This window comes from Spinacia oleracea, chromosome 6, assembly GCF_020520425.1.
Source record: "Spinacia oleracea cultivar Varoflay chromosome 6, BTI_SOV_V1, whole genome shotgun sequence".
Taxonomy (NCBI): Eukaryota; Viridiplantae; Streptophyta; class Magnoliopsida; order Caryophyllales; family Amaranthaceae; genus Spinacia; species Spinacia oleracea.
The window spans coordinates 32,843,999-32,916,087 of record NC_079492.1 but is presented as its reverse complement, the minus strand read 5'-3'; the positions used below and the strand labels follow the sequence as shown (position 1 = coordinate 32,916,087).

General features: G+C 37.7%; 1 long non-coding RNA gene across 1 annotated transcript; it reads left to right on the top strand.

The window, feature by feature from the left end:
- Positions 1 to 40,205: 40,205 nt before the first annotated feature.
- LOC110778426 (uncharacterized) lies at positions 40,206 to 47,936 on the top strand. The gene is made up of 6 exons (XR_002530809.2): positions 40,206 to 40,602; positions 40,920 to 41,077; positions 41,155 to 41,246; positions 43,649 to 44,385; positions 45,099 to 45,213; positions 47,711 to 47,936. It is a non-coding gene; the product is annotated as an uncharacterized lncRNA (long non-coding RNA).
- The last annotated feature ends 24,153 nt before the right edge of the window (positions 47,937 to 72,089 follow it).

Here is a 72,089-nt window from a genome sequence, read left to right as displayed (position 1 = left end):
GCGATCTTGAGATTAGACTTCGTTTGATAGGTGATTACCTGAGCGTTGCCTTTATAGCCTCCTTCTACGGTGCGACGGTTGGTCAACGTCAAAGTAAGCAGTTCTCAAACAAGTAATCTCAAATCACTCAGGTATTGAGGATTTAGTGTCTAATAATTTTAATGAAATTTACTTATGAGAGATTTTAATCTCTTACAGTAAAGTTTCATAGGTCTGTCCGATACTAGTCTTCCCAAAGTAAGTATCTATGCAAATGATTACGACATTTCCATGTCCACATAGTTCAAGAAACAGAACTACTAGTCATCTTGCTTTCTAGTCGTCTAACGTTTTATATGCGTCCATCTTTATAGAAAACTCCGACCAGGGACCATTTTCAACTTTTGACATTCAAGTTCACTTGATAGACATTTCTTAGTCACAGGACTGGTCCTGACAGTCTATCTTGAATATATCGTCAAATTGAAGGGACTCATCATTTAATACTAAACCAAGATTAAATGGAATATGAAAATACATTTCATGTATGATAAATGTTCAACCCTAATGTTTTACAACCATGGGCCTCAAACCCATCTTTAAAACAGTTCATGGAATTCAAAGCTATGCTTGATTTCCAGTGATATAATGTGAGTGTTGTTTCTCACTTGTTGCATAGGTTTAGTTATCATGCTTTGCCAATCTTAATATCCTATCATCGAATAGGATGATAAGATCTTTTGAGTTTATTTATTATGTGATCTAGTCTTTCTTACTTCAATAGTGGTTCTACGCATTTTGCAATGGAGAACCATTAAGTTAGAAGACATGTGATCCACCCAAGTTCAATGAAGAACTCTTTAACATAAACAACCCTGTTTTATTGCTTCTTAGGCAATAAGTACTTTTACTTCAACTGTTTAGGTTGCTAGTGAAGCTTTGTTTGGATTTCCTTATCCAAGCAGTTCACAGATATGTGGAAGACTTTCCAACTATATCTTAGAACATAGAAATTATTATTTTAATTTCCCACGCAACAACTCATGGTCTCCAATCCATGTTGCCATTTCAAAACACGATGCTTTTTAGCTCGTTCTTGTCAATGGTTAACTCCAAAGGAATCTTTCATGATCCTTTGCCAGTGTTTATGCGTGTAGCATCAATATTTAGCATATCTTTATTTCCTTGAATCAAGGACTATTCCTATGTAATTTTTCAAGTACCATAAGTATTCTTAATCTCAATCTAGTTGATCTTCACTTAGATCAATAGAGATTGGTATATGTTCGTCATGCCTAAAGCCATACGATACGTTTTTTGCGATCCTCATATTATATCATACATGATAAATTCTTTTGCAGAATAATTTCCAATTGAATTCTATTCATGTAACTTTAGCTCATCTAGTTTCAGTAGATACTAATTCCAGCTAAATTCTTTGACATATAATATAGGTTAAGAATCTCATTTAGACTCTTTGATGTTTAACTTAGTAAATGTTTATACATAGTTCAAAACATCATTTACTTAGATTTATTCACATGGGTCGAATATTTCCAATGGAGTCTTTCGTGTTTGATTTAGTAAATGTCATTGCTTAATCCAAAACAATATCATAAGATCTTTGTGAATGGATCTTAATACCCAGTATGCACTAAGTTTCGCCTTGGTCCGTCATTGATGAATAATTTTCAAATCTAAGTCATTAGCATTTGAATGTTATTTCACAATAGAGAGATATGTGTATGACACACATAGGACCAATTAAGTTTTATGTACTCCCACTAAACTTCTTATATATCCATAAGAATTATGTACATTTGATGAAACTAAAATAGTTATTAGCTTCACTAAAATACAATTCCAATTCCCAATTGCTTGCTTAAATCTGTACTTAGATTTTATAAGCTAGCTTTCCTTTTCAATCATTTATTTGGATCCACAAATCCTATGACATACCATGTACATAGTTTATATCAATATTTGATTGGGGAATACGTTTTGTCATCCAATTACCATATGTACCAATATGCAATCATTGCTTGAATTATAGACTTAAGCATTACGATTTTGCATGAGGTTTCAACACAATCCAGACCGTGAATTTGCTTGTAACCTTTAGCAACTAATCTATCTTTGTGTGTGAGCACAATTTCATGTTTGATGATTTTTATCCTTCAAACAAACTTGCAACCAATAGGTGTGAAACTATTCTTGCAAATCAACAAAATTTCAATTTTGTCATCAAAACATTGAGTATGTTTTATGGTCTCTAACCATTTAAAACATTTGAGTCTATATGGTCTCTAACCATTTTAGGGAATCTGGGTTTTGTCATAGCTTTCTTACAAGTTACAAACTCATTAATCTACATGATAATAGTTTGACTGCAAGTTGTAGGTTTCTTCACTATCTAATAGAAGAATCGCACAGCTTCAGTGACATGATCTCCATGTTTCTTCACTATATAATAGAAGAATCTCACAGTTTCAGTGACTTGAACCCTATGCCTACTTGGGTATAGAATATCAATAGACACTTTGAAAGTCCTTTTGAATATTCTGTTCTCCTTGAAGCACTTGTAAAGTCTTCTAAGAGATGTCTATTCTTAAAAGCTACTTCTAAAGTCCTTAAAGAATACGTGTTCGGATTTTCTGAAGAACTTCGAAAAGCCTCTGGAATGTCCGTTTATGTTTGTTTTTCGCCTCGAAGACTTTCGAGGTCTGTTTTCTCCCACTTGTCATTTTGGATACGAATCTCCAAAAGGACATTATTTTGAGCAAACAAACATTATGTTCTCAAAAAATTCGTGGTAGAAACAATACCCTTGTGTCTCATTTGAATAAATCACAATGAAACATATATCTATACTTGGGCCTTAGTTTGTCGAATAACAAACACTAAGCTCCCACTGAGTTTAGCAACTCTTTAGATATATAATTTATTGAAAAGATATTCTGAAATTACTTTTCAATAGTTTTGACGAATTTGGTTTAGTTAGGTGGTAGTTGAGCATTTTGTTTTAGAAATTATAGGAAACGTCTTTATGATTCATCATTGATTGAATCAAGTACTAATTGACTTCGATCATTCCAACGTAGATATGACATATCTTATGGAGCTAGATCGTGAATACACAATCATTGATGATCATTTTTGGTCCCAAGTAATCATTAACATGATGTATCCTAGATCTTTATGATTTCTTGCCATGTGGATTTTATACTTCTGAATCTTTGAACTAGCCAAACAGATTCAAACTTATATCACTTTGAGTAAATAAACCAATATTCACTCAAATCCAGGTGAAATAATAAAGTCATAAAATATTTCTTTAGCTTTGAACTCTGTTGTCTAGGCGTTCTAACAATAGTTCATATCTTTTGTTACTTTCAACAAGTAAGACTAGCTTGTCTTGAATGATCTAGAAATCAATCAACTTTCAAAAGTCCATCAAAATAGAGCTTATGAATGTTAACTTGTTGATATGGTCTAAGCAACAATGCCAAAGATTAGTGGAACTCAAATCAAGGGGTTGATTTGAACCCAGTAAAGCTTTTATTGTTAAAGAGTTGTTTGTTTTTAATCAAGCATATTGACTCAACCCGTAAATGACAATTTCATTCAAATAAACAAACAAACATTGTTTTTGTTTTTCTTAAATGTGAGTCTTTCTGTGTTTGAAGACAGAAATTTAGGTATGCTGATTATGGAACAAAATAGCCATTAAGTTCCAGCCTTTGAAAGGACTTAAAACAAACCAGATGACCCTACAACTAATGTAGAATTGCCATGCTTCATTTCCCACTTGTAGGTCATTAGTGTAGCCTAGCTTCCATTGTTTGAGTTATTACCGAAGTAAGAACCTCAAGCGGTATATGATACCAAGGAAGTTTGATTTTCTAGGTCACTTTTCTTTAAACATAAACTTATAGGTAGAAACGGAATCGTAAATTTGTTTCATTTGTTCCTTGTTTTCCGATTTCTTGTACCCTTTCTTATAGTCTTAAGAATTGACTTCTCTAGTGTTGACTTTTATACTTCGTTAGACATGTCCAATGTCACTCCAACAAGGTTCTTTACCATTTATGTTGAATATTTTGTTTCAACTAGATGATCTTACCAGAAGCTTCTAAAGTTCTCTAAGCATCGATCTATTCGAATGTCTAGGGTCTAGACTCATTCGAGAATTAAATGGAAAAAGATTTTAGGTTGTTAACCATTGGTAAAGCTGAGCGTTTAAACTCAATTCTTTATGATCTCAAAACTACAGTGTATTTTGAATTCAAAAGCACCAATCATTTTTCTATTCGACTTTGATACTCGAAAACAACCATAAAAGTCGCTATTAGAAACGTACATTTGAATTGCTCACTTTCTCTCATTTCCGTGAATCGTTCTTGGATTCACTACCAATCGAGGAAATTTACTGTTACCTTTCTAAAAGGATTTACTGCAGTGCAAGATATTTAATTATAAACAATAATTAAAACATACATTAAAGCATGCGAAGTCTAAACATTTATCATGAGTAATAACTTGAAAATTAAAGCAATCATGCAATTTAAACAAGTCATGTGTTCCGGCAGGTGTGAATAAAATGATTCCAAGATCCTAAAACCCATTGAAGAATTAAGAACATCATGTATTTAGACTCAATTCTAAAATCTTTTAGGTAAGCAAAAGCCTTTTGCTAATAGTCTAGAAACAATTCTTGGTTAATAGGTATGTCTAAGAGCTTATTAGGTAAACCTATCGATTTTGCCACGACATAAAAGGACTCCTTACTTATATCGTTGAGTTTCACCAAAACTAACAGGTACTCACAATTATTTGTGTACCTTACCCCTTTAGGATCAATAAGTAACACCTTGCTGAGCGTAAAACTATTACTAGATTGATGTAAAGGTTATTCAAGTAAGTATTATTTTGGCATGGCACCTTTTAACTCAATTTTTAAGTTTGGAACTTAAGGCTCTTACTATGTTGGTTAGATTTTAAGTGAACTAAAATCCTTAATCATGCAACATAATCAAGCCACAATCTCATGCATATTCAAGACATATTTAAAAGCAATAAATAACTTAAAACATGCATAAGATAAATGTGATCTAGTATGGCTCGACTTCATCTTGAAGCTTCAACTTCAAAGTCCGTCTTGAAAATGGTTGGAAACTTCGTCTTAAATTTCACCGTGGGAGGCGCCATTTTCTTCAAACAGGATAAGCTATAATTAAACTAATTACAACTATTTGAGGGTACGCAGATCATATTTGAATTGAAAAACAAATTTGGGTGCATTAGACCAATTACATTCAAATTAATGGTACGCAAACCATATTTTCTATCCTATTTGGGCCATACTAGTCACTTCATAACCTGCAAAACAGTACATATACAATATATACCATTCACCCATTCATTATCATGAATGGCCCACATAGCAGGTTAGTAAAACACGTTGTATGCAACACATAAATATTTGCAGCAATTAATCAAGGGCACCAATAATCTACCAATTATTCAGTCCTTATTAATTCTAATCAAGTTGTTTAACCTTAAAGGATTTGTAGACCTAATCAAGAGTTTATGACTAAAATTGCTCCCACTTAAACCAATAACTTTATATGCTTTACTAATTTTAAACATAAAAATGTATTTCTAGTCTAACTGGAAACATACAAATTTAATTAAAATTTAAAGCTCATATAAAATTATAATCGAATCCATTTATTTAATTTATTTTCCAGTTGAATGAATTTAAATTAATTCAAGGTTTAATTTTAGTAAAATAATTAGTATAATTAAAATTTATAATAATTATATTATTCAAAATTAAAATCCGAGAAAAAAATTTAAATTATTAATTTTAAAATTAATTAAAATTATTTCCGAACTGAAAATTTAGAATTAAAACTTAAACGCATCAATAGTTTGCAAGACGAGGCACTTGGGCTTGCGCCCAAGCCCCATCGAGCTACGAGGCCCATGCCCCGTGCCATTGACCGTTGCACATTTCCCGCACAACGACACCGCACACACGCCCCATGGCCACGCACACACGCAGCCTCGAGGGCCACGCTACGCGCAGCTAGGTGCTGTGTCGTGGCTGCCTACCTTGCGGCTGCCTTGGTGCGTCGTAGCGTAGCGCTGCTGCCCACACGCATCTCGCTTGTCGCTGTGTGCCCATAGCCCTCGCCCATCGCCTTGCACGCACGCCCAGGCGTTGCGTGCCGCATAGCTCGTTGCTCGCTGCATTCGTACCGCACGGGCGACGAGCTCCTTTGCTCGTCGTCGCGTGCCCGCACTACACAACACCCCTTTAGGGTAAAACGTAGCTTCCATTTCTTTGTGCGAGCAACATTTATGGGCGTTTTCAAAAAATTTAAAATTTTTAATTTAAAATTACTGACAAATTAATAAAACATATTAATTTCATAATTTTAGGGCTAAAAATCGAAAATTTATTAATCAATTAATTTCCGATTAACATGGATTCAAATTTAGGTCATAAAAATTTAAAATTTAACACAAATTAACAATTTTTATGGTGGATTTTAATCATGGATACCTAATTAAATTATTAATTAATTATGAAAAACAAATCAATTCTAAATTATTCGAATTTCAACAAATTAATCATAATTACAAATTAGGTTGTATAATTAACAAGTCTAGGCATTCAAATTTGTTAAACATATACTGTAGGTCAATCAAAAACTCAAGATTTATCAACAAGAATCGCAAATATTCAATTTAACATCTTAAATTTACAAACTTTTGCGTTCGAAAAACTAAAACCTCCGAAAGGTCATAGTTAGGCTTCGAATTTGGGAATTCTGGGTCAAAATTTTAGAATGCCTTTTACATGCGGAATTGACACAAAAATCACTCGATTTGGGTGAGTAACGAATAAACTGCCGAAAAACTGCGTACATATAATTAAATAAACGCAATTTGCAATTAATTAACAATTACGAAAATTAATCACCCCTTTTAATTCTTTGCAAATTTGTAAAATTTAACCATGTCATGCAATTTAGATTATGAAAATAATAAGAGGTTCTGATACCACTGTTAGGTTATGATACATATGACAAAACATAAATCATGCGGAAACCCTTAATGCCAGGAAACATATTATTTACACATAATCATTTAGCATAATTCAGATGCATACACTTTGTTGCTTGCCCTCCCTAGCTGCGCCCGAACCGAACAAGAACAAGTCTTTAGGACTCCAAGTGTCGTCCCGCCCGAACCGAATAATTCAGATGCATACACTTTGTTGCTTGCTCTCCCTAGCATAATTCAGATGCATCCGCCTTAAGCTTGACCAACTAGAATCGCGCTTAAGGTTCCTAGGATTTTCGGTTAAATAGGTTGCAAGTGTTTGGCTGATTTTTGCTTCAAAATCTTACCTTTGAATACTTCAATTGTGTGTATAAATCTGTGACCCTAGGCACCTATTTATAGTGTTTTGGAAAAGGAATTATAATCCTATTAGAATACAAATTTATTTAATTAGAATCCTGCTAGGACTCTATTTAAATAAACTTTATCTATTAGGATTAGATTTAATCATATGACGAATCCCGGTAGCTATAGGATTCGAGTAACACACACACGAGTGGCGCACAAGCACCGCACGCCCGCACGCAGGCCGTACGGCCCACGCCGAGCGCACAGCGCAAGGCCCAACTCGTCGCAACCCCTTTGCTCCGCATGCGCGCCCAAGCCTTGGCTGGGCCTTGGCTTCGCGCTGGGCCTGGTCGAGGCTTGGCATGTGTTTGTTGCGCTTTGGCTTGCTGGGCGATGGCCCGGCTTCGTGCTGGGCCTTCGTCTGGCAGGCCTCGTCCGATGCTAATTCGTACGATACGCTTCCATTAAATTCCCGATTCCGGAATTCATGTCCGATAGGAACAATATTTAATATTTTCGATTCCGGAATTAATTTCCGTTTCGAACAAATATTTAATATTTCCGTTTCCGGAATTATTTTCCGATTTCGATAATATTTCCGATTCTGACAATATTTCCGTTTCCGGCAATATTTTCGATTCCGGCAATATTTCCATTTCCAATAATATTTTCCGATACGTACCATGTTTCCGTTTCCGGCAACATCTACGACTTGGATAATAATTATATATTTCCGATACGATCCATATTTCCGTTTCCGGTAATATCATCGTTTCCGGAGTATTCATTTCTTGCTTTTGACGATCTCAGCTCCCACTGAAACCAAGATCCATCGATTCTGAATATCCATAGATGGAGTATTTAATGCCATTAAATACTTGATCCATTTACGTACTATTTGTGTGACCCTACGGGTTCAGTCAAGAGTAAGCTGTGGATTTAATATCATTAATTCCACTTGAACTGAAGCGGCCTCTAGCTAGGCATTCAGCTCACTTGATCTCACTGAATTATTAACTTGTTTAATTAATACTGAACCGCATTTATTAAACTTAACATTAAATTCATACTTGGACCAAGGGCATTATTTCCTTCATCATTGGTGTGACCTTGTAGGTTCAGTCAAGAGTAAGCTGTGAGTTTAATATTCATTAGAACTCACTGATCGGAAGCATTGCTCCAGCTAGCTGTTCCGATCACTTGATCTCACTAAATTAATTATTCGCAATTAATCTGAACCTTGGTATTAGACTTAATGCACCTTGGGTGAAGGACATATTTCCTTCACCTAGTTGGGTTTCAATTTTCCCCTTGTGTCCATGACGCTTTTGCGAAGGGCTTTCAGGACAAGCTTGCCTTCCTTGATGTTTCGAGTTCTGACCCTCTTGTTGAAATGTCTGGCCACTCGGCGCTGATAGACTTGTACGTGGTGAGCGGCTTGAAGCCGATGCTCATCAAGCATGATTAGCTCATCATACCTTGCTTGTACCCATGCAGCTTCTGGGATTTTGCTTTCGAGTACTATTCTTAGAGAAGGTATCTCCAGTTCGATAGGTTGTACTGCTTCCATTCCATAGACCAATCAAAATGGAGTTGCACCAGTTGAAGTGCGAATTGAAGTTCGATACCCCCACAATGCGAAGTGCAGCTTCTGGGGCCAGTCTTTGTAATTAATTGTCATTTTCATGATGATGGTTTTGACATTCTTGTTGGCTTCTTCGACTGCCCCATTAGTTTGCGGGCGATAAGGCGAAGAATGATGATGTTGAATTTTGTACTCGGTACACTCTCCTTGAAAATGGGTTCCCTAGTCACTAATGAACTCGTGAGGAACTCCGTATCTGCATATGATGTTTTCTTGTATGAACTGGGCCACTTGCTTGGAACCCAATACTTTGAATGATCTGGATACTTGGACTCTCAAATAAACCCAGCCTCTAGCTGCTTAGAGACTTCTTCTTGAATTTTGAGGGAAACATCCGGTTTCATGCGACGCAGTTTCTGCTTGATGGGCTTTGAACCTGGGGTGAGGGGAATTGTATGCTAACCGATGCTTGGATCAACCCCTGGCATATCATGATAGGACCATGCGTAGACGTCTATGTACTCTGAAAGTAGCTTGATAAGATCATCCCGCTCTGCTTGAGATAGAGTTAGACCAATCTGAACTAGTTTTGAATCACTGCTGTTAGAAAGGTTAACTTTTTCTGTTTCCTCAATTATGGGCGTCCTGTTTTCATGATTTTCAATAGCTTTTAGTATTTCAAGGTCAGTTTCTTATGAAGCAAAGTTGTTTGGATTAGAGGTGTGTTTTGAAATTGGACTTGAAGAGTAGGAGGAAATTGAAGTATTATTGGAATTGGCAATCATTACATCGACAGCTTTAACTTGAAGGTCGGCCTTTGGAGGCTCTTGATTGATGCAAGACTCTAGCCCTAGACTCTTAGACTCATCACTAGACTCGGATCCAGACTAATCCTCTGACTCGGATTCGCTCATCATAGATCCTTCGCCCACAGTAATCTTGAACATTTTGCCATTTGGAGCAGAGATCTTTTTGGTTAGGTCATCGGTGGGTGCGGCCTGTTCCATAATACCCAGTCGGTTGCTTATGTTCTCCAGGTTGGTGCTGAGGTTGGCTACGGCGGCCATGAGCTGAGTGATTTGATCGACAGTGGCCATTTGAACTGATTCTTGAAAGGGACTTGAAGCTTGATTTGTAGAAGGTGAGTTGACTGCTTGCTCGATACCGGCTATAAAGGAAGCTAGGGCTCATTTGTAGAAGGTGAGTTGGATTTTTTATTTGTATTCGGGATTTGCAACCCGTTGGAAATATTTGAGAGGAGATTCATTCTTTTGTGGAGGTTTCCTTTTTGTATTAGAACTTGGAATATTGAACTATGACTATTTTAGGGGGATTTCAACCCATTGAGAATTTGGAAATTTGACTTGTGTTATTTCAAGGGATTTTCAACCCATTGGAAATATTTTAGGAGATTGGACTTGTATTATTTCAGGGGAGATTCAACCCGATTGAAAGGGAATCGATTTTGTATTATTTCAAGGGAATTTCAACCCGTCAATATTTTAGGGGAATTTCAACCCATTGGATTTGGAATATTTTAGGGGAGTTTCAACCCATAGTATTTCGAAGTATTTTAGGGGAGTTTCAACCCGAAGAATTTCAAAGTATTTTAGGGGAGTTTCAACCCGAAGATAGAATTTGGATTTTGAATTTGTATTATTTCAGGGGCTTTTCAACCCGTTGGACAATTGGACTTGTACTATTTCAAGGGATTTTCAACCCATTGGACAATTGGACTTGTACTATTTCAAGGGATTTTCAACCTATTGGAAGTATTTGGACTTGTACTATTTCAAGGGATTTTCAACCCATTGGACAATTGGTCTTGTACTATTTCAAGGGATTTTCAACCCATTGGACAATTGGACTTGTACTATTTCAAGGGATTTTCAACCCATTGGAAGTATTTGGACTTGTACTATTTCAAGGGATTTCAACCCATTGGAAGTATTTGGAATTTTGTATTTGGAAGCAATGGAAGGCAAGGATTTTTTTTTTTTAGCTTGAAGATGACTTTGAAATTTGAACTCGACCCGGAGTTTGAACTTTGAAAGGGAAAAGACGCATTTTGTATCGGGTATGAGTCCTTGAGTTTTGAAAATCCCGGCATTATGCCGCCATGGATTTGAGACCTTGGATTTGGAATTTTGAAAGTTCGGCGTCATGCCGCCGTGGACTTGGAATTTTGAAGTGTTTGGTCATGGAATTTTGAATTTGACATTGAATGACGAAAATTTCGGCATTACGCCATCATGGATTTTGAATTGAAAAGTTGCGAATAGGGGACTTGAGATTTGGAAGATTGAATTTAGAACTTCGAACTTGAGGTTTGAAATATGGAATGGAAAAGTCGGCATTATGCCGGCATGGATTTGGAACTTGAAATTTTGAGTATAGGACTTGAAGTTTGAAAGATTGAACTTAGGAATTTGATCTTGAAGTTTGAAAGAATGAATTGAAAAGTTGGCATTACGCCGGCATGAGTTTGGACACTTTGAATTTGAGATTTTTGAGATTGGAATTGGCAACTTGAATTTGAGGTTCGAAAGATAGAATTTGGGATTTGAATGTTTGAACTAGAAAATCTGGAATTACGTCGTTGGGCTTAAATTTTGAATTTCGAATTTTGACTAGAAAATCCGGCATTATGACGCCGTTGGATTGAACTTGGAATTTGAAATTCGAAATTTGGACTAGAAAATCCGGCATTATGACGCCGATGGATTGGATTTTGAATTTGAAACTCGGATTTTGGACTAGAAAATCCGGCATTATGACGCCGTTCGATTGAACTTGGAATTTGAAACTCGAATTTTGGACTAGAAAATCCGGCATTATGACGCCGTTGGATTGAAACTCAAAATTTGGACTAGAAAATCCGGCATTATGACGCCGTTGGATTGAACTTGGAATTTGAAACTCGAAATTTGGACTAGAAAATCCGGCATTATGACGTCGTTGGATTGATCTTGAAATTTGAAACTCGAAATTTGGACTAGAAAATCCGGCATTATGACTCCGTTGGATTGAACATGAATTCGGCATTTGTGCGTGAGGCGTGTTTAAGGGTTTTGAATCAAATGGAGTGGCACTCCTTAAAAAAACCTTAAATCGGCGCTTTTAGATGCATGAGGCTTGAATGATGCTCCTAGGGGTTTGGTTTCCTAGTCGGAGGCTAATGGTTTTGGCAAAGCTAGAACTCGAAGTTAGCCATTCACGCGTGCAAAGACGCCCACACAATGCACAAGTAGCACGTTGTCACACTAACATGAATATGAATGCGACATGCAAAGTTTACAACCTAAGGTCGGTCTAAGTTTTGTATGATGCAAGTGGTCGGCTTTGGGTGTCAAAAGGTACTCGACTAAGAGGAGGATCCGGCGACAACTTGCACATCCACCTAAGGGACGTGCGTGTCGGCAGACGACCTACATACTTGACATCGGGAATGTCAAGCAAATGCCAAGTTTCGGTAGGTGCGGAAATGGTCACACACTTTGGTCGGGAACTGTATGGAGAGTCACCACTTCGTTGCCCCCGGGGCTAGCCCGAATGTAGAACACATCCGTTTGGGCAAGGTAGAAATTCGTTTTGCACAAATATGGTTTTCAAAAAATGCATGAAATGCCTAGAAATTGAAAATTGAAATCGCACTTGAATATTGTATTTGAAAAGCTCGTTTTTCGACATTCGTTCTCAAGGTTTGGGAGCGTCCTTCAAAATTCAAAGACAGACCGACTCCTACTTCAAAACTTGAGCAAACGTGGGCAGCAAGCCACTGTGAGCCACTCTGCTGGATGCAGGCAGGGGCGTTTGGCGCAGGGGCCTGCGCCTGCGCCTGGCGCCAGTGCTGGCATCCACAACTTAAGCAGATTAGTGGCTTGATGCTCAAGGTCTGCTCGTATTTTCGAAGTTGAAATCAGGAACTCCCCAGTGGATTCGCCAGAATTGTAGGGGGGTTTATATTCGCGCACGGTTCTTTTTCCCTTCCTATGGGGGCGGTTTTAGAACCTTTGTATCTTTGTATTTTGAAGAAGTCGTCACCAAACATTATTTAGGGTCTCGTTTGGAAAGACAAAAAAATGACTCTATTAGGATAAGGCATTGAATCTTAGAAACGGATGGGTGAGATACGGGCAAGGGAATTAGATACTTATTCCGCAAGCTTTAAAAATGATTAAAATGCGTGGCACAACATTTTCGAAAATACCCTAGTTTAGACTATGTGGGTTTGAATTTAGAACAATTCGGATTTCTAGTTTGTATTGGGTCACTTTGCTTTAAAGTTAATTTAAGGGAACCTAAGATCGGTATGTCCAAGAAATTATCTTTGTTAAGCGCGGCGTAACCTTGTATTTTGTTGTATTTAGCATGTTAGGTGATGAAAGCAATAAACAAGTAAAGCAACATCACAATTGAAAATAGGTGCGGAATTAGTAAAGTATAAGACCACCTAAAAATGGACTAGGAGGTAGAACCACATTGCCTAGAAGGACTAGGCAAGTAAAGTTGCGGAATTGAAATTGCATAATTGAAAGTGCGGAATTGAAATTGCATAATTGAAAGTGCGGTATTGAACTTGCATAATTGAAAGTGCGGTATTGGACTTGAATCTTAGCACATGAGATCCGAACGCCAAGCGACTCCTTAAAAATAAGTGCGCCCGACACGAATTCAAAGCAAAAATCTCTACTTTAGGTCAAGTTTCTCGACCTAAAGTGTCTTGGATTTTGAACATAGAACTTGGACTTGAAAAGTTTGAATCTTGAAACATTGAACTTTGAAATATTGAACTTGAACTTGAAATATTGAACTTAAGAGTCTTGAATTTCAAAGATTGGACCTTTTAATGTTGAAAAGGTTTGATCTTTGAGGTGCTCTTATTTTGAAATGATCCTAGTTTAGGGAAGTGATTGCAAACAACCCTAAACATTATTGGATCTTTAAACTTGAACTTGAAATTTGAAAAGTGGAGTCTTGAATCTCAAAGATTAAACCTTTAAACATTAGAAAGGCATCATCTTTGATTACTCCATGTTTTGAAGGTGATTCTAGTTCAAAGAAGTGATTACAAACAACTTTGAACATCATTGAATTTTGAAAGTTTGCATCTTTGTATCACATAAAGTTTGGATTTTGTAAGAAATGTATGATTGTCGTAAGTGACACTTTTAGGATTAAAAATGCCAACTTACTAATCATTTTTTAAAGAGAAAATCAAGGAAACATGATTAATTAGGGTTGGGATTCGGAATTACCTAGTTAGGTTTAGGCAAGAATTCCTTTTAAAGCTCCCAATTGCTTAGAACTGGGAAATTGTATGTGATTTTGGAGGATTTTTGTATTTTGATTTGAGTGGCAATTTTTTTATTACGATGTTGTGTTTTGATTTTTTCCTCTCCATAATGCTCAGAATTAGGGGTTTAAATAGGAGAAGCTACTGCTAAACGCCAGCTCACGCCAGCGTCCAGCGCAGCTGCCAGCGCCAGGCGCTGCTGACGTGGCGCAGAAGCTGCCAAACAAGGACGAAAGATGTCGTCCTTGTTTTGGCTTGTAATGGTGTACCTTCGTACGAATTGTACGAAGTTGGCACGTAGTGTTTGCTTGATGATTAAGTCTTAGTTTGCGTCTAAAAACAAGCCGTTTTGGGTTTTTGAATTCGGTTTTACGGGACGAGGCCTGGCGTGCTCGGTTTTGTAGGTCGGCGCCCGAATTTGGATTGCTTAGTGTCATTTCGACTGGAAAAGACATCGTAAAACCAATGGGATAGTCCATTCAGTGAGATTGTACTTGGATTTTGAAATTGGTTTTTGGAATTTGTATTTTGTACCGAGTTCCGGAATGGGAACGGCCTCGGGGATTGGATTTTGGCTATTGGATTTTGGGAATGTTCTTAGCAATTGGGACTTCCACATGGAGTTGCTCCAACCGCCTAATAAGGATAATGGTATCGTCGTCATCCCAATGGGGAGACACAAATTAGGTGTCTACATAAATATTAACTAATTACTAATTACTAAATAAATAATAACTAAATAATGAATAACTAAATGATTTATAATTAATAAGTAATAATTCGTAATTAATTACTAAAAAATAATAGTAAATGATAAATAATAAATTATAGTAATTAATAATAAATAATTAATTATATATAATATTATTATTATTATTATTATTATTATTATTAATAATAATAATAATAATAATAATAATATTACTATTATTATTAAGTTGAATTGAATTGAGTTGAACTGAACTGAACTGAACTTAACTTAACTGCGAAATAAGTCATGGAACTAAAATTAAGCCAAAAAGAACAGTGCCTTAATACATTATGGTTTATTTACACTACAAAAATTTGTATCTTTAACGACAACCTAATTACGACGGGTCAAAAATCCCGTCGCAAAAGCCTTTTGCGACGGGGCTAACAACCAAACAATGACGGGAATAACAGTCACAAATGTCTTTTACGACGGGTTTACGACGAATTTACGACGGGATTTCTATTAACGACGACCCCCTTTTATGACGGGTTCGCGACAGGAAATCCCGTCGTTAATCAACGATTATTGGCCTTTCGCGACAGGATTTCTCGTCGTTAATAGTACAATTTCTTGTAGTGTTATAATAAAAGAGTATGTTAAGTTTTCGGTGTAAAAGTTGAGTTAGCCTTTAACGTTTATCACGTGGCGGTAATATTCCTAATTTTCTCTCGATTGGTTTTATTAAATAAAATATTGGTTTTTAAAAGAGATAAATTTGGAGGTGTTAAAGTTATATTATTAATTATTTTCAGATTAATAAATGTGAAAGAATCAAATAATACTTGATACAGAGTAATCCAAATATGTTACAGAATCCAAGTATGCTACCACTTAAATCATTTAAATAAGATCTTAAACTATATCCCCTAAAGGAAAATTATACGATTATAAACATTAAAATAAAATTAATTAAGAAGTTTTCCATTTTCAAAATTATTATGCATGTTTTGTTTCTTGTTTTCCAATTGTCTTCATCGTTGTTGGGATTCTTTAAACGATACTGTTTGAGGTTTGTATTTCTATTTCAGTTCAATATTATATAATAATAACATTAATTGTTAATAAATTATGCTTTGACTTTTTTCATTCCATTGATTGCTTTCCTTATGATTTATGTAATATAATGTGAATAATATGTGATAAATTCAATTTTGAGTGAGGGTAATATAGACTTTTCAATAGGAGACACCAAAATGTCATTTAACATAATGACCTCGGGAGTTCCATTATAGAATAGAGATTTAACCATAAAATAGTGTTCAATTAAGTCAAACCAAAATCATATTACACACCCAGCAATAGTAACAATAAAATGTTTATTGTGCTAAAATATTCTCATAATTTCATTTATTACTACGAATATAATGATTTTCTACCCATAGGTTTCAAAACGAGTTCGGTCCATTATTTATCCATTATATTTCGGGTTGTTCCGGATCGGATAAAATTAGGATTTGGATTATAAAATTATGTTCAACACCCAGTATCTTTAGGTCGGTTTCGTAACAGGCTTCAGACCGATTCACCTTTTCACAGGTCTAACTATACGCTAAATCCAATGTCAGTGCGGTTCGAGTTTGGTGGTTAAGAAATAAGAATAAGAGTTTGTGTAGGATAAGTCACAAGTTCAAATCCCTATCTTCTGTTTGTAATTTTGTGTTGCCCTTAATAGTTGTTACTCATTCATACAAAAAAAATACGTTAAATTTTATCTGAATTGGCAAAAGGTAGGAAAAATGCCAAAACGGGGGAGATAGTGATGAGTCATATTTGTATGGGGTATTTTAGGCGCATTTAGGTTGCATTATTAGGCATTTATATCATTTTAGTTGCATTTAGGATCACATTTGCATAAGTTATCGTTATCGTACTCTATTACGCCCCGTTTGTGTTTTCTTAATGTTTCAGGTGATTTTACGGTCATTTGGATGCTTTCGGAGTGTTATGAGTTGATTTGGATGATGAACGGATGGAATGTTGACTCGAGGATCATTGCATATCTCTAGGGATAATTTTGAGTCAATAACGAAGCTAAACGCTATTTTTCTAAGCATCAAAACGGACAAGCGTTCACTCTTTTGATGATATCTCAAGTTCTACATGTCGGAATGAGGCGATTTTTATTGGCCTAGAAAGTAGACTTCAAGAGCTTTCCAACGACAGGTTACACGTCCTTATAGGCATTGTAGAACAAGAGTTATGACATAAACAAGATGGCTCGACTATCCGATTCGCCCGAAGCCCAAAACGATGGCCCAATCTTCCCCTTGGGCGCGAAAACCAGCGACCCACCAGCGGGCCCGCTGGTTTCTCCGCCCAACTACTTCCACACGCGGGTTCATGCTTTCGTCTTGGTGATCGTCCAATTAAATCTTAGCTTATGTAATTGTTATCTTTTCCTATTTTGTTTAGAATTTAGGAAGCATATAAATACTTGAAAGGATTGCTTTATTTCGCTCATGCTTTTATTTCCTTTAGGTTTCAATTCCCTAGATTTCGAATTCACGTTCTTTTTCTCTCTTTTCTTCTTCATGAACCCTAGTTTTTCTACATACTCCATCAATGTAATTCTTTGAGGTATAATTGATTTTTCTCTTTATTTTATTTATTGCTTTTAATTATGTTTTCATTCTTAGAATTGATTTTCATTGTTCGTTTCATGATTGAGTAGTTCGCTTTCTAGGGTTTGGGAATCCATGTTTATATTATGAATCCTTATTATTATTGTTGATGGTTTGATTATTCATTGATATTTCTAGTTGATTAGGTTTATATTGTTAATCTTTGCAATCTGATCAATTGTTTGATTAAATCATGCTAATAGGATTTAGAATCGAAAGATCGAATTTTAGAGGCTTACCTACAACTAGCAATTCTGATTATGTTAGCGATCGTACTGCATATGTTGAATTGAGAGTGTTAAGACCCGACCGTAGGATTAACTTGTGCTCTAGATAATTTGAATATTTGAGTTGTTGATGATGTTTTGATTGATTCTGAACTATGAACATGGTGAACCGTTGCCCTAGATCTTTTAGTTTAATTTTCTATTTATTTTAGTTTAAACATTGAATCCTAAATTTCGTGACATTGTTAGTTTCGCCATACCTTGGAAGCTAGATTTAAATAGCCATCTCTCTGTGGATTCGACCCTGCTTACCCTACTACATTGTTAGGAGGTTTCGTTAGGATTTTATTTTTGACGGGTGTACGACAGCCTATCAAATTTTGGCGCCATTGCCGGGGAGACGGTTTTACTTTTCTTTTTAGCTTTCATTTTTGGTGAGGCTACATTGTATATATTTTTTCGATTTGTGTATAAAATTCCTTTTTTATAAAAAATATACATGGCTTCTATTTGTTTTCCTCAATTCGAGAATGAAGTGTTTTGGAGGTATTATTATAGGCTCGGAGATTTTCTTGGTCCAAATCATCTTTTTGAACAATGGGAACTATGTATGGTGATTTATGAGGGATTGAATGAAGGTACAAGATTGGTGTTGGATTCCATGAGTAGTTATATATTTGTGGAGAAGACTCCAGAAGAGTGTTGGGATTTGATTGAACAATTAGCTAGGGATACATATGAGTGGGAGACGACAATGTTTGTTGAACCTACTCTGCAAAATTTCTCTTTTCCTATTTCTCAAACTCACACCCCTCCCCCATATTATTGTTCTTATTGTCATTGTCATGACCTTGATACTTCTCTTTGTCCCTATAACGAGTCATATGTTAGTACTGTTAACCCTTTCCTTCGATTTAATATGCAAAATTTCCAACTCGAACCATCTTATTGTGACATGAAAATCCTTTATAATGATGATGATGATGATGGTGGATTTGTTGAGAATGTTAGTTCATTAGAGGAAGGTTATCATTTGACTTTTGGTACTGATGAGGAAAAGTTGGATATAAAGGAGACTTTGGAGGATGAAGAATCACTAATGGTGGTAGAATCGTTGGTTGCGAAACTTTCGGTTGACGATTTTAGTGACGAGTTTGTTCACGAGGGTGGAATTATAGGTAAAAGCATTAATGTTGAGCCTATATCTCCTCCCGCCTATGTCCCGTTCTCGCGAAGGCTTGATCTTTTTCCTACATCCCCCATGTTAAGTCTTTCGCACTTTATCAATAGGTCTCCATTCCATGATACATTTGACCTTGCCGACCTTGATGCTCATTCTAAAACGTTTACATTGCCCGAGGAGCCATTAGAGGGAAGTTGTAAATATTCTCCTTTTTCTTTTTCTTTTGGTTTTTCTTCTACTTCTGATTCTTTTTCTTTTGGTTTTATTTTTTCTGTTTATTTATCTAATACCCTATTTGCGAGGATGGATTTGGTTTTTCTCAAGCCATACGTAGTGCTCAATGACATGTTTGCAGGGGCATTTGATAAATTACTCAAGGCGTTGGATTCTTCTGATTAAATATTTGAGTGGAGTCAAGCTAATGACTTAAAACGAGCGCTTATCGGGAGGCAACCCGATTCCTAACTTTCCTTCATTTCAATTTTCTTCATTTATTTCCATTTTAATTTAGTATTTTATTTCTATTTGCTTAATTTATTGAAAATATAAAAAAATATAAAAAAAACAACAAAAGCACAAAAATATTTTCCTTTGAGTTCACTTGAATTCATAATTTTATTTTATTTTTTGATTAGTTTTCGTTAATCGTATTTATTTATTTATTTTGCGTTTAATTTTGCTAACGATTTTTTTATTTTCTTTGAGTTCACTTGAATTCATAATTTTATTTTATTTTTAGATTAGTTTTTCGTTCATCGTATTTATTTTATTTATTTTTGTGCGTTTAGTTTCACTAACGATTCTAACTTTTGAATTTAGTGGTGCTTGAATTATTATTTTTTTCAGAATTATAGGGTCAAGATCAAGTTAATTCCGAAAATCCGATGCATCGACAAGTTTTTGCAAGCCACAATAATGCAGCGACGAGCTGCACTCGCGCATTCCAGCGCTCGCCCAACAAGCTAGCTGGTCGCACTTCGTTGTGCGGACAACCAGCGACTACCCAGCGGCCTCGCTGAACGTTTTTGGCCCAAATTTCACAAATCTCTGCCTTGCCCGCTGGATTGCCAGCGACCACGCTGGATTCCCGCCCTCCCCTTATTCAAAAAACAAAAAAAAAACAACTGGCCTTCCCTCAACCACAACTGCCGCCGTCACGTGCCGTACCGGAGGTCGGCGCACCACCCTCCACCTGCAACCCGGACACGTTCACCCTCAACCAGCCAATTCCCCTCTCGCGCACCACCAGTTCGCACCACCCCACCTCAGCCCGCCTCCTTCTCTCGCACCACAAGCCCTCCTTCGCACTTCGCTTGTCCCTCTCCCTCTTTCGACCCGCCCCCCCTTTCGCCCAGTCCACCCATACGAACCGCCAGCAACCACCGGCGGTAACCCGTCGCTGCACCACCATCACCTTATCCCGCCGAACCTTCGCAACCCCTTCGCACCTCCCTCTCCCTCACCCACGACACCGCAGTCCCGCCCAGTCTCCCTCTCCCTCCTTCGAATTCTTTCCCTTTCTTGCGAACAGCATCTGCTCGTTCGTCCTCCATCACAGCCGTCGGCCGCCTGTGCTACGGTGGTCGGCGCACCGCCTCACAACAGCCACCATCCGCCACCTTCCCACCCCCTTCTTCACCTCTGAATTCTCCCTCCTTCACCATTATATTGGTTCATGAATTAAAACCCTAACTTTTGAAATCAATTTGGGGTTTTTTTTATTCATTGTGGGCATTGGCAAATTGTGTAGTATTAGTGCTCGTTTGTGACATTCATGTGAGCTCGCAACCAAATTCTGGTCTTTGTGGTGCACAAAAGATATTAAAGTTTCAATTTTTCTAAAGTTTATTCACTTACTCATATTTTGACAATGAAATTGAAATTTTGATGTCAATATTGGTTGTTGAATTTGAATGGTTGTCGTTGTTGACGAATATTATCTAAATTACTTGTTGAGATTGGTTAACGTTTGTTGATTGTTGAGTTCAAATTGTTAGCATTGGGAGATTATTGATTATTGCTTGAACTATTCGTTGGGATTGATCGTTGAATCTTGAAGTATGCATCGTCTTGGTTGATTGGGGTATTTTAGATCGTGGTTGTTGCATCATGAAAGCAACTAAACCAACTAGCTTTCACCCAAATTCAACCACATCCATGGAGATTGGCTCCTTTCGTCGTCAGTTTGAAGCTTCTGGCCACACCGCTTCTACTGTCGACAGTTCTACCGAGTCATCCTCGGCAGACGAGGCTCATCACGAGTGAGCACTTCCCATCTTTCTCCCTTGTTTGAGTTATTTTGTTGCTATTTTCACAGTGAGGGCACTGTGTTTTGTTTAGCTTGGGGGAGGGATATCTATCTTTATTGCTTTCTAGTATAGTTTTATTGCTTGTTTAGGTGTTGTACGCTTTGTACCGTCCATTAGGGGTGGGAGTTTACGTGCAACGAAAAAAAATGTACTGCTTTCCTAGTGTTATTGTTCAATTTAGTTGCATTCTTACTTGCATTCATATGTCTTTATACCCTGCATTGTGCAATTGACTTTCAAACTATGTTCGGGCTTTATTTGACTCTCTTGAGCTTCTTTTGAACTTAGTTATGATTCTGAAATTCAGTCGGTCATGCTATACATTGATAACTGCTTGGCATTGTGTGAACCAATTGAATGGTATGCGGTAAGATGTTGGTCTCGTGTCAAGAATAGCTAGCCAATTATCTTGCAGGTCACCTTACTATGTGTTTGTGTGATTGATGTGACTTGTTATCGTATGATTTTGGCTTGAGATTCATTAGTAGTTTAGTTGCAACTCACGCATGCCGCGTATGACAGAGGCCATTCTCTTAGGAAGCCTTCAGACGAATTTAGAAACATCAGTTCCTGCCTTTCATACCCATGTTGTAGCCTTGTCTGTTTATTGTTTTAACTCCACAAAATTGAGCCCTATTAGCCCCGTTGGTTACTTGTCCCGAGTCTAGCTTGGGGGAGCTTCGGTGTTCGTAATGGTTTCATTGATGTTGATTGATTGGCACACTAAGCCAATAGTTCGTGGTTCGAGGCTATGTTTGGATTTGTGGTTCGGAAATGGTGTATATTATTGTTGGCACCCAAGCTTGTAACAGTTAGCATTAGATTTATTATGTACTTTCGATTTCATTATCTAGTTTCATTTTCATACCAAAATAAATAAATAAAAAAAAAAGAAAAAAAAAAAAAAAAAAAAAAGAAAAAAAAAAAAAGAAAAAAAAGAAGAAAAAAAATAGAAAAAAAAAAGAAAAAAAAAGAGAGAAAAATCAAAAAAAAAAATGTTTCGTTTTTGTATGTAGTCTGAAAGCTGGGAAAGGGGAATGAAGAAAGATCATTGACATTATATTATGTTTTTCCCTTGGTTGATTGTTCGGGTTTCATGGTTCCATGGAGTTGGATTTGCGGCATTATCACGCCGACGCATGTAGTTCACATTTGCTCCCCAAGTTGGACCTTACTCTCACTTTTTCCCAAATTATACCCTACCCTTCCTTTTCACCTAGCCCCATTACAAGCTTATTATAAAGACCTCTTGATCGGCATGTTTGTTTTGTGATTGAATGAAAATCGTTTCTTGCTATTGTCATCTTACCCTATGTTGCATCATATATTTATATTCTACAAGGTATGCGGCGACGACTAGCTTGATTGAGAATAGTTTGTGGCTAAGCTTGGTTGTTTCGATTGTGGATCACGATGCTTTGTGGTTCTATTTGTATCTGAGCTAGATTTCCGTCTCAATAACTCTGTTTGATTGTTTGCTCGAGAGTTAGGTTGGTCTTACCATGGTTTTATGAAAGTCAAGTGCGTCTTGCTTCTCTATCTTTGGTTTAGTGTTGCTTGGGGACAAGCAACAGTCTAGCTTGGGGGAATTTGATGAGTCATATTTGTATGGGGTATTTTAGGCGCATTTAGGTTGCATTATTAGGCATTTATATCATTTTAGTTGCATTTAGGATCACATTTGCATAAGTTATCGTTATCGTACTCTATTACGCCCCGTTTGTGTTTTCTTAATGTTTCAGGTGATTTTACGGTCATTTGGATGCTTTCGGAGTGTTATGAGTTGATTTGGATGATGAACGGATGGAATGTTGACTCGAGGATCATTGCATATCTCTAGGGATAATTTTGAGTCAATAACGAAGCTAAACGCTATTTTTCTAAGCATCAAAACGGACAAGCGTTCACTCTTTTGATGATATCTCAAGTTCTACATGTCGGAATGAGGCGATTTTTATTGGCCTAGAAAGTAGACTTCAAGAGCTTTCCAACGACAGGTCACACGTCCTTATAGGCATTGTAGAACAAGAGTTATGACATAAACAAGATGGCTCGACTATCCGATTCGCCCGAAGCCCAAAACGATGGCCCAATCTTCCCCTTGGGCGCGAAAACCAGCGACCCACCAGCGGGCCCGCTGGTTTCTCCGCCCAACTACTTCCACACGCGGGTTCATGCTTTCGTCTTGGTGATCGTCCAATTAAATCTTAGCTTATGTAATTGTTATCTTTTCCTATTTTGTTTAGAATTTAGGAAGCATATAAATACTTGAAAGGATTGCTTTATTTCGCTCATGCTTTTATTTCCTTTAGGTTTCAATTCCCTAGATTTCGAATTCACGTTCTTTTTCTCTCTTTTCTTCTTCATGAACCCTAGTTTTTCTACATACTCCATCAATGTAATTCTTTGAGGTATAATTGATTTTTCTCTTTATTTTATTTATTGCTTTTAATTATGTTTTCATTCTTAGAATTGATTTTCATTGTTCGTTTCATGATTGAGTAGTTCGCTTTCTAGGGTTTGGGAATCCATGTTTATATTATGAATCCTTATTATTATTGTTGATGGTTTGATTATTCATTGATATTTCTAGTTGATTAGGTTTATATTGTTAATCTTTGCAATCTGATCAATTGTTTGATTAAATCATGCTAATAGGATTTAGAATCGAAAGATCGAATTTTAGAGGCTTACCTACAACTAGCAATTCTGATTATGTTAGCGATCGTACTGCATATGTTGAATTGAGAGTGTTAAGACCCGACCGTAGGATTAACTTGTGCTCTAGATAATTTGAATATTTGAGTTGTTGATGATGTTTTGATTGATTCTGAACTATGAACATGGTGAACCGTTGCCCTAGATCTTTTAGTTTATTTTTCTATTTATTTTAGTTTAAACATTGAATCCTAAATTTCGTGACATTGTTAGTTTCGCCATACCTTGGAAGCTAGATTTAAATAGCCATCTCTCTGTGGATTCGACCCTGCTTACCCTACTACATTGTTAGGAGTTTTCGTTAGGATTTTATTTTTGACGGGTGTACGACAGCCTATCAGATAGATTTTTCCCACAAAATGTAGGAATTTTCTTATGCAATCATCCATAGAAAGGTGGCAATGAACCAAACCGAACTAATTAATTACCCTTCACATTTTAGGGTCGTTTGATTAGTTATCCAGTTTTCTTTATGATAGAAAACAAAAGTATGAAAAATATGAAAAGGATTTTGTGTTGCTAGTTTTCAAAATCCACATCTATAAATTAAACAAAAGTGGTGGGCTATGAGAGGTGAGCAAACCCTCTCAGCTATGCCATGTCATATGCCACGCCAAACCCATTCAAATGGAAACCATTCAATCACACACCAATCAAGCAAGGAAATAAGGAGAAAATATCTTAAGGGGGCGTTTGGTTCACACGGGGTAAACGGAATGGAATCAAGAATGGGATAGAAGGGGAATGGGAATGGGAATGAAACCCTTTGATTTAAAAAGTTATTTGAGATGTTTTTTTCATTTTCCATTCATCTTCTCCCTCAATGCCTCTCTCGCTCCCTCCCTTCGCCGCCCACCCGACCGACGCCCTCCCTCCGCCGCCCACCCAACCACCTTCTCTTGCTCCCTCCTCCGCCATGCCTCCCCCTCCGTCGCCCTCCTTTCATCGCCCTCCCTATACTTTTATTTTCTCACAATTTTATGGATGAATTTGATTATTAAATGTTCTAATTAGACTATTAAATCCTCAGATCTGAAGATTCCATAGCCGAATTTTACCATTTCAAGACATGATTTGCACAAAAAAAGTAATTTTCATTCTAATTCTTGTTTTTTCTTCAAATTTTTATGGTTGGGGTGGATTTCGGGGTGGTGGTGGTGGGTCTGGGGGTGGTGTCGGTTCTGGGGGTGGTTTCGGGTGGTGGTGGTGGGTCAGGGGGTGGTTTCGGGTGGTGGGGGTGGGTCATGGGGTGGTTTCGGGTGGTGGGGGTGGGTCAGGGGGTGGTTTCGGGTGGTTGGGGTGGGTTAGGGGGTGGGTAAGGGGGTGTTTTCGGGTGGTGTTGGTGGGTTTGGGGGTGGTTTCAGGTAGTGGTGGTTGAGTATGGTGAGGTCCGTGTGGGGGTGGTGCATGTGGCTATGTGGTGGTTCAGGTGACCTTTGGGTGTTATAAGGTGGTCAAGGTTAGTTGAATGATGGTCAACGTTTTTTAGAAGTGTTGGGGGAATGGGAATGAATAAGTCTAGGGGGGGTGGGGAATCAGGGTAGAAGGTTTTTGGGGTAACCCAAAAATAAAATTGGGTAAAGGGAATGGTGAAACATGCCAAACAAACAATAACAAAGGGAATGATATCAGTCCATTTCCTTTCCCTTTCTTGAAAACCCCAACCAAACGCCCCCTAAATAGTTGCAATCTAACTTAATAAAGTCAAAGTTTTCGAAATAAGCCTTAAAACATGAACAATAGGGAAGAAATAATATAATTTCCAAAATAAACCTAAAACAAATATCTGGAAGACTATAAAAAAAATAAAAAGAACAAGTATGTAAGAAATGATTTACATTAAGTAGGTAATTAATCTACAATGCTACATGATTTTTTAGAGAGAAAATTCAAATATTTAAAATTTATTTTAGAAATGCGAATTAGACAAAATCAAGTCACATGCCTAAGTTTGACTAACACATGTAAGGTACACCCAAGTGCATCATGCACCCTCCCATATTTTTCCCTTATACGGAGTATAAGCATTTCATGTTAGGAGAAAATGTGTGAGATACCACCAATATGCATAAAAATACCATTGGTTGCACGATACATGTTTTTTCCTTAATTATACATGTTTTTTAGAGTGAAAAATCAAAATTTTAAAATTTATTTTAGAAATGTAAATTAGACGAAATCAAACTGCATATGTAAGTTTAATCTAAGGTACACCCGAGTGCATCATGCACCCTGCCACATTTTTGCCTTATATATGCATATCATGTTTGGATAAAATATGATAAAGACCACCAATAAGCATAAAAATACCCTTATGTGTATGGCCCGCATGCACCTAAGAATTTTGGCAATGAACATAACAATTTTACTTCAAAATATAAGCACAAATTTGAAGAAAATATGTCCTTCACCCAAGGTGCATTAAGTCTAATACCAAGATTCAGATTAATTGCGAACAATTAATTCAGTGAGATCAAGTGATCGGAACAGCTAGCTGTAGACACCTACTTTTGTCCCCATTCCAGAAAGGGAAGGTTCAATGATGAAAACATAAATCTCCACTTGACAACGCATCTCCTATAAAATAACGAATCTCAATCACCCTTCTCGTTTCACCCGAAACCTGCTATTTATAGAAACCTGCTATTTATGGAAACCTGCTAAAACTAGTAACTGCCGTAAAGGGTAGCTTCTAAAAGTGGCAAGTCATAAAAGATAGAAACCTGTCAGAATTAGGTGTTGCACTCCAACATAAATCCTAAATGAGATAGAAAACTGCGAGAATCCTATTCCTAATATGATTTGGAAATAAGAGTTACGTATTAATTAAAATCCTAACGAGCCTAGAGTTCGTAACGGGCCGAGACGCATTCCGTCATAAAATTGATACGCAATGAAAGACTCGATTAAATCTCAAACACTCCGGATTCTAGGAATCCGAATCTGACAAAGAACCGGCCCAAACAGCAATTTCAACGCCCATCCCTGGGCGCTGAAATTGCCTGGATCCTATTTTCAACGCCCAGAGCTGGGCGCCGAAATCTTTGACGCCCAGCACTGGGCGCTGAAAATACCTGGTACGTGTTTTTTCCTAACTCTTTGTGGATTAGAGCTCTGCAATTCTATCTTTCCACAAACTCTTTTCTATAAATATAGCCCAAAGTTCGACGTGAAAACACAACAACACACAATTCATATTCTGAGTATTGACTCCAACCCTTAGCCTAAGCCTCACGTTGCGAAATTGTTCACGCGTTCTATCGCAATCGATCCATAAATCGAACAGAACGTATCATGTCCTATAATTTGAGATTCGTTTAATAAAAAGGAGAAATAGCAAAGTCAAAGTTGTTTGTTTTCTGAGAACCGTGACGCACCTCTCATGGGTGCGTCGTAATGTGTCCCTTTTCGATGATTTAATTGCTTTCCTCGCCCTTTTTATTAACTGCTAAACTAACTAAATATGATTGTTCTATCACGCCTAACAAATATAATATTTTTGGGAAATGGGATTATCATGCTAGGTCCCTTAATGCTATTTAAATCAGATAATCACGATCGATCTAGTATTATATGTTGCATATTGCTAAAATCAACTCAGATTAGTTTAATAGTTAAAGCATGTCCCTTTAATTATTTATGCTGAGCTAGTAAGGATATCCTGCCTCTGGAGTTATCGACGAGCGAGTATTCCTCTCGGTAGTTACAGTCTCCCGAACCCTCAATCTCTACCTTGCGGGTGTATGTTGAGAGATCCCCACACCAGGGATCACAAGGGAACCTACGACCGTCGTGGTCAAACATAATTGCACTCCCTTTATGTCACGATAACCGGGTTTTGTCAGTTTTTCTCATTGTCGTTAAAAACTGAATGGCGACTCCTATATTACTAGTCAATTGGGTGTAAACTCACAGGAAATCCAATTACACTTGATTGAATAAAAAGAATCGTCACACCCACGAGGGACGAGGTCACGCATTAGCCTCGTGCTTTTTCGACCCCCTCACAGTGGCGACTCCACTTGGGATAGTGAAGGAAATACTCGTGCTTGTAGGTAATCAAAATAGCCGAAGGGTGAAACGATCCTACCCCGCGTTTATTTCCCAATCAAGTTGGGACGACCCGAAAATCAACATATTAATGTGAACGGACAGAACCGCATAACGAATCTTGGCTCCCTTGGTGTTTCATCTTGGGATTTGGGACTAAGGATACCCATCGCCAACCGGAGGGTGCATACGCTTCGAATGTTTTCCACTCGGCACTTTCGCTAGTAGTACACCCGTCCCAAACCCAATCGCTCGCCCATTAGGTCCCTCTCGCCTGCATACCCCCTTGGCTTGCACTTGCGGGTTGGCTTCTTGAGCGAAATTCGTCTGCTGAAGACACTACCTCGACCGGGGCATGTGTTGGATCTACGATAGAAGCGGTACCAAGCCAGGCGCAAATAACTACCCATAAAAGCCTATCATAAACTACATGACATATTATTATTGCCTCATGATGGAATGTTAGTTATGTGTAGCGAAGTATATGATTGTGTGTGACAAACTGTCCTAGAAAAACAAACGACCTTAAAAATTGCCCAAACATTCATAAACCAATTTGCCTAAGAGTTATACCGAAATACGTGTTCCACAAACCCGAACAATCGCCACAAAAATAAGCGACGCTCGGGATGGCCTGTAACGAATCCCACAAACGCTGCACAACGCGTAAAGGACGTTATAAGCCAAGCACGCAAAATTAATGTCGCATAAACAAAAGTATACGCAAACAGAAAACGAGAACCAGCCAGGGACGCATTTTCAACGCCCCTGGCTGGGCGCCATTATTTCTCACGCCCTATGCTTGGCGCTGAAGTTGCTGCCTGGCCTTTTGGCCAGGCACAGCAGCCTCGGTGCCCGCGCATGAAGTATACGTAGCAGTAAAAAAACTTTTCGTAAATTTTTTTTGCTACGAGGCCGTTTGAAAAAGCACTCGATTCCAAAAGCGACTCATATAAAAAAAATTAATAACTCTTTGTATCGTTGTTCGGCCTCCTACGACGACAATGCTCGGCATCAAAACCGAACATGCTAATTAAACGACCTTGAATGTCTCATGGGCGAAAGTATTCAAAAAAAATGTTCGAATAAAGTCTTCAAGAAAAAAATAATGTTCGAATAAAAAATAAATCCGAGTCTAGACTAGGCTATGCCAAAGTACAATCTAAATTCTAAGTCTTAGTTGTCTTATCCATAGAATCGGTCCTAATGCTTGGTGTCGTTCTGCAAGTAAAAAGGTTAAAACATATTGAGTCTCCCTTCCTAACATTTAAATCAATAAGCACCCATATGTAATTGTCATCCCTTGCTAAGAATCTACGGTCTCAATACTCTCTCTCACGAATAAAAATAATATATTATAGTAGTTGCAAAATGGAAACAGTCACATTTTGGAAATCATTCCCCCATAGCCGCACAACCCCCAAAGTGAACCTAAGGTGTCAATACCATTAGCAAGAATTAATGGCCTCAAGGCTTATGATCACATTGGGTCACGACTATCATAGTCCTCTCGAGTCACTCACTCCTTGAAATACTACTAAGTACGGACTAAAAGATTTTCCATGAATGCAACAAGACCAACCATGAAAATACCCAAATCGGCATGCCGTAAGGCTACCATTGGGGTAAAGCAATACACGCTAAGAGGGAAGCCGCACTAATGATTCTAGTCTCGCAAAAATAAAAATTCGATCTCCCCAACTAACTACCTTGCCAACATTAAGCAAAATGGCGCATGACAAATGAGCACCCAAGGGTTAAAATCTAAAGTGTCAACCAACGAAAGGTATGGTCCAATTAGCCTAAGTCTGAGAGTCGTTTGGTCAAGTGTTATAGGCTTACGCCATGTCATTATTTTGAGTCTAGGCCACCTCCTTGTATTCATACACGGGTTATAATCAGAAAGATTAATGAAAGTTCGAGTCTAAATCACAACTTCCAATTAAATCCCAGAAATTGGAGTCTGAAAAGAAACTAAAAAAAATATTTTCGATGTAATTCTTTCGTTAAATTTCAATAAGGTAAAAACAACATTTTGAATCTACGCTATTTGCACATTTTAAGAAACGACTAAATACGCTTGCAAAGTAAGACAATTTAAAGGTCCACCCTAGGCCTACTAAAGTTAAAAGGTCCACTATAGGCCTACCAAACGAGGCTCACTCAGTCTCGCCTCGTGACTCAAAGACCACAACCATCTACCTCTTAGCCCAAATAAAAAAAAATTTGAAGGATTTATGTTGGGAGAAATCCCAAGCAAAAAGAAAAAAAATAGAAAGAGAAGAAAGCGAAAAGAGCGAGCCATGAAATACGTAGCCCGTACCTCCCAAAGTGCGAAATTTACCCAAGTAAACAAAGGAAAAGAATTGAGTCAACCAATCCAAATCATAAAATTCTACGAGGTCTACCCTTTCCAATCTTTATGTTCTTAGACGCCTTCGCTCTGAGGTCCCTGTTCAGCTCATTTAACCCATCCATATTCTCATTGCCATAACCCAAGAAACCATTACCTCGACTCTTGGTCCTGAGCTTGTCGTCGACTACAAACCACGTACGGCCATTGACACGTGCGTCATACCCATTATTTCCAAATCCCAAACCTGCTCTTACATCACCATTAGCATAATGACCATATAACTGTTTGGATACATCCTGTTGATATACCCTTGAGCCGTCCCCATGCTACTCATCGGCCTTGGTTGATGTAAAATCATGACACTAGCTTGAGGCTGCAAATTATGAGTCCTAGCAGATATAATCCTCATGCTTGACCAATACCTATACAACTTATCCCCAACTCATTCAACCCATCTTTGAAGCTGTCTTGAGTCACGAATAAAAAAGAAGACAAATGAAAAGTACATTTTACGCTCAACCTAAGAAAAAAAAATAATAAAAAAATAAAATGTGAATAATAAAAAAAGGGAACATTGCAAAGCGCCTCTAAAGTTACTCTAAAAAGAAAAAAAGCATTTAGCGCACCAAAAAAGATCCGCCCAGAAATTATTTTTAGCGCCCACAGCTGGGCGCCGAAATCTTTAACGCCCCAGCCTCGGCGCTGAATCTCTCTGCCTGCGAAATTTTGTCCAGAAGTGCTCGTCATTTTATCCTCACATACACGGAAAAATAACGAACACTTGGAGGGGTACAACACGTATTCAGATATACGTACCACCAAAAAAAATACATGTACTAAAAAAAAAAAAAAAAAACAATTTTTTGGCTTACGCAAGGCAGCAGATTAAAATAATAATAGACTTCACTTATTCTACCGTTTCAAATAATATGTTTCCACCTCAGAACTTACTTATCGAATTCGGCATTCTAAGAAACCATTTTCTAGGCTAAGAACTACGCAAGACCTGATTCCAAATTAAATCTATTTAAGGCGGATACGTAGGCAATCCATGATTCGGTCCAACTAATTTGCAAAAATATTAAAGCCTATAGAATAACAAGAATAAGAAATAGAGTCCCTTATTGAAATTTAATTACTTGCAATCCAAGTCGAAAGAAAAACTTAAGTCAACAGAAGAATCCAAGTCATCAAGATGCCAAAATAAGCACACATCGAAAAGTAATAAGGGCACGCACCCTTACCAGAAGGAGCACTCACACTCCTAGGCACTTAGCCAAGACTCAAAAGATCGCTTTGCCTCAATTGAATGGGGGCTAGCGCAAGCGCCCATGACCTCTAAAATACCCGACTTGACCCTCCCTAAAGCGAACTAACTCACTTAAAGACTTTCTTTCACCACTAGACATAGTCGTTCGCTTAAAGACCTTCTTTCACCACTAGACACAGTCGTAATCGCCAACAAGTAGTAAAGGCAGTAAGCTTGCAATAAAAAGGATTGTTCTACGGCATCGCCCCATCGTTCCTTCGAACTCAGGGCACCCGTTCATGGTAATTCAAATGCTTGCTAATCCCCTTTGAAAAAAATCAGACGTTGTCAATAGGACTTGGCACTTAACCAAGGCTCATCCTACTCAGACATATGACACGGGCATCTAAAATCGAAATCTGAAAGCATCATTAATGGGAATACATAATAGCAACTGGGGGCTAAAAAATTGAAATGAAAGAGCTAGGGAAAGAACTAAGTATACCTTGACCTTTTTGTGCAGACATTCACCAAGTAAATCTAAGTCAATTTGAAAACGGTTTACATTCCCGCAATTCTGGAAAAGATGGCCCTAAAAACCTAAAAACATATGCCAAACGGGCACAAGTAATATCTTGACATCTGCACCCTGGCTTCCAGCAAATCCTTAGACAACATTCCAAAAATCGTAACAGTATTTTGATTCACTCATATAATCCTGTACGAACCTTTCTATAAGTCAACTTACCTAGGACACCTCGGGTTGTACACAGTAGGACTCGGATTTTAAATAATTTTCAAATGGTTTTCAAAGACTTCTTCGAACATAATAAAGTGTCGTTGGTTTAAGCTAAGTATGAGTTTATCTCAATGTTGCAAGTGAGTCAAAAAGATTTCTAAATATGATTATGGGTAAAGAAAGGCACCTAGCTTTCGGTCAGGGCACACTTCAACATGTGACTACCTTGACCATGGCAATGTCGCACAATACGACATTTACAAGAGAAGTAGCATATCACTACTCGAACGTACCTCGCACTAAACGAGTCTGGTTCAAACTATTCATGATCTGTGTCACCATGAATGCATAAAAATGTATGCCAAGCATTATAGCACCAAGCCAATCCCGTACCTACAGTTGGAGGCTTGAGAAAAACACTCTAAAAATGCTCGAAATGACGATTTCATCGCAAATTCTCGACGCTAATGCTATACATATGTCATAGGGGCACAATCCTAAGCATTAATTGTGAAAAACAAACCTTAGAATGCCTACAACCCCTCCCAAATTCTAAAGAACTACTTAGAATATATAAAGTCACCCCACTAACAAGGGTAACTGAAAATCGCGAGTCACCAAAACTCCGATCAAACTACTGCACATAACGCTCGCCCTACAAGCGCCCGTTACACAGTCTACCTCGTTCCAAAGCAAAAGCGAAAGACAAAATCAAGGATAAGAACTATCAAAATATACCCAGAAATCATTTTCCACGCCAAGAGCTGGGCGCCGATACCTTTAACGCCCCAGCCTGGGCGCTGAAGCTTTCTGCTAGCCAAGTTTTGCCCAGATATAAAAATAAGAAAGAAACACCTATGAATCCTCGCATCGAACGAAGTAATAAGCCGTGTAAACCCACGCAGAAGGTGCTACACTTGTTCGAGCACCTGAACAAGGCGTGATGAAGTACTCCAACGCAAAAAATAATAATGATATCCCAACACCCGGAGAAATGTTCTAATACATGCGGGTAGGCCACACAAGCCTACGTCGCACCATAAGTTCAACCATCCCACGGTACAAGTCTAAAAAGAGAGTAAGGCATATCGTACTAATGCGGCCACGACCAAGAGCATGTGTAAAAGAGGCAAAGACTACTTATCGCCCAAATTCAAAATACGAGCCACACGACTTCTACATTAAGGATTAAAGGTAGCAAAATATTACCTACCACAAAAGGGATAGCTCGCACCTACACGAGCGGAACCTCAGGGCATCTTTCTCGAAAGAACCTACAAAAATCGTACGCCAAAAGGAAGCATCCCAACATGCATGCTTGGGGGCTCCAAGCTAAGAAACAACCATAGCAAAATAAAAAATCTCGAAGCAAATGTTTGAACAAACGAAAGGGCACGATGTTTGAGCCCACTTCATGAATAGGCCTGAACCCTATCAAGCTTCTAAGAAAACTATTCAAGATCAGCCATTGCTAAAAAAAAAAAAGATTTAAGCAAACTGATTAATGGACCGCACACAACGGCCATTCTATGAACGCTCGTTCGCACATACATATCATCATTCTAAGTATCGAACATTCACGAACGCGTTCGAAAGAAAAAATATACAACAACAAGAGCGGTCAACGTCTTACGCCTCAAGGTATGTTCCTCGGGCCATATAGACTCGCCCAACTATCGCAATAACCGTACGCCTTAAGAGCAAACAGTTCCTTAAAATAATCGCCCCAAAGCGACAAGCACCGTAGTCCACCAATCGGCTACGGCTTCTCAAGAAAATCATCACGTTCTAAAAAAAAAAGGAAAAAACAAAAGAGAAGAGAATACATAGAACTTCCAGGTGAAATAAACGAATGAACAAGAGTCCAACTGTGTCATCAAGAAACCTCACAAGAAATCATTTTCAGCGCCCAGAGCTGGGCGCCAAAATCTTTAACGCCCAGGAATGGGCCCTGAAAATGATCTCAGACCCAAAAACGGGCCCCTGACTTCTATAGGGCCCTGCTGTATCCGTTCGACTCGAAAATTGCCGATTTTTGAAAGTCGCACCTCACGGCTTTGTTAAGAGTAGCACACCACTACAAAGATCGCTCGCACTTACGAGCACAATCCCAAACACGATCAAGGACATTACAAAGTGCATATCCCCAAAGAATCTCCTTGACAAGAACTGACCGTCAAGCACGAGTGCTTGGGGGCTCGAAAGAAAATATATATTTAAAAAAAGGAGTATGCAAAGTTAAAACAATATTCCCAGACTACGTTGTACAAAGTCCCGTGTTTGGATAATCTCAAAAGATGAAACCGTATTACGACCTCAAGACAAAGGTCGCCGTTGATACTTATACATAGGACCTAAGTGGTGGCAAAATCGAGCCATAAAGACTAGCTGAAAACCATAAAAGAAGATGACCACAAAACAATGGTCAGTCTAAGCACGTTGTCAACCCACATTCAGGTTACAATTAAATCCGAGCATCCCTCGAAAGAATTCTCTCTTACAAGAATGAACAAAAAGAAATTCTCAAAAGAAATCACGATGAACAAAAGAAATAGGGACTTGCCCACCTCAATCAGAAAAGATCGCGCCACGAACCACGCGAATCCCAAATCAAAAAGGACGAATTCAGGTTCGCTCACCTCCAGCGAGCGGGGCGTCCACCCTTAGCGGACAGGGCTCGCCCACCTTCAGCGGGCGGGGTCTGCGTCACTAGCCGCGCAGATCCTCAGTTTTCGAAAAATAGAATCTTCAAAAACAAAATGAAATAGGCTCGCCATCTTCAACCGGCGGGGTCTACGGCTCAAACCACGTAGGTCCTTATTTTTAAAAAATAAACACAAACAAATTTCAAAACAGATTCGTCCACTTCTATCAGACGGGGTGTCCACCCTTAGCGGACAGGCTCGCCATCTTTAGCTGGCGGGGTCTGCGTCACTAACCGCGCAAGTCCTTAGTCGCTGTAGCAATAACTTTTTTTTCCGTTTTTCCCAAAAAACGATGTGAGTAGCCTTTGGTTTTCCGTTTTTCCCAAAAACGATGTGAGTAGCCTTTGGTTTTCCGTTTTTCCCAAAAACGATGTGAGTAGCCTTTGGTTTTCCGTTTTTCCCAAAAACGATGTGAGTAGCTTTTGGTTTTCCGTTTTTCCCAAAAACGATGTGAGTAGCCTTTGGTTTTCCGTTTTTCCCAAAAACGATGTGAGTAGCTTTTGGTTTTCCGTTTTTTCAAAAAAGAGCGATGTGAGTAGTTATTGGTTTTCCGTTTTTCCAAAAAAGAGCGATGTGAGTAGTTTTTCCTTTTTTCCAAATATTAAAGTATTGGTTTTCTGTTTTTTCAAAAAAAAAGAACGGTGTGCAGGATTTTCCTTCGTTTTACGTCCTATAAAAACAAGGGGGTTTTCTCGTTTAGCTAACCCTAAAAATGAGAATCTTTAAAAACATTTTTACCTCGTGATTGGGCTTGGCCAGGCCCAATTACACTTTACAGCTTTAATTTCGAAAACATCTGTAGCTACTCCCAATGACAAAGTGAGGGAGTTTCTACGCACCTTTAGATCCTTCCAATGACAAAGTGAGGAAGTTTCTATACTATCTGTTGACAAATCCCAATGACACGTGAGGGATATGTCGACACTTCAAAGTGATGACCCTTAAGTCAAATGTTATCACTCGGGGGCTCGTGAGACCCTCGCAAAAAACAGGTCACCATGGCTTGTGTGACGCACTCCGTCTAATACTTTGACCATCGTCTTACTCCAAGACTGAGTCAAAGTGGGAGCTAACTGTAGACACCTACTTTTGTCCCCATTCCCGAAAGGGAAGGTTCAATGATGAAAACATAAATCTCCACTTGACAATGCATCTCCTATAAAATAACGAATCTCAATCTCCCTTCTTGTTTCACCCGAAACCTGCTATTTATAGAAACCTGCTATTTATGGAAACCTGCTAAAAATAGTAACTGCCGTAAAGGGTAGCTTCTAAAAGTGGCAAGTCATAAAAGATAGAAACCTCTCAGAATTAGGTGTTGCACTCCAACATAAATCCTAAATGAGATAGAAAACTGCGAGAATCTTATTCCTAATATGATTCGGAAATAAGAGTTACGTATTAATTAAAATCCTAACGAGCCTAGAGTTCGTAACGGGCCCAGACGCATTCCGTCATAAAATTGATACGCAACGAAAGACTCGATTAAATGTCAAACACTCCGGATTCTAGGAATCCGAATCTGACAAAGAAACGGCCCAAACAGCAATTTCAACGCCCAGCCCTGGGCGCTGAAATTGCCTAGATCCTATTTTCAACGCCCAGAGCTGGGCGCCAAAATCTTTGACGCCCAGCACTGGGCGCTGAAAATACCTGGTACGTGTTTTTTCCTAACTCTTTGTGGATTAGAGATCTGCAATTCTATCTTTCCACAAACTCTTTTCTATAAATATAGCCCAAAGTTCGACGTGAAAGCACAACAACACACAATTCATATTCTGAGTATTGACTCCAACCCTTAGCCTAAGCCTCACGCTGCGAAATTGTTCACGCGTTCTGTCGCAATCGATCCATAAATCGAACAGAACATATCCTGTCCCATAATTTGAGATTCGTTAAATAAAAAGGAGAAATAGCAAAGTCAAAGTGGTTAGTTTTCTGAGAATCGTGACGCACCTCTCAAGGGTGCGTCGTAATGTGTCCCTTTTCGATGATTTAATTGCTTTCCTCGCCCTTTTTATGAACTGTTAAACTAACTAAATCTGATTGTTCTATCACGCCTAACAAATATAATATTTTTGGGAAATTGGATTATCATGCTAGGTCCCTTAATGCTATTTAAATCAGATAATCGCGATCGATCTAGTATTATATGTTGCATATTGCTAAAATCAACTCAGATTAGTTTAATAGTTAACGCATGTCCCTTCAATTATTTATGCTGAGCTAGTAAGGATATCCTGCCTCTGGGGTTATCGACGAGCGAGTACTCCTCTCGGTAGTTACAGTCCCCCGAACCCTCAATATCTACCTTGCGGGTGTATGTTGAGAGATACCCACACAAGGGATCACAAGGGAACCTACGGCCGTCGTGGTCAAACATAATTGCACTCCCTTTATGTCACGATAACCGGGTTTTGTCAGTTTTTCTCATTGTCGTTAAAAACTGAATGGCGACTCCTATATTACTAGTCAATTGGGTGTAAACTCATAGGAAATCCAATTACACTTGATTGAATAAAAAGAATCGTCACACCCACGAGGGACGAGGTCACGCATTAGCCTCGTGCTTTTTCGACCCCCTCACACTAGCTGGAGCATTGCTTCCGATCAGTGAGTTCTAATGAATATTAAGCTCACAACTTACTCTTGACTGAACCTACAAGGTCACACCAATGACACGTAACAGATCACCGGATTAAATGAATCGGAAATTCATTTAATAACTTTTCGGGAATTAGTTTTGGAAAACGTATTATACGATACGACCTTGCATCGGAATCGTATATCGTATTGCGAATATTCGTAAGCTGGGCGACACAAATAAATCGTATCGTACGACGGTGATTCGTCGTATACGAAACGATAAATAATATCAGAAAGATATTAATCGCGAATACGAAGCGCATCGGAGTTGCCGGCTCGTCGAGCCAAGTACGCAAGCGTGCAAGGCCCAACAAGCCAGCAAGCTCGCGAGCAAAGGCGAGCAGCCAACCCGCGTGTGGGCGCGAGCAGGCCCATGACCCAGCTGCTCGGTCGCGCGCGTTGTGGGCTTCGGCCTGCAGCGTGTGTTGCTGGGCGGTGGGCTGTGGTCCGTGTGCTTGTGTGTGTCCGGTCAAGGCTCATTAGTCTTGGCCGGTTACATCATTAATACAATAGGGCTATTGTATTATTCTACACAATTCAGAACACACAAGTTTCCAAACCCAAAACCTAATTTAGAATTACGTTCTTCAGTTTTCTTTCTCTGAGAAAACTGTTCTTCCCAAAAGCAAAAACTCTTGATTGATTGTCTAAGCTACGGTTATCAAGACGGATCTGGTCGTGTCGGTGAACCAAGTTGAGGAACGACAAGTGGAGTTCTAAGTTCGTGCTCGTTGACAGATTACTAGGGATAATACGCTTCGAATGTAAGTTTACTTAATCTGTGCTTTATACATGTTTCCTGGCTTTGGGGATTGTTTCCACACATGTTATTATGTTTAACTGTATTCCCCTACAAAATTCACGATTTTAAAACGTTAAAATAAACATGAATTCTCCATTTATTTTTGAATTTTATAAATGTTTGGAATCTTTGGATGTACAAGTAAGCTACAATATGTTAGTACCCGTTTCGAGAGGGGAAATTTGGAGCAAATAGTTATAAAATGATAATATTTCTAATTGATTTTTTTTAAAGATGTTTAAATTTTTTAATTCTTTTTGTATTTGGTAAAATATGATTTTTTTTAACTTTAATTCTCTTAAGAAGTTATGCGCATATTTCTGGGTTGATAAGTTGATGGGCTGATTCTCTCTCTCTCTCTCTCTCTCTCTCTCTCTCTCTCTCTCTCCTCTTCATTTGTTGCCAACAAATTATTTCAACGTTCATGTCATCAACAAACATGGTTTTGTACTTATCTATACAATTAAAGCAAAGTGATGGTTAATGAGAAGTGAACAAACTCCCAATGCTTCTTTCATCTAGGCCACTTCAATTTTCACATCACACCCACCCAAAAGACAAGTAATCAATACACAACTTCAATCAAGCAAGAAAAAAAAGAGAATTCAAACTAGCAATAAAAGGAAATATAACCATTCACAAAAAAAGAAATAGGAAATTTTGTATTAAATGAATGGAATATAAATACAAATCTATATAATTAAGGAAAATTTGGTAATATTAATCCAACCTTTGGCCGATTTTCTATTATTAATCCCACATACGACATATTTTTTAATAATTCCACCTTTACTACCCAACGACTTTTATTGGGCATAAGTGACCAATAATCGGTGAAAAAGTCAACGAGATGGTGATGAATTGATGATGATGACTGAATATATCGAGAGGGAGTACTGCCATATGTAGGGACATATTACCGCCTACAACAGGTTTATGACCTGTTGGGCCCAATAAAAGTCGTTGGGTAGTAAAGGTGGGATTATTAAAATATATGTCGTAGACGGACTTAATAAAAGAAAATCGACCAAATGTTGGATTAATATTACCAAATTTCCTATAATTAAAGCAAATTGATGGTTAATGAGATGTGAGCAAACCCCAAATGCTCCATTCTCATCTATGCCATGTCAATTTCCACATCACACCCACTAAAAAGGCAAGTAATCAACTCACAACTTCAATCAAGCAAGAAAACAAATGGAGAATTCAAACTAGCAATAATATAAAACCATTCACAAAAAAATAAATAGCAAATTTTGTATTAAATGAATGAAATATAAATATAAATAAATAAGGAAAAGTAAAAAATAGGTGGAATATAGGGATGCCAATGGGCCGAGTCGACACTAGTAGAAAAATCGTCATGTGCTTCCCTTCAAGTGCGGCTCATTTTGTAAATTGGCAGCACCTGAGAGCACAAAAAAAAAGAAAAAAATACTTTTTCACAAGTGCGGGCTCGTTTTAGAAATTTGGCAGCACTTGAGTGCTGCCTTCAAGTGCGGGCTCATTTGTAAAATGAGCAGCACAAAATATTTCTAAAAATAATTGACAAAAGAATTTCATTTCCCGCTTTCTCCTCTCCTTCCTCTTCTCATGTTTCCCTAAAATATATTTTCATTTCCCCCTCTCTGGTTTCTATGCTCTTCCCTCTCCTGTTTTCTGGGCGTGAAATCAACACTCACAACACTCACATAGCACACATCGCACTCCCCCAATGTCGCGTCGCCGCTTCTTCTCCCCCATCGCCGCGCCTCTGCTGCTTCTCCCCCACCGTCGCGTCGCCGCTGCTTCTCCCCTATCGTCGCATCGCTGCTGCTGATCCTCCACCGCTACGTCGCCGCTGCTACTCCCCTACCTCTGCGTTGCGGCTGTTGCTCCCCCACCGCCACGAATTTTGGAAAGGAAATTTCAATTTGCGTTTCTCTAAACCCTAGAAAATGTCGGGTGGCTTTTTCCAGGTAATAAAAAATCTCTCTCCTGTTCCTTGAATATGTTAGTTTATAACTGCGTAGTAATGATTATTGATGTTTTGATTATGAATGGATCATGTTTTAGATCGGATTTAATTGTATTATGCACTTGTGTTATAATGTTGGAATTCTTTGACTTCAATGAACATTCAATTCCTTAGAGATATTAAGGTTGAACAAAGAAGCTTGGGGTCATTCTTTCTTGCTCCTCCTTCTGTTTACTGTAAATACATTTAGATTTAGATTTAGTAATGTTATTTACGTATATGACTCTGAATTTTGTCTCACTTTTTTGGCACTAACAGGGATTATTCTAAAACTTATGCTTGATCGAAGTACTTTGATGAAGCAAATCCTTGGACTGAGAGGTGTGATGTTGCATTTCCTTGTGCTACACAAAACAAAATAGATCAATTTGATGCCATTAGTTTGGTCAATTCTGGTTGTCGTCTACTAGTTGAAGGTATGTCTTATATTTGTGTCAAATCTCTAATGTAAGCTAATAAGGTGTTGTTATTAATTTATGTGATCATACATCAGGTTCGATCATGCCTTGTACCCCCTGAAGTTGTTGATGTCCTAAGGAAATCTAGTGTTGTAGTTGCACCAGCCATGGCTGCTAGTGCTGGGGGGTAAGATTGCTTTTATATGTTTACTTGCTTCGATGTTGGTCATTATAATAGACTGAGTATTTTGTGTTAAATGGAACTCAAGATTGTAGTTTGATGAAGACATTGATGAAATTGTACTTCTTATAACTATCATATCTTGTCCTCTCCTCTTATTAGAGATTTTACTTAAGGATGTAAATAAAGATAAAACAAGAGAATTATCATTATTTTTCAGATGTCTCCATGATACTTGTGATTCTTGTATGCTAAACTACAATAATGTTGCATACATGTTGCTGTTGGAGAACTTGAACAAAATCATGTGCTCAATCTGATGCAATGGACCCCTGAAGACTTTGAATCTAAATTACAGGTCAAGCAATGTACATTATGCTATATACCTCTTGAAAAACCTTTATAATATATGTGTAGTCCAAACAAAACTCAATAGATGACCTCACTTGATAAAGTTTTACCAAGCTTGTTGTTCTTTAGCTGGCAAATGGTTAAAGTCTTGCTGTGAGAGACTTGTTTATATATTTTCCTTTCTTTTTTTCGTTTATTGTCTTCTGTGACTGCCCGATATCTCTCATTTGGAGTACACCAACAAAGCCTAAATTTGAGCCTACTGATTAATAAGCCATGCAAAATTTGAAACAAAAACAGGCAGGCCATTTACAAGTGCTAGAGAAGTGCATATAAAAGTCGAAAGAAAAAACTTAAGGGCTTCAAATGACTTGTGTGCTTGGTTGTTTAAGAAAAAATGTCTTAAGATTGTTGAAAGAAAATACCAATATAACTAGATTCCAAACGCCACCAAGTATAAAAACTAAGCATGCAATTACTCTGAACTGAAGATGAGCTGATGATGCACCTGAGTCAATGTTAACTTGTATATTAAATTTTTTAACAACTTCAATAATATCTTTCTTTGCTACTGTTTTGCCTACAGGAAAACAAATTGCTTCAGCATTCAGAGTCGGAAACAATCGTGTAATATGCAATAAAAACACTATGAACAAATGATATTTTCTGAATTTTTTGAATACGTGTAGCTAACCCTATCATTTTATGATTAAGGTTATTATATAGTTGTTTTTATGGGGAAGAGAGAATAAGACATATGTGAATGATATCTCTGCACACAACTTCGATCGAATACCCTGTATATCAGAAGCATATCTTGCAAACTATCCTCATTAATTCTGCTTTGTTTTGTGGTGGGTACTTGGGAATCAATGGAAAATATTATGAATTTCCTTGATTTTTTGGCAATTTGGGTACAGCTTCGTTTATCTATGTGATTGAATTACTTGTTGTGGATGATTTTTGGTGGCCTAAGCTGATGCACAAAAAAGTGACTGTCAAAATAAAGGTCAAAATCAGATCATACGAAATTAACTTGAAATTTTTTAAGGATCATCAGAAGTTAAGGTATGCCTTATAATTATTGGTAATCCACCTGTAAGCTTCGATAAGTTTTAGAAATCACTAAATTTAGCATTGGAAAATAAGTCTAACTATGACGTTAGTAGAAGAATAATGTGTGGTTAATTTTAGCTTCTGCTTTAGTTTTGTTTGGGTGAAAGAAAAGACTACTAAATCAGTTAATTGAGCAAGTAGTAGCTGATAATGTATGGCAAGTCATCAGGATACTCAGACTTGATAGACTCCCAGGTTGTACATTTGCTGGCTCAATATACATGTCGATCATCGTGACAAGGAAACACTACCTGTATACTTCGTATATCTCATGTTTTAGTTAATTATTCTACTATTAATTAGTAAGTCAATTATCCGGTAATTAGCGTCATGAATGATCTAGCTATATACAAAACTAATGAGAGATGTAGCCAGGTTTATACAGAGTTCAAAATTGACTTATGCATCAAAATCAATAAGTATGGATAATAATTTGAGAACCGACTACTTCAAAATGGGGCTTCAAAAATATTAAGCATGTTATGGTAATTAGGTTTTTCATTTTGAAATCACACAGTCTTCATGTATCGAGAGGTCAAAGTAGAACACCATCCAAAAAAATCCAATTGTTATTTTTCTCACTTTTTTGTTCTCTCTTTTGCTTGCTTCAATTCATATCCTGATGCTATGTCATTCTTTGCCCTTAATATTTATAACTTGCTTTATGATTGGACTAGAGACTTATACACAACCTTACCTCTTATGTCCTGAGATGAAATTTCTGGAGTATTGTTTCTGGTTTTGTCCTGAAATCATACAAGGTTGAAATGATGAATGTAACTATAGTTTCATGTAGGTTGGCAAGGTTGTTTTTACAGAAAAGAAAGCTCATTATGGTTTACTGGCTATTATGGTTGTTTTTACAGAAAATAAAGCTCTTAAATCTGTTACAAAGTTACGTAATGATGTTTTAATGAACTTTTTCCTCCTTGTATGATCAGTTCACAGGAGGCTTCGGTGTGGAAACTATGAGAGCATTCGATCACTTGAGAGACAACTGCAGAATCACCAAGAATCCGTACAACTGCTAAACCAAATAGCAGTAACAAAACCACCATTGTATGGCAACCGCTATCAGTCTGGGACAGACCTGAGTGAGACTGGAGTAATCAACTTCGCCAAATGAAGTTGACCCGGTTTGACCAGGAACCAACCCAGAGTTCTAACTACAACCCCAATCCAACAGAACCAGCAACGTCCAATGTGTGAACTAAGGTAACATTGTAGCAAGCGTACCATAAATAAGCAACATTCAGAACCGGCAGCATTCAGAACCGGCAGCATTCAGAACTGAGGCAACATTCAGAACCGGCAGCAGAATCACCAACAATCTGTACAGCTGCTAAACCAAATAGCAGTAACAGAACCACCACTACATGGCAACCGCTATCAGTCTGGGGTAGACCTGGGTGAGACTGGAGTAATCAACTTCGCCAAATGAAGTTGACCTGGTTTGACCAGGAACCAACCCAAAGTTCTAACTGCAACCCCAATCCAACAGAACCAGCAACGTCCAATGTGTGAACTGAGGCAACATTATAGCAAGCGTACCAGAAATAAGCAGCCTGTAAACCTACCACCCTGCCTGCATCCTCGAACAAAAACCCAGCTTGTCGCTCCGGCCTCCTTCCCCCCACCGCCGCCAAGCTTTACCTTCTTCCAGATGGAACTAATTCAGGTTTTTTCTTCGATTTATCGGTTATTTTTTGCGATTCGTGTTTCTGATATGTTGCGTTGCATTGAAAAAGTTCGATTTTAGTGCTTTTTTGTGTAATTATTGTTAATTTCTCTTAGTTTTTGATTTTTAGTTTTTTGTTTGTTTTTTTTGTCCACTGTAATCTATCCATTTTCCTTGGATTTCTCCCCTTTTTATTCATCCTCCTCCTTCCTACAACTCTCAATTGATAATTTTGGTGGTTTTTTCTGTATGAGTTCTTGATTCTTGATTCGGGGTTTGGATGAATTTCTTTGCTAATTTTATTTTACTTTTTGGTAGATTAAAAACCCTTATTGTTTAATTGTAACCTATATCTATTGTTGGATCTATGGGTTCTATTGGTACTCGGGTAAACAAAAATACTGTAAATGAACCTGGTTGTAACATAGTACTTCCATATTATATTGACTGCCATAGTTGACAAGATCATGTGTTTAGAGTGCTAATAATAGAACAATTATTGAATTATTATGTCAAGCACTATTTGAAAAAAGTTATTATTTGTCTGGGAGTAAGCTTGACCATAACGAATCATGGACTATCAACATCCTAAAGCTAAGGAGAATGAATTTATAATTAGTTTGATTCTTGGTAATAAAATAAAAAAGCATAAGATATTATACCATTTGTCTTCAATGTCTCTGATATTCTTCCACTAACCTCTCTCATGATAGGACTCAGCAGTTTTCGCACAGTAAGGTTGCCTGATATGCGATTGTCTATGTTGTATACATTGTCGTGGCCTTATAGCTGCTCTAAGATAACTTGGCCACGCCTCGATCTCTGCAAGTAAGTATATTCACTCTTTTGGTAAAGCTTGAGCAATCAACATATATTTGAAACATAATGGAATTCATAGGAAATACATTTATTTGAAAAATTAGAAAATATGTTTTGAATTAACTTCTTGTTATGATTTTGATCGAGTAACTTTGTTACTTAGTCAAAATGTGACCTATAATGAATAAATGAGGCTTAAATGTGCATAACATCACCAAAATGGACGAGAATGAGTCTTTGAAATATAAAACTAAGTGCGTCAAACATGGAAAGACTTTAAAATACTCATTTAACTTCATTAGTTGAAAGTTGGGACCAAAATTAGCCATTTTAGTCAAAAATGTGACCGATAATGAACTAACGAGGCTTAAATGTTCATAACTTCACCAAAATGGGTGAGAATGAGTTTTTGAAACATAAAACTAAGTGTATTAAACATGGAAAGACTTTAAAATACTCATTTAAGTTGATTAGATGAAAGTTCGGACCGAAATAAGCCATTTTAGTAAAAATGTGAGCGATAATGATAAAACGCGTCTTAAATGTGCATAACTTCACCAAAATGGGTGGGAATGAGTCTTTAAAACATAACAACAAGTGTATAAAACATGGAAAGACTTAAAAATACTTATTTAAGTTCATTAGTTGAAAGTTGGGACCGAAATTAGCCATTTTAGTCAAAATGTGACCGATAATGAACTAACGAGACTTAAATGTGCATAACCTCACCATAATGGGTGGAATGATTCTTTTAAACATAAAAATAATTGTAATAAATATGGAAAGACTTTAAAATACTCATTTAAGTTCATTAGTGGAAAGTTGGGAACAAAATTAGCCATTTTAGTCAAAATGTGGCCGATAATGATCAAACGAGTCTTAAATGTGCATAACTTCACCAAGATTGGTGAGAATGAGTATTTGAAACATAAAAAATAAGTGTATTAAACATGGAAAGACTTTAAAATACCCATTTAAGTTCATTAGATGAAAGTTGGGATCAAAACTAGCCATTTTAGTCAAAACATGACCGATAATGAACTAACGAGGCTTAAATGTGCATAACTTCACCAAAATGGGTTAAAATGAGTCTTTGAAACATAAAACTAAGTGTATCAAGCATGGAATAACTTTAAAATACTCATATAAGTTCATTAGTTGAAAGTTGGGACCGAAATTAACCATTTTAGTGAAAATGTGACCGATAATGATCAAACGAGTCTTAAATGTCACAACTTCACCAAAATGGGTGATAATTAGTATTTTAAACATAAAACTGAGTGTATAAAACATGTAAAGACTTTAAAATATTTATTTAAGTTCATTAGTTGAATGTTGGGACCGAAATTAGCCATTTTAGTAAAAAATGTGACCGATAATGAACTAACGAGGCTTAAATGTGCAGAACTTCACCAAAATGGGTGAAAATGAATCTTTGAAACATAAAATAAGTGTATTAAACATTGAAGGACTTTAAAATACTCATTGAAGTTCATTAGATGAAAGTTGGGATCGAAATAAGCCATTTTAGTCAAAATGTGATCGATAATTATCAAACGAGTCTTAAATGTGCATAACTTCACCAAAATGGGTGAGAATGAGTCTTTAAAACATAACAATAAGTGTATAAAACACGGAAAGACTTTAAAATACTTATTTAAGTTCATTAGTTGAAAGTTGGGACCGAAATTAGCCATTTTAGTCAAAATGTGACCGATAATGAACTAAAGAGGCTTAAATGTGCATAACCTCACCATAATAGGTGAGATTGAGTCTTTTAAACATAAAACTAAGTGTATTAAACATGGAAATACTTTAAAATACTCATTTAAGTTCATTAGTGGAAAGTTGGTACCGAAATTAGCCATTTTAGTCAAAATGTGGCCGATAATGATCAAACGAGTCCTAAATGTGCATAACTTCACCAAAATGGGTGATAATTAGTATTTGAAACATAAAACTAAGTGTATCAAACATGTAAAGACTTTAAAATATTTATTTAAGTTCATTAGTTGAAAGTTCGGACCGAAATTAGCCATTTTAGTCAAAATGTGACCGATAATGAACTACCGAGGCTTAAATGTGCATAACTTCACCAAAATTGGTGATGATGAGGTTTCGAAACATAAAAATAAGTGTATTAAAGATGGAAAGACTTTAAAATACTCATTTAAGTTCATTAGTTGATAGTTGGGACCGAAATTAGCCATTTTAGTCAAAATGTGACCGATAATGAACTAACGAGGCTTAAATGTGCATAATTTCACCAAAATGGGTGAGAATGAGTCTTTGAAACATAAAACTAAGTTTATTAAACATGGAAGGACTTTAAAATATTTATTTAAGTTCATTAGATGAAAGTTGGGACCGAAATTAACCAATTTTATTATTATACGGTTCATTATTTCTTTGTTATGAACAAGTTAACTCTTAATTTATTGTACAATTCAATATTTATAATATAACTAAAGTATATATATATTTTTTGATTGTCGATCTTTTTAAGGTATTCAATAATCCGAGGGAGCGGCCTTTCACCTTTGAGGAGATAGATGAAGTTCGAGAAATGTTGGCAAACTTCATTACCAGTGATTGTCTTTGATATTTTCTTGTACTGAATCTTAAATTATGGATGCTAGTTATTCATATGATTGTAATGTAATCGACTTTTATATTTACAATTATATACTATTAAATTTAATTATCTATATAATTGGATAATTTTTATATGACGTATGGAGGTTATTCAGTGGCGTGGTCCAATTGTATTATCTAGCAGGGAAATCGGTTATACAATAAATCTATATCAAGTGCGGCTCATTTATAGGCCAACTGCGGCTCCTTTATATATCAAGTGCGGCTCATTTTTATGCTTGTGCTGCCCATTTTTTGAAGGAAATAATGCCCTTGGTCCAAGTATGCATTCTATGATAAGTCTAATAAATGCGGTTCAGTATTAATTAACAAGTTAATAATTCAGTGAGATCAAGTGAGCTGAATGCCTAGCTAGAGGCCGCTTCAGTTCAAGTGGAATTAATGATATTAATCCACAGCTTACTCTTGACTGAACCCGTAGGGTCACACAAATAGTACGTAAACGGATCAAGTATTTAATGGCATTAAATACTCCATCTATGAATATTCGGAATCGACGGATCTTGGTTTCAGTGGGAGCTGAGATCGTCACAGGCAAGAAATGAATACTCCGGAAACGATGATATTGCCGGAAACGGAAATATGGATCGTATCGGAAATATAAATATTATCCAAGTCGTAGATGTTGCCGGAAACGGAAACATGGTACGTATCGGAAAATATTATCGGAAATGGAAATATTGCCAGAATCGGAAATATTGCCGGAAACGGAAATATTGTCAGAATCGGAAATATTATCGGAATCGGAAAATAATTCCGGAAACGGAAATATTAAATATTTGTTCGAAACGGAAATTAATTCCGGAATCGGAAATGTTAAATATTGTTCGTATCGGAAATGAATTCCGGAATCGGAAATTTAATCGGAAGCGTATCGTACGAATAAGCATCGGACGAGGCCTGCCGGACGAGGGCCCAGCTCGAAGCCAGGCCATCGCCCAGCAAGCCAAACGCGCGCCACAAGCCCAGCCAAGGCAGCGCCCAGGCCTACCGCAAGGCAGGCCCAGCGCGCGCCAAGGCCGCGGCTGCGTGGGCCTCGCTGCGTGGGCTGCTGCTCGCACGCACGCGCATGGGCGGCCCATCGTGGCTGCCGTGTGTGTGTGTGTGAGTTTGTGTTCATGCACGATTCCTAAAACGTGCAGAGTTCGGTTAATGATTAAATTCCTAATTCTATTTGATAAATTAATTAATTAGAGTTCTTGTAGGATTCTAAGTTTAATTAATTCGTATCCTAATAGGATTCTAATTCTCTTTCCATGCCCCTATAAATATGTGGCCTGGGTTCACAATTTATAACGAGTTTTCAAGTATTCAAAGTGAGTTTTTGAGAGAAAAATTCAGTCACACATCTTGCTCAAAAGTGCCGAAAATTCTAGTACCTTAAGGGCGATTCTAGTTGGTCAATCTTAAGGCGGATCCGGACGTGCTGTGGACTATCTACGGAGGGACGACACTTGGAGTCCTAAAGACTTGTTCTTGCTCGGTTCGGGCGCAGCTAGGGAGGGCACGCAACAAAGAGTATGCATCTAAATTATGTTATATGATTATGTGTAAATAATATGTATTCCTGGGTTAATGGTTGTTTCCGCATGATTTATGTAATATCATATGTATCATAACCTAACAGTGGTATCAGAGCCCCTTATTATTTTCATAATCTAATTTGCATAAACATGGTTAAATATTACAAATTTGCAAGAATTAAAAGGGGTGATTAATTTTCGTAATTGTTAATTAATTGCAAATTGCGTTTATTTAATTATACGTACGCAGTTTTTTGGCAGTTTCTTCGTTACTCATCCAAATCGAGTGATTTTTCGGCAGTGTTTTTCTGCCGAACCCAGAATTCTCAAATTCGAAGCCTAACTATGACTTTTCGAAGGTTTTAGTTTTTCGAATGCAAAATTTCGTAAATTTAAGATGTTAAATTAAATATTTGCAATTCTTGTTGATAAATCTTGAATTTTTGATTGACCTACTGTATATGTTTAACAAGTTTGAATGCCTAGCCTTGTTAATTATGCAATCTAATTTGTAATTATGATTAATTTGTTGAAAATTAGAATAATTTAGAATTAATTTGATTTTCATAATTAATTATAATTTAATTAGAAACCTATGAGTAAAAACCACCATAAAAATCGTAAATTTATGATAAATTTTAAATTTTTATGACCTAGACTTGAATCCAAGACAATCGGAAATCAATTGAATAATAAATTTTCGATTTTTCGCCCTAAAATTATGAAATTAATATTATTTATTAATTTGTCATTAATTTTAAATATAAATTTTAAATTTTTATGCGATTCGTTCATATAACTTGCACGCACAAAGCAATGGACGCTTCGTGTTACCCTTAAGGGGTGTTGTATAGTGCGGGCATGCGACGACGAGCAAGGGAGCTCGTCGCCCGTGTGGCACCAATGCAATGAGCAAGGCATGGTGCACGAGCACAAGGCAGCAGCCCTGCCTTGTGTCGTGGGCCACGAGCTATGAACAAATTGTTAGGTTATGATACATATGACATTTACATAGATCATGCGGAAACAACCATTAACCCAGGAAACATATTATTTACACATAATCATATAGCATAATTAGATGCATACTCTTTGTTGCGTGCCTTCCCTAGCTGCGCCCGAACCGAACAAGAACAAGTCTTTTAGGACTCCAAGTGTCGTCCCTCCGTAGAAAGTCCACAGCACGTCCGGATCCGCCTTAAGATTGACCAACTAGAATCGCCCTTAAGGTACTCAGAAAATTCGGCACTTTTGGGGCAAGATGGGTGTTTGAATTTTCTCTCAAAAACTCACTTTTGAATACTTTGAAACTTGTGTATAAATTATGACCCCCTAGGCCTTTATTTATAGAGTTATGGAAAAGGAATCGTAATCCTAGTAGGATGCGAATTAATTGGAATTAGAATTCTACATGAATTCTACTTAATCAATTTATCCAATAGGAATAGACATTTAATCATACACTGACTCTTGCAGATTCAGGAATCTCGCATGAGCTCAAACTCACACACACACGGCAGCCACAAGGGCTGCCCACGCATGCGAGCAGCAGCCCACGCAGCGCGGCCCACGCATGCGCGGCCTTGTGCGCGCTGGGCTGTGGCGTGCGTGCTTGCTGGGCGATGGCCTGGCTTCGTGCTGGGCCTTCGTCCGGCAGGCCTCGTCCGATGCTAATTCGTACGATACGCTTCCGATTAAATTTCCATTTCCGGAATCTATTTCCGATACGAACAATATTTAATATTTCCGATTCCGGAATTAATTTCCGTTTCGAACAAATATTTAATATTTCCGTTTCCGGAATTATTTTCCGATTCCGGTAATATTTCCGATTCTGACAATATTTCCGTTTCCGGCAATATTTCCGATTCTGGTAATATTTCCATTTCCAATAATATTTTCCGATACGTACCATGTTTCCGTTTCCGGCAACATCTACGACTTGGATAATATTCATATTTCCGATACGATCCATATTTCCGTTTCCGGCAATATCATCGTTTCCGGAGTATTCATTTCTTGCCTGTGACGATCTTAGCTCCCACTGAAACCAAGATCCGTCGGTTCCGAATATTCATAGATGGAGTATTTAATGCCATTAAATACTTGATCCGTTTACGTACTATTTGTGTGACCCTACGGGTTCAGTCAAGAGTAAGCTGTGGATTAATATCATTAATTCCACTTGAACTGAAGCGGCCTCTAGCTAGGCATTCAGCTCACTTGATCTCACTGAATTATTAACTTGTTAATTAATACTGAACCGCATTTATTAGACTTAACATAGAATGCATACTTGGACCAAGGGCATTATTTCCTTCAGTCTCCCACTTGTCCTTAGGGACAAGTGTGCATTTCCTAATTCCTTTGTCGCTCGATGCTTGCTCTTGAACATAAGGTAAGAGTTGTCATCCTTATTATGTCCAGAGGTGTTCCTCGGTTTCAGAGTTCAACTGATCAAATAAACAGATAATCATAGCCTATGATTCATCCGAGCACGGCCATGCATTTCACAGTTTCTAGCTCTCCGAGTGGCCTTGTACAACTTTTAAGCATCTCATCCCGATTTATGGGAGGACAATCCCAATCTTGCGATCTTGAGATTAGACTTCGTTTGATAGGTGATTACCTGAGCGTTGCCTTTATAGCCTCCTTTTACGGTGCGACGGTTGGTCAACGTCAAAGCAACCAGTTCTCAAACAAGTAATCTCAAATCACTCAGGTATTGAGGATTTAGTGTCTAATAATTTAATGAAATTTACTTATGACAGACTTTCATCTCTTACAGTAAAGTTTCATAGGTCTTGTCCGATACTAGTCTTCCCAAAGTAAGTATCTATGCAAATGATTATGACATTGCCATGTCCACATAGTTCAAGAAACAGAACTACTAGTCATCTTGCATTCTAATCGTCTAACGTTTTCTATGCGTCCAATTTTATAGAAAACTCCGACTAGGGACCATTTTCAACCTTTGACATTCAAGTTCACTTGATAGACATTTCTTAGTCACAGGACTGGTCCTGACAGTCTATCTTGAATATATCGTCAAGTTGAAGGGACTCATCATTTAATAAACCACAAATTAAATGGAAAAATGAATTCCTTTCATTTATTGTGAATGATTAACCAATAATGTTTTACAAAGATTTAAACTCTAAAACTTTAAAACATTAAACAGAGACATCAAAGCCATTCTCCAATATGCTTGATTCCCATAGCTGCAGTGTGCGAGTTGTGCTTCGCTTGCGGCAGAGGTTTAGTTAATGGATCTGATATGTTGTCATCAGTTCCAATTTTGCTTATCTCGACTTCTTTTCTTTCAACGAACTCTCGTAGAAGGTGAAATCTACGAAGTACATGCTTGACTCTCTGGTGGTGTCTAGGCTCTTTTGCCTGTGCAATAGCTCCGTTATTATCACAATACAGGGCTATTGGTCCTTTAATGGAGGGGACTACACCAAGTTCTCCTATGAACTTCCTTAGCCATATAGCTTCCTTTGCTGCTTCATGTGCAGCAATGTACTCCGCTTCAGTTGTAGAATCCGCAATGGTGCTTTGCTTAGCACTTTTCCAGCTTACTGCTCCTCCGTTGAGGCAGAAGACAAACCCAGACTGTGATCTGAAATCATCTTTGTCGGTTTGGAAACTTGCGTCCGTATAGCCTTTAACAATTAATTCATCATCTCCACCATAGACTAGGAAGTCATCTTTGTGCCTTTTTAGGTACTTCAGAATGTTCTTGGCAGCAGTCCAATGCGCCTCTCCTGGGTCTGACTGGTATCTGCTCGTAGCACTGAGTGCGTACGCAACATCCGGGCGTGTACATATCATAGCATACATTATTGAACCAATCAATGATGCATATGGAATCCCATTCATTCGTCTACGCTCATCAAGTGTTTTTGGGCACTGAGTCTTGCTTAGAGTCATTCCATGAGACATGGGTAGGTAGCCTCGCTTGGAGTCCGCCATCTTGAACCTATCAAGCACCTTATTGATATAAGTGCTTTGACTAAGTCCAATCATCTTTTTAGATCTATCTCTGTAAATCTTGATGCCCAATATGTACTGTGCTTCCCCTAGATCCTTCATCGAAAAACATTTCCCAAGCCAAATCTTGACAGAGTTCAACATAGGAATGTCATTTCCGATAAGCAATATGTCGTCGACATATAATACTAGGAAAGCAATTTTGCTCCCACTGACCTTCTTGTATACACAAGATTCGTCTGCGTTCTTGATGAAACCAAAGTCACTGACCGCTTCATCAAAACGTATATTCCAGCTCCTGGATGCCTGCTTCAATCCGTAGATTGATTTCTTTAGCTTGCATACCTTTTTAGCATTCTTTGGATCCTCAAAACCTTCAGGCTGTGTCATAAACACAGTTTCTGTTAAAACGCCGTTTAAGAAAGCAGTTTTGACATCCATCTGCCATATTTCGTAATCGTAATATGCAGCGATTGCTAACATTATTCGAATAGACTTTAGCATTGCAACTGGTGAAAAGGTTTCATCGTAATCCACACCGTGGACTTGCCTGTAACCTTTCGCAACCAATCTAGCTTTGAAAACTTCAAGTTTCCCATCCTTGTCCTTTTTCAGTTTGAAAACCCATTTGCTTCCAATGGCTTGGTAGCCATCTGGCAAATCGACCAAATCCCATACTTGGTTTTCAGACATGGAGTCTAATTCAGATTGCATGGCTTCTTGCCATTGCTTGGAGCTAGGGCTCGTCATAGCTTGCTTGTAAGTCGCAGGTTCATCACTTTCAAGTAATAGAACGTCATAGCTCTCGTTCGTCAAAATACCTAAGTACCTTTCCGGTTGAGATCTATATCTTTGCGATCTACGCGGGGTAACATTTCTAGATTGACCATGATTCTCACCAGATTCTTCTAAAGATCTCTGAGTTTCATCCTGAATGTCATCTTGAGCATTCTCTAGAGTTTGTTGTTCGACTCGAATTTCTTCGAGGTCTACTTTTCTCCCACTTGTCATTTTGGAAATGTGATCTTTCTCCAAAAAGACACCATCTCGAGCAACAAACACTTTGTTCTCAGATGTATTGTAGAAGTAATACCCCTTTGTTTCCTTTGGATAGCCCACAAGGATACATTTGTCAGATTTTGGATGAAGTTTGTCTGAAATTAATCGTTTGACGTATACTTCACATCCCCAAATCTTAAGAAAAGACACATTTGGAGGCTTTCCAAACCATAATTCGTATGGAGTCTTTTCGACAGCTTTAGACGGAGCTCTATTTATAGTGAGTGCAGCTGTATTTAGTGCATGTCCCCAAAATTCTAATGGAAGTTCGGCCTGACCTATCATTGACCTGACCATGTCTAGCAAGGTTCTGTTCCTCCGTTCTGACACACCGTTCCATTGTGGTGTTCCAGGAGGAGTCAATTCTGATAGAATTCCACATTCTTTCAGATGGTCATCAAATTCATAGCTCAGATATTCACCGCCTCTATCAGACCGCAGTGCCTTGATCTTCTTGCCTAATTGATTCTCTACTTCACTCTGAAATTCCTTGAATTTGTCAAAGGATTCAGACTTATGCTTCATTAGGTAGACATAACCATACCTACTGAAGTCATCAGTGAAAGTGATAAAGTAGCTGAAACCACCTCTGGCATTTGTACTCATTGGTCCACATACATCTGTATGGATTAAACCCAATAGTTCATTTGCTCTTTCTCCAACTTTAGAGAAAGGTTGCTTTGTCATTTTGCCAAGTAAACATGATTCGCATTTACCATAATCCTCTAAGTCAAATGGTTCTAGAATTCCTTCCCTTTGAAGTCTTTCTAAGCGTTTCAAGTTTATATGGCCTAATCGACAATGCCACAGATAGGTGAGATCTGAATCATCCTTTTTGGCCTTTTTGGTATTTATGTTATATACTTGTTTGTCGTGATCTAATAAATAAAGTCCATTGACTAATCTAGCAGATCCATAAAACATCTCTTTAAAATAAAACGAACAACTATTGTCTTTTATTATAAAGGAAAATCCCTTAGCATCTAAGCAAGAAACTGAAATGATGTTTTTAGTAAGACTTGGAACATGGAAACATTCTTCCAGTTCCAAAACTAGCCCGGAGGGCAACGACAAATAGTAAGTTCCTACGGCTAATGCAGCAATCCGTGCTCCATTTCCCACTCGTAGGTCGACTTCTCCCTTGCTTAACTTTCTACTTCTTCTTAGTCCCTGTGGATTGGAACATAAGTGTGAGCCACAACCTGTATCTAATACCCAAGAAGTTGAATTAGCAAGTATACAGTCTATAACGAAAATACCTGAAGATGGAACGACTGTTCCGTTCTTCTGATCTTCCTTTAGCTTCAAGCAATCTCTCTTCCAATGCCCCTTCTTCTTGCAGTAGAAGCATTCGGATTCAGAAGTGGGTTGACTGACCTTCCTCTTTGCAGATTTGGCGCCAGTTTGCTTAGTTGGGCTGGCCTTGTTGCCACCTTTCTTAGCATTCCTCTTCTTTCCAGATTTCTTGAACTTGCCCCCACGCACCATAAGCACATCTTGCTTATCACTTTTGAGCGTCTTTTCAGCGGTCTTCAGCATACCGTGAAGCTCAGTGAGCGTTTTGTCCAGACTATTCATACTGTAGTTCAGTTTGAACTGATCATACCCGCTATGAAGAGAATGGAGGATGGTGTCTATAGCCATTTCCTGAGAAAATTGCTGATCCAGCCGACTCATATTCTCAATGAGTCCAATCATTTTGAGAACATGTGGACTTACGGGCTCGCCTTTCTTAAGCTTGGTCTCAAGAATTTGCCTATGAGTCTCGAATCTTTCGACTCGAGCCAGATCTTGGAACATGTTCTTCAACTCACTGATGATTGTGAAAGCATCTGAGTTGATGAACGTTTTCTGCAGATCCGCACTCATGGTGGCGAGCATTAGACATTTCACATCCTTGTTGGCATCAATCCAACGATTGAGGGCTGCCTGAGTGATCCCGTCGCCTGGAGCTTCGGGCATCGCCTCATCTAGGACATACTCCTTTTCTTCCTGCATAAGAACTATTTGCAAGTTCCTTTGCCAGTCAAGGAAGTTTTTCCCGTTCAACTTCTCCTTTTCGAGAATTGATCGAATGTTGAATGAATTGTTGTTTGCCATATTAAAACTACAATTGAAAAGAATAAACAAATAAATAACCATTCACAGTTTCTCTTAATAAACTTAAATTCTAGCATTCATGCATAATTCAATGTTTATTAAGCATTTTATTCAAGTTATGTGTTCCGGCAGGTGTGAATAAAATGATTCCAAGATCCTAAAATCATTGAAGAACTAAGCACAGTTTGTCGACTTAATCCTAGAACATCTTAGGTAAGCAAAAGCCTTTTGCTAATAGTCTAGAAACTATTCTTGGTTGATAGGTACGTCTAAGAACTTATTAGGTAAACCTATCGAATTTGCCACGACATAAAAGGACTCCTTACTTATATCGTTGAGTTTCACCAAAACTAACATGTACTCACAATTATTTGTGTACCTTGCCCCTTTAGGACCAATAAGTAACACCTCGCTGAGCGAAAACTATTACTAGATTGATGTAAAGGATATCCAAGCAAGTGTATATTTTGGCATGGCACCTTTTAACTCAATTTTTAAGTTTGGAACTTAAGGCTCTTACTATGTTGGTTAGATTTTAAGTGAACTAAAATCCTTAATCATGCAACATAATCAAGCTTTTGATCTCATGCATTTTAAGACATATTTAAAGCAATAAATAACTTAAAACATGCATAAGATATTTGTGATCTAGTATGGCCCGACTTCATCTTGAAGCTTTGACTTCAAAGTCCGTCTTGAAAATCTCCGTGGGAGGCACCATTTTCTTCAAATAGGATAAGTTATAACTAATTACAACTATTTGATGGTACGCAGACCATATTTGAATTGAAAAACAACTTTGGTACTTTAGACCAATTACATTCAAATTAATGGTACGCAGACCATATTTTCTATCCTATTTGGGCCATACTAGTCACTTCATAACCTGCAAAACAGTACATATACAATATATACCATTCACCCATTCATTATCATGAATGGCCCACATAGCTGGTTAGTTAAACACATTATGCATCACGTAAACATTTGCAGCAATTAATCAAGGGCACCAATAATCTACCAATTATTCAGTCCTTATTAATTCTAATCGAGTTGTTTTAACCTTAAGGATTTGTAGACCTAATCAAGAGTTTATGACTAAAAAGTGCTCCCACTCAAACCAATAAATTCATATGCTTTACTAATTTTAAACATAAAATTGTATTTCTAGTCTAACCGGAAACATACAAATTTAATTAAAATTTAAAGCTCATATAAATTTATAATTGAATCCAAAATTTAATTTAATTTCAGTCGCATTTAAATTAATTCATGATTTTAATTTTAGTAAAATAATTAGAATAAATTCCATTTATTATAATTATAATATTCAAAATTAAAATCCAAGAAATTAATTTAAATTATTAATTTTAAAAATTAATTAAAATTACGTGAACTGAAATTTTCAAATTAAACATTCAAAAACGATCTAATCGAAACGCAAACACCCTACGCGTTGCACGCCCATGGGCCGTACGCACACAGCCATTGCTGGCCATGTGCGCGCAGCCCATGCGCTCGTCGCATAGCTGCTGCTGTCCTATCCGCAAGCCTCCGCACAGCGCCCACCGCACGCGAGCTATCGCTCGCAGCGCGCGCGCGTTACCGCGCTCGCTGGTGCGCGAGATCGCTCGCTGGTGCGCCCGAGCCATCGCTCGCTGGGGCGCTGCATCGCTCGCTGGTGCGCGCGAGCCATCGCTCGCTGGCGCGCGAGATTGCTCGCTGCGCGCGCGCGAGCCATCGCTCGCTGGTGCGCGACATCGCTCGCTGGGCGGGCGACGTCGCGCGCTGTGCGCGCGAGTGATGCTGTGCGCAGCGCTCGTGGCACGCGAGCTTGCGCTCGCTGCGCACGAGGTTGCGCGCTGTTGTGCGAGGCAGCGCGCGCTGTGGCGCAGCTCGCTTGCTGCCCACACGCGACTGCCTTGGCTCGCCCCTCGCCCATGCCCATCCGTTCATTGCTCGTGGCACACGACACAAGGCAGGGCTGCTGCCTTGTGCTCGTGCACTACGCCCTTGCTCATTGCATTCGTGCCGCACGGGCGACGAGCTCCCTTGCTCGTCGTCGCATGCCCGCATTATACAACACCCCTTAAGGGTAACACGAAGCTTCCATTGCTTCGTGCGTGCAAGTTATTTGAACGAATCGCATAAAAAATTTAAAATTTATATTTAAAATTAATGACAAATTAATAAATATTATTAATTTCATAATTTTAGGGCGAAAAATCGGAAATTTATTATCCAATTGATTTCCGATTGTTATGGATTCAAGTCTAGGTCATAAAAAATTTAAAATTTATCGTAAATTTACAATTTTTATGGTGGTTTTTAATCATAGGTTTCTAATTAAATTATAATTAATTATGAAAATCAAATTAATTCTAAATTATTCTAATTTTCAACAAATTAATCATAATTACAAATTAGATTGCATAATTAACAAGACTAGGCATTCAAACTTGTTAAACATATGCAGTAGGTCAATCAAAAATTCAAGATTTATCAACAGGAATCGCAAATATTTAATTTAACATCTTAAATTTACGAAATTTTGCATCCGAAAAACTAAAACCTTCGAAAAGTCATAGTTAGGCTTCGAATTTGAGAATTCTGGGTTCGGCAGAAAAATACTATTTTTGTCAAAATTTTAGAATGCCTTTTACATGCGGAATTGACACAAAAATCACTCAATTCGGATGAGTAACGAAGAAACTGCCGAAAAACTGCGTACATATAATTAAATAAACGCAATTTGCAATTAATTAACAATTACGAAAATTAATCACCCCTTTTAATTCTTGCAAATTTGTAATATTTAACCATGTTCATGCAATTTAGATTATGAAAATAATAAGGGGCTCGTGATACCACTGTTAGGTTATGATACATATGACATTTACATAGATCATGCGGAAACAACCATTAACCCAGGAAACATATTATTTACACATAATCATATAGCATAATTAGATGCATACTCTTTGTTGCGTGCCTTCCCTAGCTGCGCCCGAACCGAACAAGAACAAGTCTTTTAGGACTCCAAGTGTCGTCCCTCCGTAGAAAGTCCACAGCACGTCCGGATCCGCCTTAAGATTGACCAACTAGAATCGCCCTTAAGGTACTCAGAAAATTCGGCACTTTTGGGGCAAGATGGGTGTTTGAATTTTCTCTCAAAAACTCACTTTTGAATACTTTGAAACTTGTGTATAAATTATGACCCCCTAGGCCTTTATTTATAGAGTTATGGAAAAGGAATCGTAATCCTAGTAGGATGCGAATTAATTGGAATTAGAATTCTACATGAATTCTACTTAATCAATTTATCCAATAGGAATAGACATTTAATCATACACTGACTCTTGCAGATTCAGGAATCTCGCATGAGCTCAAACTCACACACACACGGCAGCCACAAGGGCTGCCCACGCATGCGAGCACCAGCCCACGCAGCGCGGCCCACGCATGCGCGGCCTTGTGCGCGCTGGGCTGTGGCGTGCGTGCTTGCTGGGCGATGGCCTGGCTTCGTGCTGGGCCTTCGTCCGGCAGGCCTCGTCCGATGCTAATTCGTACGATACGCTTCCGATTAAATTTCCATTTCCGGAATCTATTTCCGATACGAACAATATTTAATATTTCCGATTCCGGAATTAATTTCCGTTTCGAACAAATATTTAATATTTCCGTTTCCGGAATTATTTTCCGATTCCGGTAATATTTCCGATTCTGACAATATTTCCGTTTCCGGCAATATTTCCGATTCTGGTAATATTTCCATTTCCAATAATATTTTCCGATACGTACCATGTTTCCGTTTCCGGCAACATCTACGACTTGGATAATATTCATATTTCCGATACGATCCATATTTCCGTTTCCGGCAATATCATCGTTTCCGGAGTATTCATTTCTTGCCTGTGACGATCTTAGCTCCCACTGAAACCAAGATCCGTCGGTTCCGAATATTCATAGATGGAGTATTTAATGCCATTAAATACTTGATCCGTTTACGTACTATTTGTGTGACCCTACGGGTTCAGTCAAGAGTAAGCTGTGGATTAATATCATTAATTCCACTTGAACTGAAGCGGCCTCTAGCTAGGCATTCAGCTCACTTGATCTCACTGAATTATTAACTTGTTAATTAATACTGAACCGCATTTATTAGACTTAACATAGAATGCATACTTGGACCAAGGGCATTATTTCCTTCACAAATGGGCATGGGAGAAAGGCAAGCCAAGGCAGTCGCGTGTGGGCAGCAAGCGAGCTGCGCCACAACGCGCACTGCCTCGCGCAAGAGCGCGCAGCCTCGCGCGCAGCAAGCGCAAGCTCGCTTGCCACGAGCGCTGCGCCCAGCGTTGCTCGCGCGCACAGCGAGCGATGTCGCGCGCCCAGCGAGCGATGTCGCGCGCACAGCGAGCGATGGCTCGCGCGCACAGCGAGCGATGGCTCGCGCGCACAGCGAGCGATGGCTCGCGCGCACAGCGAGCAATGGCTCGCGCGCACAGCGAGCTATGGAGCGCGCTGGCGAGCGCTGGCGAGCGCGCACTGCGAGCGATGGCTCGCGTGCGACGAGCGCTGGCGCGCGCGCAGCAAGCACCACAGCGTGCGATGGCTTGCGATGGGAGATGCAGCAGCTATGCGACGAGCGCATGGGCTGCGCGCACATGGCCAGCAATGGCTGTGTGCGTGCGGCCCATGGGCGTGCAATGCGTAGGGTGTTTGCGTTACGATTAGATCGTTTTGAATGTTTAATTTGAAAAATTTCAGTTCACGTAATTTTAATTAATTTTAAAATTAATAATTTAAATTATTTTCTTGGATTTTAATTTTGAATATTGTAATTATAATAAATTTTATTTATTCTAATTATTTTACTAAAATTAAAATCATGAATTAATTTAAATAACGACTGAAATTAAATTAAATTTTTTGGATTCAATTATAAATTTATATGAGCTTTAAATTTTAATTAAATTTGTATGTTTCCGGTTAGACTAGAAATACATTTTTATGTTTAAAATTAGTAAAGCATATGAATTTATTGGTTTAAGTGGGAGCGCTTTTTAGTCATAAACTCTTGATTAGGTCTACAAATCCTTAAGGTTAAAACAACTTGATTAGAATTAATAAGGACTGAATAATTGGTAGATTATTGGTGCCCTTGATTAATTGCTGCAAATGTTTACGTGATGCATAATGTGTTTTACTAACCAGCTATGTGGGCCATTCATGATAATGAATGGGTGAATGGTATATATGTTGTATATGTACTGTTTTGCAGGTTATGAAGTGACTAGTATGGCCCAAATAGGATAGAAAATATGGTCTGCGTACCATTAATTTGAATGTAATTGGTCTAAAGTACCAAAGTTATTTTTCAATTCAAATATGGTCTGCGAACCATCAAATAGTTGTAATTAGTTATAGCTTATCCTATTTGAAGAAAATGGTGCCTCCCACGGAGATTTTCAAGACGGACTTTGAAGTCAAAGCTTCAAGATGAAGTCGGGCTATACTAGATCACATTTAATCTTATGCATGTTTTAAGTTATTTATTGCTTTTAAATATGTCTTAAAATGCATGAGATCAAAAGCTTGATTATTTTGCATGATTAAGGATTTTAGTTCACTTAAAATCTAACCAACATAGTAAGAGCCTTAAGTTCCAAACTTAAAAATTGAGTTAAAAGGTGCCATGCCAAAATATACACTTGCTTGGATATCCTTTACATCAATCTAGTAATAGTTTTCGCTCAGCGAGGTGTTACTTGTTGGTCCTAAAGGGGCAAGGTACACAAATAATTGTGAGTACATGTTAGTTTTGGTGAAACTCAACGATATAAGTAAGGAGTCCTTTTATGTCGTGGCAAAATCGATAGGTTTACCTAATAAGTTCTTAGACGTACCTATCAACCAAGAGTAGTTTCTAGACTATTAGCAAAAGGCTTTTGCTTACCTAAAATGTTTTATAATTGAGTCGACAAACTGTGCTTAATTCTTCAATGGTTTTAGGGTCTTGGAATCATTTTATTCACACCTGCCGGAACAATAAAATCGAATAAAATGCTAATAACTTGTTTGAATTGCATGGTTGCTTTAATTTCAAGTTATTATTCATGATAAATGTTTAGACTTTGCATGCTTCAATGTATGTTTTAATTATTGTTTATAATTAAATATCTTGCACTGCAATAAATCCTTTTAGAAAGGTAACAGTAAATTTCCTCGATTGGTAGTGAATTCAAGAACGATTCACGGAAATGAGAAAATGAGCGACTTTTATGGTTGTTTTCGAGTATCAAAATCGAATGGCAAACCAATTGGTGCTTGTGAATTCAAAATACAATGTAGTTTTGAGATCATAAAGCATTGAGTTTAAACGCTTAGCTTTACCAATGGTTAACAACCTAATATCTTTGTCCATTTAATTCTCGAATGAGTCTAGTCCATAGACATTCGAATAGATCGATGCTTAAAGAACTTTAGAAGCTTCTGGTAAGATCATCTAGTTGAAACTTAATATTCAACATAAATTAAATGGTAAGAACTTTGTTGGGGTGACATTGGACATGTCTAACAAAGTATAAAAGTCAACACTAAAGAATTCAATTCTTAAGACTATAAGAAAGGGTACAAGAAATAGGAAAACGAGGAACAAATGAAAGGAATTACGATTCCGTTTCTACCTATAAGTTTATGTTTAAAGAGAAGTGACCTAGCAATCAAACTTCCTTGGTATCATATACCGCTTGAGATTCTTACTTCGGTAATAACTCAAATAATGGAAGCTAGGCTACACTAATGGCCTACAAGTGGGAAATGAAGCATGGCAATGCTACATTAGCTGTAGGGTCATCTAGTTTGTTTTAAAGTCCTTTCAAAGGCTGGAACTTAATGGCTATTTTGTTCCATAATCAGCATACCTAAATTTCTGTTTCAAACACAGAAAGACTCACATTCAGAAGAACAAAAACAATGTTTGTTTGTTTATTTGAATGAAATGGTCATTTAAGGGTTGAGTCAATATGCTTGATTAAAACAAACAACTCTTTAAAGAACTTTACTAGGTTCAAATCAATCCCTTGATTTGAGTTCCACTAATCTTTGGCATTGTTGCTTAGACCATATCAATAAGTTAACATTCAAAAGTTCTATTTTGATGAAATTTTGAAAGTTGATTGATTTCTAGATCATTCAAGACAACTAGTCTTACTTGTTGAAAGTAACAAAAGATATGAACTATTGTTAGAACGCCTAGACAATAAAGTTCAAAGCTAAAGAAAGATTTTATGACTTTATTATTTCACATGGATTTGAGTGAATATAGGTTTATTTACTCAAATATGATATAAGTTGAATCTGTTTGGCTAGTTCAAAGATTCAGAAGTATAAAATCCACTTGGCAAGAAATCATAAAGATCTAGGTTAGATCATGTTGATGATTACTTGAGACCAAATATGATCATCAATGATTGTGTGTTGTAATTTCACAATCTAGGTCCATAAGATATGGCATATCTTAGTTGGAATAATCGAAGTCAATTAGTACTTGATTCGATCAATGATGAATCATAAAGACTTTTCCTATAATTTCTAAAACAAAATGCTCAACTACCACCAAACTAAACCAAATTCGTCAAAGCTATTGAAAAGTAATTTCAAAATATCTTTTCATAATATATCTAAAGAGTTCCTAAACTCAGTGGGAGCTTAGTGTTTGTTATTCAACAAACTAAGGCCCTAAGTATAGATATATGTTTCATTGTGATTTATTCAAATGAGACACAAGGGTATTGTTTCTACCACGAATTTTTGAGAACATAATGTTTGTTTGCTCGAAATGATGTCCTTTTGGAGATTTGTTTCCAAAATGATAAGTGGGAGAAAATAGACCTCGAAAGTCTTCGAGGCAAACAACAAACATAAACGGACATTCCGGAGGCTTTTCGAAGTGCTTCAGAAAATCCGAACTTATTCTGTAAGGACTTTACAAGTGGCTTTAAAGAATAGACATCTCTTAGAAGACTTTACAAGTGCTTCAAGGAGAACAGAATATTCAAAGGACTTTCAAGTGGCTATTGATATTCTATTGTTTGATGTTCTATACCCAAGTAGGCATAGAATTCAAGTCACTGAAACTATGAGATTCTTTTATTAGATAGTGAAGAAACATAGAGATCAGGTCAATGAAACTATGAGATTCTTCTATTAAATAGTGAAGAAACCTACAACTTGCAGTCAAAGTATTATCATATAGATTAATGAGTTTGTGACTTGTAAGAAAGCTATGACGAAATATAGATTCCCTAAAATGGTTAGAGGCCATATATAGACTATATGTTTAAATGGTTAGAGGCCATAAAACATACTCAATGTTTTGATGACAAAATTGAAATTTTGTTGATTTGCAAGAATAGTTTCACACCTATTGGTTGCAAGTTTGTTTTAAGGATAAAAACCATCAAACATGGAATTGTGTTCACGCACAAAGCTAGATTAGTTGCTAAAAGGTTACAAGCAAATTCATGGCATGGATTGTGTTGAAACCTCATGCATAATCGTAATGCTCAAGTCTATAATTCAAGCAATGATTGCATATCGGTACATATAGCAATTGGATGACAAAACAATTCCTCAATAAAATGTTGGAATAAACTATGTACATGGTATGTCATAGGATTTGTGGATCCAAATAAATGCTTGAAAAAGAAAGCTAGCTTATGAAATCTAAGTACAGATTTAAGCAAGCAATTGGGAATTAGAAATGTATTTTAGTGAAGCTAATAAGTATTTTAGTTTCATAAAATGTACATGATTCTTATAGATATATAAGAAGTTTAGTGGGAGTACATAAAACTTAATTGGTCTTATGTGTATCACACACATATCTCTCTATTGTGAAATAACATTCAAATTCTAATAACTTAGGTTTGAAATTATTCATCAATGTTGGACCAAGGCGAAACTTAGTGCATACTGGGTATTAAGATCTATTTACAAAGATCTTATATTAATGTTTTAGATTAAGTAATGGCATTTACTAAATCAAACACGAATGACTCCATTAGAGATATTCGACCCATGTGAATAAATCTAAGTAAAGAATGTTTGAACTATGTATAAGCATTTACTAAGTTAAACATCCAAGGATCTAAGTAAGATTCTTAACCTATATTATATGTCAAAGAATTTAGCTGGATTTAGTATCTACTGAAACTAGATGAGCTAAAGTTACATGAATATAATTCAATTGGGAATTATTCTGCAAAAGAATTTATCTTGTATGATATAATATGAGGATCGCCAAAAACGTATCGTATGACTTTAGGCATGACGAACATATACCAATCTCTATTGATCTAAGTGAAGATCAACTAGATTGAGATCAAGAATACTTATGATACTTGAAAAGGTACATAGGAATAGTTCTTGATTCAAGGAAACAAAGATATGCTAAATATTGATGCTACACGCATAAACACTGGCAAAGGATCAAGCAAGACCCTTTGGAGTTAACCATTGATAAGGACGAGCTATAGAGCATCGTGTTTTGAAAATGGCAACATGGGTTGGAGACCATGAGTTGTTGCGTGGGAAATTAAAATAATAATTTCTATGTTCCAAGATATAGTCGGAGAATCTTCCACATATCTATGAACTGCCTGGATAGGTAAATCCAAACAAAGCATCACTAGCAACCTATACAGTTGAAGTAAAAGTAACTATTGCCTAAGAAGCAATAAAACAGGGTTGTTTAAAGTTCTTCACTGAACTTGGGTAGATCACCTATCTGCTGGCTTGATGGTTCTTCATTGAAAAATGCGTAGAACCACTCTTGAAGCAAGAAAAACGTCTTCTAACTTGATGGTTCTTCATTGAAAAATGAGTAAAACCACCATCGAAGTAAGAAAGACTAGATCACATAATAAACAAACTCGAAAAGATCTTATCATCATATCTCGAAGAACATTCGATGAAAAGGATATTAAGATTGGCAAAGCATGATAACTAAACCTATGCAACAAGTGAGAAGCAACACTCACGTTGTAGCACTGGAAATCAAGCATAGCTTTGAATTCCATGAATTGTTTTAGAAGATGGGTTTGAGGCCCATGGTTATAAAACATTGGGGTTGAACATTTATCATATATGAAATGTATTTTCATATTCCATTTAATCTTGGTTTAGTATTAAATGATGAGTCCCTTCAATTTGACGATATATTCAAGATAGACTGTCAGGACCAGTCCTGTGACTAAGAAATGTCTATCAAGTGAACTTGAATGTCAAAGGTTGAAAATGGTCCCTAGTCGGAGTTTTCTATAAAATTGGACGCATAGAAAACGTTAGACGATTAGAATGCAAGATGACTAGTAGTTCTGTTTCTTGAACTATGTGGACATGGCAATGTCATAATCATTTGCATAGATACTTACTTTGGTAAGACTAGTATCGGACAAGACCTATGAAACTTTACTGTAAGAGATGAAAATCTGTCATAAGTAAATTTCATTAAAATTATTAGACACTAAATCCTCAATACCTGAGTGATTTGAGATTACTTGTTTGAGAACTGGTTGCTTTGACGTTGACCAACCGTCGCACCGTAAAAGGAGGCTATAAAGGCAACGCTCAGGTAATCACCTATCAAACGAAGTCTAATCTCAAGATCGCAAGATTGGGATTGTCCTCCCATAAATCGGGATGAGATGCTTAAAAGTTGTACAAGGCCACTCGGAGAGCTAGAAATTGTGAAATGCATGGCCGTGCTCGGATGAATCATAGGCTATGATTATCTGTTTATTTGATCAGTTGAACTCTGAAACCGAGGAACACCTCTGGACATAATAAGGATGACAACTCTTACCTTATGTTCAAGAGCAAGCATCGAGCGACAAAGGAATTAGGAAATGCACACTTGTCCCTAAGGACAATTGGGAGACTGAAGGAAATAATGCCCTTGGTCCAAGTATGCATTCTATGATAAGTCTAATAAATGCGGTTCAGTATTAATTAACAAGTTAATAATTCAGTGAGATCAAGTGAGCTGAATGCCTAGCTTGAGGCCGCTTCAGTTCAAGTGGAATTAATGATATTAATCCACAGCTTACTCTTGACTGAACCCGTAGGGTCACACAAATAGTACGTAAACGGATCAAGTATTTAATGGCATTAAATACTCCATCTATGAATATTCGGAATCGACGGATCTTGGTTTCAGTGGGAGCTGAGATCGTCACAGGCAAGAAATGAATACTCCGGAAACGACGATATTGCCGGAAACGGAAATATGGATCGTATCGGAAATATAAATATTATCCAAGTCGTAGATGTTGCCGGAAACGGAAACATGGTACGTATCGGAAAATATTATCGGAAATGGAAATATTGCCAGAATCGGAAATATTGCCGGAAACGGAAATATTGTCAGAATCGGAAATATTATCGGAATCGGAAAATAATTCCGGAAACGGAAATATTAAATATTTGTTCGAAACGGAAATTAATTCCGGAATCGGAAATGTTAAATATTGTTCGTATCGGAAATGAATTCCGGAATCGGAAATTTAATCGGAAGCGTATCGTACGAATAAGCATCGGACGAGGCCTGCCGGACGAGGGCCCAGCTCGAAGCCAGGCCATCGCCCAGCAAGCCAAACGCGCGCCACAAGCCCAGCCAAGGCAGCGCCCAGGCCTACCGCAAGGCAGGCCCAGCGCGCGCCAAGGCCGCGGCTGCGTGGGCCTCGCTGCGTGGGCTGCTGCTCGCACGCACGCGCATGGGCGGCCCATCGTGGCTGCCGTGTGTGTGTGTGTGAGTTTGTGTTCATGCACGATTCCTAAAACGTGCAGAGTTCGGTTAATGATTAAATTCCTAATTCTATTTGATAAATTAATTAATTAGAGTTCTTGTAGGATTCTAAGTTTAATTAATTCGTATCCTAATAGGATTCCAATTCTCTTTCCATACCCCTATAAATATGTGGCCTGGGTTCACAATATATAACGAGTTTTCAAGTATTCAAAGTGAGTTTTTGAGAGAAAAATTCAGTCACACATCTTGCTCAAAAGTGCCGAAAATTCTAGTACCTTAAGGGCGATTCTAGTTGGTCAATCTTAAGGCGGATCCGGACGTGCTGTGGACTATCTACGGAGGGACGACACTTGGAGTCCTAAAGACTTGTTCTTGCTCGGTTCGGGCGCAGCTAGGGAGGGCACGCAACAAAGAGTATGCATCTAAATTATGCTATATGATTATGTGTAAATAATATGTATTCCTGGGTTAATGGTTGTTTCCGCATGATTTATGTAATATCATATGTATCATAACCTAACATTTTTATGTCAAGTGCGAGCTCATTTTCAAATTTGGCAGCACCAAATATGTCAAGTGCGGGCTCATTTTCAATATTGGCAGCACCAAATATGTCAAGTGCGGGCTCATTTTCAAAATTGACAGCACTAAATATATGAAGTGCGGGCTCATATTCTAAAATTGGCAGCACAAAATATGTCAAGTGCGGGCTCATTTTCCAAATTGGCAGCACTTGAAACATCAAGTGCTGCCAATATTTTGGCAGCACTTGAGAAACATCAAGTGCGGGCAGGCCATGTGCTGCACATGTAATAGCCCGCATTAAACCCCTTAAAATGAGCCCGCACTTGAGGTTTTTTCCTCTAGTACGAGTTCGAGTTTGGCTAAGCTCGACTCGAACTCGAAAACTCATAGTCAAACTCGACTCGACTCGAAAACTCGCGGGCATAAAAATTTCAAACTCAACTGGAACTCGAAAACTAAATTTGAGCTCTAACTCGACTCGAAATCAGCTCGAAAACTCAAAATCGAGCTCAAAAACTAAACTCAAGCTCGTACTCGAATTGAAAACCCAAAATTGAGCTCGAACTCAAATTCAAATTCTAATCTTATAAAAAGTAAGTTTATACCCCAAAATATTATATCCATTAGCCCAAGTGAAAGCCCAATTGAAGTGATTTATACACTTTCACATCAAAGAGTAATCACTAGTAGAAAAAACCCTTATTGCAGCGGGCTTTTAGACCCCTGTTGCAGCGTACATCGTATGCTGCAACTGGGGGGCCTGCAACAAGTCTGAACTTGTTGCAGCGTACAATGTTCGTTGCAAAAAGTACTTTTTTACAACGTACATATGCATGTACGCTGCAACAAGTGTCAAAAATTTCGCCAAAATATTGACTTGTTGCAGCGTATAAAGTCGTGTACGCTGCAAAAAACTCTACTTGTTGTAGGGTACACTAGTGGAAAAAATACCTGTTGAGGGGGGAATTTTGGGTTTATTGAGGCGAACAAGGCCCGCTGCGACAGACGTAGCTTCAACAGCTCAGTGATCTGTTGAGGCGGGCTTTGTTCGCCTCAACAGGTGATCTGTTGTGGGGGGCTTTCAAAAGCCCGCCTCAACAACCTCTATAGAAAAGCGAAAAATAAGGACCTGTTGTGGGGGGCTTTACAGAAGCCCGCCTCAACAGCCTCCTCTGTTGAGGCTCACTTCTTAAATGCCCCCCTCAACAGACCTATATTTTTGCGCTTATACCTGTACATTGGCGCCATAAATTCATATGTTGTTGAGGCGTACATTAAAAGCCCCCTTCAACAACATTAATTTTTTTTTTCCAAATTCTTTTAAAATATAAAATAGGTGGCAATAACCACATCTAGATATATACTCCATTGAGTATTGAAACCTGTACCCAATCCACACCAAAATAGCAAAGGTATGAATCTACTTATCTTTGATAAATAAATCATTACACTAACTTCATTTATATTAACCCAACAGAGCAAAGCGTATATATAGTACGTACGTTTACAATTTTTAAACACCTAGCTAGTCTAACAAATTACAACTAATATTAACAACTAAAGACAAAAGGCTAGAGAGCTAATCTAACAAATTTCTCTAATCCAGCCACTTAGGTCCCTTTAGATCATGCATTACAAACCTTAATTAAGGTCGTGTTGACTTTCTTCCAATCGACTCGATCCCTAGCCTGCAAGTTTCATGGAAGGAAAATATATATGAGTACCAAAGTTTACACTCACGATATTGTCTTTACATTCCATTGAAGCATAAAATTAAAAGATATAGTTGCAGACTATAGAGATAATTAAGTACGTTGTTGAGAACCATGCAAATAAACGTGTACTTCTAATTGCTCTGTGAGCATTCAAGTGTCCGGGAAAGCTGATGCCTGTCAAACCAAGATTAGGTTGTGAAACAACTCTAACTTAGACAGATCTAATGCATATTAATCATGTAATAAGAATCAAATGAGTCCTTAGGTTCTTTAGTTCTAAACATGACCTATAACGACCTAATGAGCCTTAAATGTGCATAAATAGATTCGAATGAGTTTTAGAAAGTTAAAATAATGCATATTAGTCATGTAATAAGAATCATATGAATCCTTAGGTTCTTTAGTTCAAAGTTGGGAGCGGAAATGTAATTTTAGCTCTAAATATGACCTATAACGACCCAATGAGCCTTAAATGTGCATACGTAGATTAGAAAGAGTTTTAGAAAGTTAACAATATGCATATTAGTCATGTAATAAGAATCAAATGAGTCCTTAGGTTCTTTAGTTCAAAGTTGAGAGCGGAAATGTCATTTTAGCTCTAAACATGACCTATAACGACCTAATGAGCCTTAAATGTGCATAAATAGATTCGAATGAGTTTTAGAAAGTTAAAACTATGCATATTAGTCATGTAATAAGAATCAAATGAATCCTTAGGTTCTTTAGTTCAAAGTTGGGAGTGGAAATGTCATTTTAGCTCTAAACATGACCTATAACGACCTAATAAGCCTTAAATGTGCATAAATAGATTCGAATGAGTTTTAGAAAGTTAAAACTATGCATATTAGTCATGTAATAAGAATCAAAAGAATCCTTAGGTTCTTTAGTTCAAATTTGGGAGCGGAAATGTCATTTTAGCTCTAAACATGACCTATAACGACCTAATGAGCCTTAAATGTGCATAAATAGATTCGAATGAGTTTTAGAAAGTTAAAACTATGCATATTAGTCATGTAATAAGAATCAAATGAGTCCTTAGGTTCTTTAGTTCAAAGTTGGGAGCGGAAATGTCATTTTAGCTCTAAATATGACCTATAACGACCCAATGAGCCTTAAATGTGCACACGTAGATTAGAATGAGTTTTAGAAAGTTAAGAATATGCATATTAGTCATGTAATAAGAATCAAATGAGTCCTTAGGTTCTTTAGTTCAAAGTTGAGAGCGGAAATGTCATTTAAGCTCTAAACATGACCTATAACGAACTAATGAGCCTTAAATGTGCATAAATAGATTCGAATGAGTTTTAGAAAGTGAAAACTATGCATATTAGTCATTTAATAAGAATCAAATGAATCCTTAGGTTCTTTAGTTCAAAGTTGAGAGCGGAAATGTCATTTTAGCTCTAAACATGACCTATAACGACCTAATGAGCCTTAAATGTGCATAAATAGATTCGAATAAGTTTTAGAAAGTTAAAACTATGCATATTAGTCATGTAA